At 42.5% G+C, this 72,089-nt stretch overlaps 1 protein-coding gene across 1 annotated transcript; it reads left to right on the top strand.

Moving 5' to 3' along the window:
- Window positions 1-2,632: 2,632 nt before the first annotated feature.
- Window positions 2,633-59,437, top strand: meis2b (Meis homeobox 2b). Its single transcript, XM_075458655.1, has 15 exons — window positions 2,633-2,695; window positions 2,952-3,047; window positions 3,090-3,184; window positions 3,432-3,573; window positions 3,835-3,885; window positions 4,045-4,095; window positions 4,221-4,367; window positions 7,039-7,153; window positions 7,274-7,276; window positions 19,109-19,245; window positions 24,883-24,959; window positions 26,640-26,704; window positions 26,924-27,013; window positions 36,010-36,106; window positions 59,042-59,437. The coding sequence occupies exons 1-14, from the start codon at window positions 2,684-2,686 to the stop codon at window positions 36,066-36,068; spliced, it is 1,140 nt and encodes a 379-aa protein (XP_075314770.1). The 5' UTR covers window positions 2,633-2,683; the 3' UTR covers window positions 36,069-36,106; window positions 59,042-59,437.
- Window positions 59,438-72,089: the final 12,652 nt, after the last annotated feature.

Consider the following 72,089-nt stretch of genomic DNA (forward strand, 5'->3'; position numbering starts at 1 on the left):
GTTGAGGCCACTGTGCTTACCAACACACAACCATGTAGTCTCACTAAAAGGGCTTCTGTTTACTTTCAATGAGTTTACCTGTATGGGAGTGCACTCTGATGGTTGTTTCAGGGCTTGGGCACTGGCCTGACAGGATGAGCAATCAGAGACCTGGAAAGTTATTTAAAGACAAAATCAAAAAGAATTTAACACATGTAAAGTACATATTATCGGACAACTATATTTTAATATTGGTAAGAAAATTGTTTATTTTGTTCATGGTGCTTATCTAAGATACCCATTTCTTGATGTCAACAGACATTCCAGGGCAATAAAACCTCGTTGAGATGGCATCTATTGTTTTGGGAATGCTTTTTTTTAGGAATTACAGGCAAAAATTGCTCGCCTGTTAAGGGGTTAAGGAGCGTGTCATATTCAATACTCTCCATATTTTTGACAGGTGTCGACTTGATTAAAGATTATACATGGGACATAGCAGCAAGTTATGACCAATACTTAGCGGCCTTACATATTTTTTACAATTGATTGAGGGAATAACACCACAGGATTTTTTGACTTTCCAGAAAGCAGCATATTCAATTCAATTCATTTTTATTTATATAGCGCCAAATACAACAAATGTCATCTCAAGGCACTTAGATAGTAAGTCCAATTCAAGCCAATTGGAATTCAATTAATTAATAATAATCATCATAATAATAATAATAATAATCATATATGTTGCTATATTAAGGTACTCTGTGACATTTTCAATTTCTGGGAAAATACTTGTAAATTAACATGTCAACATTTAAACAGGAGATTTATTTTATAAAAATCAACAAATGCTAATTTTAATTTTTTTTAATTTTAATATATTAATATATATTATCAATAATAATAATAATAGTTATATATTGATATAATACTATGTCAATATTAACTGAACTTTTTCTACAATGTAACTTTGGCAAATAAAGTGTAAATATTTTCAAATTCACAGGATTTGTTGTACATGATGAGAGGAACAAACACATTTAAGGACTTCCTGGTAAATGAATTATTTAAAATTTTATGGAGGGGGAACAGATTATTTCAGACAGCTGAAATATTTGCTTCCCCCCTGATAACTTAAAGAGCAAATAAAGAGCAAAAGTTTTCAAATTCTCAAGGATATTTGTGTGTGATGGTGTAACTGAACGACCTAAATCTCCAGATGATTAGTTACTCCCGGCCCATGAGGTAACAAAACATTACAAGGTATGAGCTACAGGCTGAAACATTGTGTGCCCATTTGATGTTTCTAAAAACATTTTTTTTTGTCCTTTGAAAATAGAAGAGGTATGTGTTCATACATCACAGAATAATAGCGAAATATTTTAACATATTTAATATAAATGCTAGAGCTTATTATCTCATTTTTCGTGTCCTGCTATCAGCTAGCTTCCATCCTTTTGTATCATCAATAAAAATGATAAATACACACAATGTGTGGAAAAACAGTGTTTGCTGGCTGACTGTCAGGCTAAAGTGAACATGACAAAAGATGGAAAAAGACTGATTCTCTTTGCGATTCAAAAAAACAACAAAACCGTGTCAGAAGAACCCACACATGAGTAAGTTTATTTGTAGTTTATTTTACAGTTTTTTTAGTTTTTTTACAGGAACTGTCGATTAAACTGAAAGTTACCACCCTGACATGATCGATGAAATCGATGAGAAGCGCCGCGACAATGGTCGGATCCGCCTCTGGCTGCAGAGCGCGCTCCCGACACAGGGGGAACACATTTTCACGAGGGAACAGAATTTCGCACAAGACCCCCACTGGAGCACCTGGAAGAGTGATGAAGGCTGGGTGACCGGAGCCTGGAGGCCAACGTCAGTCCTACTGCATTGTGTCAGACCGGGTGGGAGAGATGTTGGCCGCTCATGTCAAAGTTTCATCTTATTGTTTTAGTTGACTTGTTTAACATCCATGAGCTCCATATGTACCGAATCACAAATAAAGACTAAAAGGAACTTTGTGCTTTTGGTGGTATATAGCTTGGTATTCCCTGCGAGTGTTTGGGGTAATAGCAACAACCATTTCGGCAACAGGACATTTCTGTTTTTAATTTATTATTGAGATGAAGTGAGTGGGCCAAACTGGTTCACTTATCACACAAGTCCACTTTCATATGTTCTGTTTTTAGTCAGTGATTACAGTTAAACTACGAACATTTTCCTAATCTGTAATGAGCTTGACAAAAACGAACAGCTCAGTTGGAGTGATCCAACTGAGAGTATAGGTGTCCCCAACGCGTAACCCCCCACCCCCACCCATTCCAGCGCGCCCTGCAGATTACACATAAGTGTCTCCACAGCCAGCTTCGGGCAGTGAGCTGTCGGTGAAGGGAGAGCTGGACATGAGACACTACTAAGAGCAGAGGACTGTCAGTGACTTCATGATGTTGATGGGAATTACATCAAACTAACACATTTGACAAATGATCAAACGCTCTAGTTGAGGAATCACAGAACGCCTGTTTGCCAGCTGTAAGCGCGTGTTTTGGAACGTTCTTCTTTCTTTTTTTTTTATATTTTGTTCACTCATTTAAGTGGCTTCATGATACAGTATCATAATTCTCACTTGGATTTTAAACGATTCTGTTGAGATAGTCGCCAACGTCTAACTTGTCTATTGACGTTTAGAAACTGCACGGAGATGGCGCAAAGGGTAAGTCTGATGGAGCAAGCTGTTTTTCACTGGTCATTAACTGCTGCACACAGCATTCACCCTGTTCATTACAGATACTCCATTCTGAAAAGTTTTTTATATACATGTGTGTCAATGATAATTACTTCTGCCACAGAAACAAAAAGCACAGCTTTAACTTTGCCAGGCATTAGACCCGACTTCTTAACCAAGACCATTTTCTCCCTCAATTTTTCCTTTCATCACAACTTTTCGGATTTTTCCATCTTCAACCCAGTACGATGAGCTGGCTCATTACGGAGGCACAATGGACGGAATAGGAGTCCCCAGCTCCATGTATGGAGAGCCGCACGCCACCCGGCCGCTACCTCAGGTCCATCACGTGAACCACGGGCCTCCCACTCACCCATCGCAGCACTATGGAGCCCATGCAACGCACACGATCGTGCCCGGCAGCATGGGCAGCGCCAGTAACGACGCACTGAAGAGAGACAAGGATCAAATCTACGGGTGCGGACACCACCAATAATTACAGCAATAATTACAGCAATAATAACAGCAATAATTACAGCAATAATAACAGGGCTAGTTTGAACTCACTGCAGATTTGATCATGATTGAAACAGTTATCAATAATGTTCTGCACAAAGTAAGAATGACTTGTCACAGGGGCCTAAATGTGATATTTAGTATGAAAAAAGTCAGATTATTTGCTCTTTACAACAAACGAAAAGGCCTGTTTTTGCCCGTGTTGCAGCCATCCTTTATTCCCTCTGCTGGCACTAGTGTTTGAGAAATGCGAGCTCGCGACCTGCACGCCCAGAGAGCCCGGGCTGGCAGGGGGGGACGTCTGCTCCTCCGACTCTTTCAATGAAGACATAGCCGTATTTGCAAAACAGGTACGGACACAATTGTAGTTTAGGCTTCATACTGGAATGAGAAAATGGAGCAACAGTAATGGTCATCACCCCCACAGTCAGAATTATTTCCCACAAAAACTTCTACATCATCTGACGCGGGATGAGTTATCAAAACTCCAGTTTATCCCCTACAGCCACTTACTCTTTGTATAGCTCAAACATGAAAAATAAATAAATAAATTAGAGGAATAATGGCTATTTTTTTAAAAACTTGGTTTTTCATTTTCTGCCTTTCCTCAGATCCGCATTGAGAAACCTTTATTTTCCTCCAACCAGGAGCTGGATAACCTGGTGAGTGTTCGCTGCCCGCTAAAGAGGGCCAATATCAAACATTTCTTAATATTTATTTTATTATTATTATTATTATTATTATTATTATTATAACCGTGAACAACTCTGACACCTTTTCCCGCTAAATAATAAAGAACCATCATGTAACTTTTTTTTTAGATGGTTCAAGCGATTCAAGTCCTCAGATTTCATCTTCTGGAATTACAGAAGGTAAATATTCCGACTTTTTTTCCGTGTCTTCGACAGCTCAACATTCTGTGTTTGACAGTAACTCTTTGCTATTGTGGCGTTCATTTTAAACCTGGAAAATCTAAATGAAAGACTGTGTTCCGCAGGTTCATGAGCTCTGTGATAATTTCTGCCATCGTTACATCAGCTGCCTGAAAGGCAAAATGCCCATCGACCTGGTCATAGAGGAGCGAGACATCTGCAAATCGGACTTCGACGACCTCTCAGGATCGTCCACCAACCTTGCAGACATCGTGAGTCACTCTGTCAGTGCAGATTTTATAGAAATCCATCAGAACGCGTTTTCTCCTCTCTTTTTGTCTCAGTGCATGCCCACTTGGTTTGAAATCATTGTTATATTTAGGCTGTAAATGGTACTTTGTAATTAGAGTTCTTTATCATTTAAAGTGGAAATGAGTTAGACGTGATGAGCGTACTGGGCTCAGGACCCTTTCAGTCCGGGCTCAGGACCCTTTCAGTCCGGGCTCAGGACCCTTTCAGTCCGGGCTCAGGACCCTTTCAGTTTGGGCTCAGGACCCTTTCGGTCCGGGCTCAGGACCCTTTCAGTCCGGGCTCAGGACCCTTTCAGTTTGGGCTCAGGACCCTTTCAGTCCGGGCTCAGGACCCTTTCAGTTTGGGCTCAGGACCCTTTCAGTCTGGGCTCAGGACCCTTTCAGTCTGGGCTCAGGACCCTTTCAGTCTGGGCTCAGGACCCTTTCAGTCCGGGCTCAGGACCCTTTCAGTTTGGGCTCAGGACCCTTTCAGTCCGGGCTCAGGACCCTTTCAGTCCGGGCTCAGGACCCTTTCAGTCAGGGCTCAGGACCCTTTCAGTCCGGGCTCCCTCAGACAGTATTACTACAGCGGAGGTGATTTTAGGAGTTGGCTCCTCTGCTGTGTCCCTTCCTCTTCATATTTCAGGTACCAGTTAGGATGTAGCAGCAGTTCTGTCAGAATAACGGGAAATATTAACAGAGATTAATTTGGACTGTATACAGAAAAAAGTTTGATTACTATCAACAGAATTATCCCTTTAGATATGATGAGAGTTACAGTTACTTTTGTGTTTCAGTAGTGTCCAATGGAGGAACCATGTTTGCTGAAGGTGACATTATAGGGAAAAAAAAAAAAGATATAAATAGACATACATAAATATGAAGTACATACAGGTTGAAAATGATTAAATGAATGACCTTTTCTGTTAATATAGTACATTTTTTAAAGACCTAATGATGAATTCTGGACCAGAAAATGTAACTTTCAAAGAGAATATTCTATTTACAGTTTGTGTACTTTTCCAAACATCTGTTCTTGCTGTCAGGTTATAACCAGCATAGCTGACTTGCTTATTTTTCATAAATGTGTGTGAATTTACAGGTGTGTTTACGTGTAAAAAAAAACTAATTTCAGTGGGGGTTATGGGAGTGCCAGTCTCATTTGAGGCCCATCTCATTTGTCTAATCTGTGCGTCCTCCTCTCCTCCATCAGTGTATCCTTTGGCTTTGTAGCATCTGTGACATCTGAAAAGGGAGTAGCACATTAATTCCATATTGTAGTAAATATATACTTTGTCATAAACAGGTTTATTGCTTATCTGATAGAAAAACTCCAGCAGTAGGCTGTAACAAATCAATGATTCGATAATAAAGTTATGTAATTTAAGTCATGTCAGTTTAAAAAGCTGGCTTTAAAGCAAGAATGTCTCAGTGTGATAAATACCTGTCACCTCGTCTCCTTTCTCCTCCTGTCTGCCCCCACTTGTCCATCATAACTCTAATCTTATATACAAGTTGAGGACTATATGTGTGTAAATTGGGATGTAGAATAAGATAAGCTCTGTGCTTCTATTGCACATTATATTTAGGAAAAACCCGTTAGTACACTTTATTCATGTTAGGTTCTATTTTTCTCCATTCTTTTCACAGGTTTGAATCTGTTTTAGTATCTTTAAACCTGCACAATAATCTGCATGAGATGTCAGCAACACACCCCAAACAAGTAGACCTGCTTATCCACTTCCACATTAAAAAGTGTATGTTGTGTGTATGATAAGTTGAACTGAAACATTGTAGTGGGTCTGAAATCAGTTGTGGACAAACAGTAGGTGAGTAATGGTGGAACCATATCCTGTTTGGCTTGATTATGTTGCACACTCATCCCTTGTGTACCTTTACATTTAAACTGTCTTCACCTGATGTCTGCTGCTTATACTCAACTATTGTGGGAATTTAATGGAATGGATAACAGCATGAGGCACAGAGGAACAAACACAAGCATCAGTTTTTGGCTCAGTTCTCTTTGTCTACATATGAATCTAAAACACAAGTTGGTCTTGTTTGAAAAAAAGTCTTTTATTAGATTGATAAACATGAAAACATATGGCATCTCTTTGAGTAGCTGGGTGTACAATTATCATGTGGCAGGATAGATAAAGAGGGTCCATCATTGAGAGGCCTCTTTCACACTGTACCATTGTTTCTTGTGTCATCTGCTGAGCTCTTCATCTGATCACCATCCGGCAAACAGCTGACACAGAGTACCTGAAGAGAGATCTGCTGTTTGGATCGGGCCAATGTCTGTCTGAGTGGCTCAACTAGTCAGCCCATTAAATACAGGCTTTCTCCACAACACTGCTCCCAGAAACAGTTAGGACATAGGAGGGTCTGCATGCAGGGTTACTGAACCTTTTTTAAAACTCTTCATTCTCCTTTCCCTGGACAGAATGGTAATGTTCTCGTCTAACACTTTTGACAACTTGGTTGTAGCTTCTGCTTATCGTGCCACAAAGCTGTCTGCGTCTTTGCAAAACTGTGTAGTAGAAACTCAACCTTGACAATCCTCATATGTTTCTTTCCTTCTTTTCTTTTCTACTGCTTTATTTCCTTATCTAATATTGTTTGCTGTGTGGACCACTCTTTGACCTCTCAGAACCCAGCATCGTGGAGAGACCTGGATGATGCTCATTCCACACCCTCTGTGGGCACCCCTGGACCATCCAGTGGAGGACACATCTCCCAGAGTGGTGACAACACCAGTGAACTCGGTAAGAGTGCCCACAGGCCTCCTGTGTCCTCCTGTAAAGCTCTGACTTTGTTGTGACTTCTTTCTGAGACATGGCCCTGAAGCCCGGTGACTCAGGATCCAAGAAAGTTCAGACAGTTAGGTGGTCCGATCATTATGTTTTTTCTTGAATTGATTAAAACTCCCATTGTTGACATTTTCCCTGACTGTAAACGTCCAGTTTGACTTATATTAGCTGGAGGAGAAACTTCAGATTTTGATACAGACTATCGATATATGCAATAACACATTGACAATATAATTGTGGCCTCCTCACCTTTTGAGCGAGTGTGGACTCTTGATTATAGATCAGTTATTCTAGATATGCTGAATTTACCCAGGCTATCTGCTGTTCATCTCTGCTGCTTTCTCTTGTCCAGTCTTCATCCTTCTTGTGTCACCAAGTGTTCCTTCCTTTAATGTCACTTCTGATGAAGGCTGTAAAGGTTTTTATGGCTTGTTTTTGTTTTTCTCTTCGTTGGCAGCAGTAAAAATAGAATGGACTTTAAAGCAACTTTCCACTGCTCCCCATCAAGTTGTAACGATTACAGCGCTGAAGAGAACAATAGAAGGATGCTTAGCAAGACAAAAGAAACTCAGAGGGTTAAGAGAAAAGACAGAAAAACTCGCATTTTGATTGTACAATCCTTTGCACATTTGTACAAATCATAGCTTCTTTACTCCACCTTATATGTATTTAAGACTGGGAGAGCATTGTTTTGGTCAATCTTTACAATCCTCAAATATAAGAGGTGACCTATGACAGGCCACAGTCTGACTTGTTTGTCAGTTGCTTCTTTTCCTTTAGGCTTATTTTAAAACAACAATGGGGGGAAACCCAGGGTCTATGCCCTATTGAACTTGGAAAAGATGCATAGAGGATAGGGGTGCAGAATGCCCCCCATGGGGCTGTATGGAGAGGGCCCCTAATGTATGAGGGACAGAAAAGAAGAGGAAAGAATGATCTTAGACATGGATGCAGTTGTATGCTACCTGCTGCTTCTCCCAGGCTTTTTAGTCTGTTATGTCAGGGAGTCAAACACACAACCTGAAAGGTTAGAATGGACAATTACATCCTTTTGTTCCTAAGAATCATTTTACAAAAGAATTGTTGAAAAATGTGGATCTTGGTAGATGCACTAAAAAGGTCTAGTGAGTCCTTTTAAGTATAAAGATTCAAGATTTAATTTAATTATCATTGTGGCATTACAGATGTAGTCCATTTATGTTACTTACAAAAAGAAGAAAATTACATGAATGAAGAAATCAAATTTTAATTGAACTAAATTATACTTCATAAGTAACCAAGAGCAAGTTGCTTTGTTGCAGTAGTTGAGAAATTTTCATTTAAAAAAATAATTTATTCACAGAAACAGAAAAAATATAAGAAAATATACATTATCTTGTGATGGTCTCAAGTAAAGTAAATTGGTAAAGTTTTTTTGTCCCTTGTACACAGCATCAGATGCACAATGTGTAGTGGTTAGCTTTGTCCTCTCACAGCAGCCAAAGTCAAATTTATTTATAGCACATTTCATGTACAAACAATTCAAAGTGCTTTACATAAAATAAAACCATTGTAGCAGGAACTGTAAGAAACATTAAAAATACATAAAATAATATTAAGAGAAACAAATAAAACTAGAAATGCACTCAGAGAGTGCAGACCTCCGCCAAGGAAGCTTTGTTTTATAAGCGCATTTTTTTTTATCCACCCATATATTGTAGTGAATGGTCTGAAACAATTAACATCGTAATCCACCACGTCCGAGAGAAAGCGATGCGTCTGCTTAAAGTTGTGCATAGATTCAGCTGGCTCGTGTTCCGATTGAAAAGGTTTACAAAGTTAAGATGCTATCTTTCAGATGCGACTTCTCAGAAACGGCAAAGACGGCTTCCATTTGTGTTTACCTTCCCCCCTGCGCAGTTAGTGTAAGCTTTCCCCCTGCGCACCCCCTCCTACCCCTCCCTCAACGACAACGAAACAACCAAGCCCCGCCACCTTGTGGCAGGTCGCAAGATTGCAGCACGAACAGACGAACATCCAGACAAACCAACAGACTCGGGCGATCACATAACTTCCTTGGCAGAGGTAATAATTTAAATGAATTTAAAAACAAGCAACAGTCCAGATAAGTTCAAAGATATCGTGCAGATTTCATGTATAGACACATGAGAAAAGAAATGTTTTTAACCTGGATTTAAAAATGTCTCCATTTGGTGAAAGTTTAATCTCCACTGGCAGTTTGTTCCACTTGTTTGCAGCATAACAGCTAAATGCTGCTTCTCCATGTTTAGTCTGGACTCTGGACTGGACCAGCTGACCTGAGTCCTTGGATCTAAGAGCTCTGCTGGGTTTATATTCTCTGAACATATCACAGATGTATTTTGGGCCTAAACCATTCTGGGATTTGTAAACCATCAGCAGGCTTTTAAAATCTATTCTGTGACTGACTGGAAGCCAGAGTAAAGATTTTAAAGCTGCTGTGATGTGTTCAGATCTCTTAGTCCGGGTTAAAACTCCAGCAGCAGCGTTCTGGATGAGCTGCAGATGTTTAAAGGGGAACTCCGGGGCATTTGAAGCGCGTTTCCATTGCTAGAGGTTGTCAAATACTGACAGTAGGACACAGACAGGTGCAAATCTGCGCTCCCTGTGTGGAGATCGCGCTGTTCGTGCAGCCTGTCATGCGAGGCTAATACGTGGTGGCTAGGGGCAAGCGCTAACCCTTCCACGTAAAACAACAACTTGCACACTGCAGAAACGTCACACCACTTTATAAACCATCCGACAATAAAGTCACAAGCCTTACCATCAAAACCATATGCATGGTTCTCACATTACTGGCAAGGGGACGTTACAAAACAACTTTATAAACAGCATGTCACTTACCGGTTAGTTGTACGCTCGCGCATGTGAAAGCCCAAAAGAGTCAATGGACGATAATCCCATATACAAAACAATTATCTTCTCTAGAAAAACTGCGTTCAAGTATTTAAAACATTACAACAATATTACTGGGCATGTATTGTTGTAATGTTTTAAATACTTGAACGCAGTTTTTCTAGAGAAGATAATTGTTTTGTAAATGGGATTATCGTCCATTGACTCTTTTGGGCTTTCACATGCGCGAGCGTACAACTAACCGGTGAGTTACATGCTGTTTATAAAGTTGTTTTGTAACGTCCCCATGCCAGTAATGTGAGAACCATGCATATGGTTTTGATGGTAAGGCTTGTGACTTTATTGTCGGATGGTTTATAAAGTGGTGTGACGTTTCTGCAGTGTGCAAGTTGTTGTTTTACGTGGAAGGGTTAGCGCTTGCCCCTAGCCACCACGTATTAGCCTCGCATGACAGGCTGCGCGAACAGCGCGATCTCCACACAGGGAGCGCAGATTTGCACCTGTCTGTGTCCTACTATCAGTATTTGACAACCTCTAGCAATGGGATTGCGCTTCAAATGCCCCGGAGTTCCCCTTTAATGCTCTTTTTGGGAAGTCCAGTTAAAAGAGCGTTACAGTAATGGAGTCTACTGGAGATGAATGCATGGATGAGTTTCTCCTGGTCTTTTTGGGAGAGGAAACCTTTAATTCTGTTGATGTTTCTGAGATGGTAAAAAGCTGCCTTGGTGACAGCTGCTGAAAGTCAGATCTGAGTCTATCAACACTCCGAGGTTACCAACTTGGTCAGTGATTGTCAGGTCCCGAGTCTCAAGATAATTACCAACGCTGACCCTCTTCTCTTTGCTACCAAACAGAGTGATCTCAGTTTTGTCTTCATTTAATTGTAGAAAATTCTCTCTCATCCAGGTGTTTACTTTCTCCAGACACTGACACAGTACGTCTGCTGGGCTGCAGTCGTCCGGTGACAGAGACACATAAAGTTGTGTGTCGTCTGCATAACTGTGATAATTGATGTTAAAGTTCTGCAATATCTGACCCAAAGGAAGCATATATAAGTTAAACAGAAGAGGTCCAAGAATTGACCCCTGGGGGACTCCACAAGTCATGGCCACTCGCTCAGATTCATAGCTGCCAATTGTAAGAAAATAACTCCGGCTTTCTAAGTAGGACCTGAACCAGTTAAGGACCGCTCCAGAAAGTCCAACCCAGTTTTCCAGCCTTTGCAACAGGATTCTGTGATCTACAGTATCAAACGCAGCGCTGAGGTCCAACAGAACCAGGAGTGAAACATTACCAGAATCAGTATTCAACTTAATGTCGTTTAACACTTTGACCAGAGCTGTTTCAGTGCTGTGATGACGTCTGAAGCCTGATTGAAACTTATCAAGACTTCCACTTTCATTCAGAAAGTTGTTGAGCTGGTTAAATACAACTTTCTCAATAATCTTGGATATAAAAGAGAGGTTAGAGACAGGTCTGTAGTTGTTCATCATAGAGGCGTCTAGAGTTCTCTTCTTTAGGAGTGGCTTAATGGCAGCTGTCTTTAGTGACTTGGGAAAAATGCCTGATGCCAATGAGCTGTTAACTATTCGTAGGAGATCACTTTCTACTGAGGTAAAAACAGTTTTTAAAAAGTCAGATGGTATTATGTCCAGAGTGCAAGTTGTTGGTTTCAGCTGCCGAACTGTTTCCTCTAGGATTTTTAAATTAACAATATTAAATTATGACATAACGTCAGAGTTATTTCTAGGTTTTAGACACAGATTAGTTTTCTTGTTTGTCTGTGTTGCGTGAATGTTTTGTCTAATTGTTTTGATTTTTTGGCTAAAAAAGTTGGCAAATTCGTTGCATTTCTCTGTAGAGAGGAGGTCTGGGTTTGACTGTTTAGAATCAGAATCAGTTTTATTGCCATTGTTAGTGAACAGTGTTCACTGACTAGGAATTTGCTGCGGCATAAGGTGCAAACATGTAACATAGGATATAATGATAAAAATAAAGAATAAAAATATATGAATATGAATATGAAATGTACAAGGTGTGTACAACAATATACAGTATACAGAGCAACAACAGTGCAGCTTCATTAGTGCAATTTTAATGATGGTAAAGTGACTGGGGCAGGTTATGAGGTGATTTTGAAGTGTTCATAAGTCTAACTGCAAGGGGGAAAAAACTGTTTTTGTGACGGGAGGTTCTGGTCCAAATGGACCGAAGCTTCCTGCCCGAGGGGAGTGGTGCAAATAGTTTACGAGGATTTGTGAGTTTTTCAACCATAGCAAACAGAGTTCGAGAAATTTTGACATTCTTATTAATCATTTCAGATAAGCAGGAGGGGTTGCTGGTTCTTTCTGTGTGGAGTTTGTGTTTTTGCATGTGTGGGTTTTTCTGGGTTCTCCAACTTCCTCTCACAGTCCATAACATTTTAAATTGTCCCTAGGAGTGACTGTGCATCTTTTAGATCTCTGTGTTGGACCTGTGAGTATTTCTGAAGATTACAGAACTCTGAGTGGTACTGGAAGTCTGAGGCACACAGGGTGAAGAGAAACTGTAAGAGTACAGTCTACTGTGGTCCTCCTGTGCTGTCGACCACCTTCTCAGGCACACAACCCTTCAGTCTTACAAACTGTGGTCTGTTCGTTGGTATATTTGTGTGTGTGTGTGTGTGTGTGTGTGTGTGTGTGTGTGTGTGTGTGTGTGTGTGTGTGTGTGTGTGTGTGTGTGTAAAACCTTGGTTCTGTTGAGAAGCTCAGATATAGTTCGGATTACTGTTATTGCATCTCCCAAGGCTGGCTTTACATTTGGCCTTCCACCTGCTCATAGTTGGCTTTAGTGGCTGGTAGAGCCAGCTGAGCCTCAGTGGCATCTTTTACCAACCCTAACCCTTGACATTAGGTACTGCCTACAATGAAAAAACAATAAAAACATATATTAAGCCAGTCTCATTTTGATTAAATAAAGGTCACCCGTTCTGTTGTCATCACCCAACTAACATCAGTCAGACATTTCAAGAGGTACACTAATGTGGGCATGAATGTAAGAAATATCAGGTAAGGTGTTAGGGGCTGGAGAAGATTGGACCCAGAAGTGTACAGGAGACTGGAAAATAGATGTAATAAATGGGTTTATTTAGTGAGGGGGTAGTTGGGACACCAGGAAGCCTGGAATGGATTAAGGGTCAGAGTCGGCGGGGAAGGAGGTTCTACTGGCTGGTTTTGATGGAAAACTAAAGTCAGGCTGGACGCTAGAGCAGGCATAGATTACACACTCAAGAAATGGTAATCATCTGGTACTGGAGCACAGGAGGGAGCGGGCTTTAACTCGAGTTATGATGAGCCACAGGTGCGAAAAGTGTGACAGACCATAATCACCACATAAGGATTAGGGTAACCCTTACCCCTTTTAAGGAATATCATTGATATTTAAACATTTATTTGTTGAATCTTAAGTTTATAATGTTCATATGTTGCTTGTGGTTATGGATGTTTTGAAAGTTTCTGATATACACTTTTGGGCTCAATAACTTTGTGCCTTTGCCCCATATAATCTCAAATACAAAAAGCATTTCTCCCTCCAAACTCTTTACACTTTTAACTTGCCTTGCAAAAACATTTAGGTTTATCCTTGAATGATGGCTGCACGGTGTGTGGTAGTTAGCTCTGTCTCAGGGTTTGAGTCAGAGCTGAGACAGGATGAGGACCCAAATGCATGACCCATAGGCAGAATTCTGGTTAGTCTTTATTCACAAAAACTCAACCAAATGGGGAAACAGAAAAGCACAGACTGAGCTGGACAAAACTGAGATTGGCTCCAGCCCCCTCTGCAACCCAAAATTGGTTTAAGTGGGTATAGAAAATAAAGGGATTGTACTCAAAAGCAAGGTTTTTAGTCGTAATTATGAACAGAAGTCATGGGTCCTCATAATATATTTGACACAGTCTGTTTATTGTAGTTCCCTCAAGTCAACAATAACTGTTCCCTCAAAAATTTTATTAATTTATTACTAAATCAAATTTACATCCAGAGTTCAGATTCAGTGCCAGTTTTGCAGAGGTGTGAGAAGAGGACAGTAAATGCAGTAGGTAGATCAGCATTTCGCTATTACTTAATCAGACCCAGTCTTTCCCTAAACCCAAGGGCTTGGAGCTGGCAAACTGTTACCATACTGTAGCCACTGTACTGGAAAAACTAAATGTCATCAGAAAATGTTAAGAGACCTTTCTTCCTATAACTTAGGTAATTGTTAATCCTAAATAATATTAAGTGAATATGATTTAAGTGAATATATTTATAACAAATTTGATTTTTGATTTTTTTTTAGCTTTGTCATCATGATGAACAATGAATATATATCTACCATGAATGGCTTATATTTTTGGGATTTTATTATGTAAATGAAAATGCCCCAAACACAATGCAACATTTTTATTTGAAAACTTCAGTGGATACAGTGGTTCAATTATAGAAGAACTTTTTATCAAATGTAGACTTAACAAAACTGTCATTATTTCAAAATCACAGCTGGAAGATGGTTGAGAGATTCTCCAATAACTGTCTGTTGCTAGAATTATTCAATGACAGTCCTAACAGAAAGTGACCATGTTCTCCTCTTTCAAGTGCAAAGTCATTAGTTATGCTTCCATGGTCTGGGGAAACCTTTTAAAATGTCATTTGGGAACACTATAGATGTGGACATGTGATTTGTGCCCTGCAAAACCACAGGAAGGTTATTATCCATCATGTGACTTGTAGTTTGTCTTATGGTTGCCTTCTTGTCTGCAAGTGCTCAGCTTTTAATTGTTGCCTTGACAGATGTGTGATGTGCAGAGGAAGGCTGTCTTTGAGAGCCCAAACCATAGAGGGACTGATGTCGACTACAACTAAATACGCTTCAGTGTGGACATTTTTTAAAGCGGAGGCTTTAAATATCCACCACAAAGACCCAAATATGACAAAAGACAGTGGGCATGGTTCAGAAGGATCCTGCACACTTCCACTGATAAATGGTATGTGTGGAACAGGACATGCTGCATCTTTTGGTCACATCCAGGCCCTGAAATTAGAATGAAGGAATATAGGACTGCGGAAGTGCTTTTTAATGTGATCAAAACTTGTGATCACTATAGATGGTGATCACATGCAGTATGGGTGACACAGTTTAGATATTATTATACCTCCATGGTTAATATTTGTTGCAGCAAATATATAAATTTGATGTAAAGGGGGGCACCGTGAAGCTCAGCTGGTTGGGCGTAAGACCTTCTCATCCTGTCTTCCACACATTCCAAGGTAGAAGTCCTCGTCACTGCTAGTGGACCTGTGCGGATCTTTGCTTCAAGTCATTCCCCCTTCTCACCCTACTTTGCTGTCTCTCTTCCCCACTGTTGAAAAACTTGTGCCCAAAAATCTTTAAAAAAAAATTAGATGCAAAGTATGCAGTTAAACTGTCTGCTACTGTAATATGTAGTTTTTACATAGTTACATCTCCACAGCAAAAGCTTCTTATGTTGTATCACATTAGAGGATTCTCCATGTCTCACCATATTAGAGATCTTCCTCAGTGTGTCCCAGTGAGAGCTGTGAATAATGTGCAATAAATCACAGGAGGAGTCTGGAGGTGTCACTAATGATGGATCAGGGCCCTGCTGAGCTCATTAGGCAGACTACACTAGCTTTGCATAAGTAATGTAGGCAGGGGGGCATGTGTGTGTCTCTTGGTGGGTGGAGTTCTTGAGGTCAGTTTTTCAATTTCACTCTTTTTTGCACATTACCCACTAGCCACTTTATCTAGTTTTAAAGCCCCAGAGTAGAAGAGAGCAGTGGAGTTAAAAGAGTAACTAAACCATATATAAATATTTACTGAGTGATGACACATAAGGGTTCCTGCACAGATTTAAATATGAGTATGTTGAAATGTTGGCATGCCTTTAGGTGCACCTAAGCCTTTTGGGCACAATAAGTTTGGAAAGCACTGAAGAAAGGCATGCCATTGACCTGAGAAAGTCTGCATGGTTGCCAATGTGTTGCCCAGCAAGAACATCCATCCATTCATCCGTCTATCCACCTATCCATTCACCCACCCATACTTCCTTCCATTTCCTGTGTCTGCTTAATCAAATTCAGGGTGGCAGGGGGGCTGGACCCTATCCCAGTTGGTATCAGGCTTAAGGCCTGGTACACCCAGTCCATTGCAGGGTCAACACAGAGACAAACAACCATTCACGCTCACTCCAGTTAACTTAACATGCATGCTTTTGGACGGAGGGAGGAAGCTACTGTTACTGGAGAGAATCCACAACTACACAGGAAGAACACATGAAACTCCACAAAAAGAACCCAGCTGAGATGAGAACCAGGAAGCTTCTTGCTGTGGGGAGAGAGTGATACAGCGCTAATAACTACAGCACAGTACAGCCCCCCAATAAGAACAATTATTAACAAACACAGGTAAATTGAATAAAGTTTGACCAAAATCTTTGAAGCATCAACAATGTTTCACAAGATAGAATATGTAGTGGTACAACTCCAAGCCCCTTTTAATTTAGAAACACAGTTAAACAGAACTGAGTGTATTATCAAGGAGGAGGAAGGCAGTGGCAGAGAGGTCAGAGGTAAAGACAAAGGAGGTTGCAAAGATGAAGAAGGGCATAGAGAACTTACATGTTTGTATGAGGTTGAGACTCCGCTGTCACACATTGATGAGATTGGCTGAGTTGCAAGGGAACAGTCAGAAGCAATTACTGTAGCAGAGGATCTGCCCTGCGGCTTTGCAAGGCAGATCTGGGATTTCTGCACTGGGGCAGAAGAAATGGGGGTGATGAGAGGAGAAGAGATGAGGTGACCACAGCGTGGTATTGAGGATGAGGGGCTGATGGGAGAACAATATAGTTCCAACTGAACAAGTTTTCTTTCTTTCTTACTTTCTTTCAATGCTACTGAGCACAAAAGTAACAGATGTCACGTCTTAAATAAGGTGTCACGTTGAATAAACTAAAAAGTTCACGTGGAGTTGGAGTGGATGTAGGATGGTGCTACACATCCAGCTGCCAAATGGAAGACTTGAGATCTCATCCTGCCATGATCACCAGTGAAGTTTTATTCAGTTGCTGTTGTTTTCAACTAGCTTCACTTTGAAATGTTAAATTGGCATTTTGTCGCCATTTCCTTGGACTTCCACTGGCTTTTTCATTTCACAGAACAAACAACTTGGTTATGGTTAGGTATTAAACTTGTCATGATTAAGGTGAGGAAGATCTTGTCTTGCATTGCAACATACCCTGTAATAAAGTATCACATCAAAATATACTCTTCCTGGATTTCTGGCTGCCGTGTCCCGCTCCCTCAGTTAAACACACAATACAGATGTTTTACTCCAACACATTACTTTGAAAGTGATCAATGGCATGAAAATTGTCAGTACAATTATGTGGTTTTATATTACGCGACAGTATCATGATTTTCAATGAGACTGGGCTTACTGGTAGTTTGGTAGTTTTTAAAAGTTATTTTCTTTTTACTTGGTTCAAATTGTAATAATTGAAAATCAGTCTACATCGTCTTTTAGCCACCTTAAGGTTTTAGCTCAACTTATGTTGTTGGTTAAATGTGGTTTGGTTGTTACTTTGGTAGTGGAGACGTGGTTGTAATTACTAATAAAAGTTTTCAACAATCTCTGTGATCATCTAAGCTAACTATAGAGATTACAAAGACATGAGATGGACTATGGAGTATTGTATTTCACTCAGTCATAAGCCTGCATTTTGGGGTCCAAACGGGGGCATGTCCCTTTCAATATTTAGAACATTGTTGACCTTATAGCTTGAGATGTTGTTGGATAAAATGATTTTAACTAAATCAAAATGCTGCTTCCTTTCTTCTAAAAACCCTTGGTCAAAAAGAAGTAAGTTCACTAAAAGTCTTTAGGAGAGATAGAAGTCAACAAAGAACAGTGATAGGCAGTGTGAATATACTAGTCTGTAACTCAAAGCTGGATACCATACATAAAAATCCTATAACCCCAGTGGTGCTGACCCTAGAATGGAGTCTAGGGTCGTTAACTGAAATGTTCATGCATAAATATGGTTTACATAGTTGTGTTTCATTGATGCATCTTTAGAAACAAAAAGGCATGCAAGTTTTAAGAAAAGTAGTATTCCTGTCCCGCTTCAGGGGAGGAGTCTCTCAGATACATTATTCACATGCCCTCTAGGCAGGCTTTCAAGACTTCTCTGCCCTGAGGGCGAGAAAAATAACCACCACTGCTAAAAGCAAATCATCTCAGCTGATACACAATTGATGGCAGCGAGGGAGTAAAAAGGAGTGCCCCTTGTGTTGCTAGATGAAGCAAGTTAGCTTGTAGGGGCGGAAATTTTTGTTTAAAAGAAGCCTCCTGCCTCAATCGATGTCTGCTTCCTGCTGAAATCAAACAGAGATACTTCTGATGGCAGGATCCTGGGTCGGCGTGAAACTATGCTCTGTGTACTCTACACAGTCCAACTCAGATACTGTTGATGAGGGAAAGGGTTGGATGAAGTGGGAGACAGTTAACACTTGTGAACGTATGGATGGTAGTTTCACACTCTAATGACCTATCCAAACCCCCACATTCTGCTACTGAAATCCAAACAAATGCCTCAGTTCTGAAATCATTCACAGCCAAACAGTTTGTTTTTTCCTGTTTTTACTTCAGGAAATCATTAGTCTTATTTCAAACAGAGCACTGAATCAGGCTGCTCTTTGAGCGATCATGATTTTTGTGTAAAGCACATAGTTCTAGCAGTCATTACCTCATGTCAAATGCATGGCTCAGATTGAATTAATAGCTCTTGGTTTTATTGAGCTTCCAGTTCCACAAACTCCCCTTCATTATCCAGTGGTCTGGGAGTCGAGCAGAGGTGCAAGGAAGAATCATGTGCTGCTGCACCGCAGAGAAATGCAGACATCTTCTGTTGCTCTTTAAAGGCATGTCAGCTGAGAATGAAGGCGACAGTATAATATTAAGTATTGGCATAACAGGACTCCTCTTGTGTCTGATTACAGATGGCCTCGACAACAGTCTGGCTTCACCAGGCACAGGAGATGAGGATGATCAGGACAAGAAGAGGCAGAAGAAGCGAGGCATCTTTCCCAAAGTGGCTACAAACATAATGAGAGCATGGTTGTTCCAGCACCTTACGGTAAGGGAATACAGTCAGATTCAGTCGGGACAGTGCACATATAGCTATAGCTTTTTATAAATTTGAAACTTTTTTTTCATCTGCTCAACAACAGTCTACATATATTATGCAACATTCTTCTCAAATGTTGCCTCAGGATTGAGACCAGGCTAAAATTTCTGAACACATCTTGAAAATAAGTCTTTATTTGTTTCCTTGTAAGACAATTGAAAGGCGAGCTCAAAGAGTAAACTGAGGTTTAAACAGAAGTCAGCATCAGACGCCTCTTATCACAGGCAGCACTACCGTTTCTTGGCCCTACAGAAGGGATAAGCAGGAGCTCTTTGGTACAATAGCTTAGGATTCACAAAATATTATCTCCGTTTCTTCAATTCTAATTCCAATTATCCTTAGACACAGTATAATCTCTCAGTTGTTTAATTTGCATACAGTACACAAAATATGTGTCCTGTCAATAAATGTTTCCAAAAGCTAAAATAAAGCATCTTTCTCAAAATTCTGTGTCAAAATGGTATCAGATTCAATTCAATTAAATTTTGTTTTATTTTTTATTGCGCCAAATTACAACTAATGTCATCTCAAGGCACTTAAATAATATAGTCCAATTGGAGAATTCATTGTAATCATTATCCAATCAAATCCAGTGAATTAAATTTAAAATTATTCCTGTTCATTCATACAGAGCCAATTCAAAAACAAATCCCAGCTGTCTGCAGAGGGTGTCTGCTTCCTGAAGCCAAACTGGCAGCTGGTTCCACAGAGAGCGGCCTGATAACTGAAGGCTCTGCCTCCCAAACTGGCAGCTGGTTCCACAGAGAGGGGCCTGATAACTGAAGGCTCTGCCTCCCAAACTGGCAGCTGGTTCCACAGAGAGGGGCCTGATAACTGAAGGCTCTGCCTCCCAAACTGGCAGCTGGTTCCACAGAGAGGGCCCTGATAACTGAAGGCTTTGCCTCCCAAACTGGCAGCTGGTTCCACATAGAGGGGCCTGAAAACTGAAGGCTCTGTCTCCCAAATTGGCAGCTGGTTCCACAGAGAGGGGCCTGATAACTGAAGGCTCTGCCTCCCAAACTGGCAGCTGGTTCCACAGAGAGGGGCCTGATAACTGAAGGCTCTGCCTCCCAAACTGACAGCTGGTTCCACAGAGAGGGGCCTGATAACTGAAGGCTCTGCCTCCCAAACTGGCAGCTGGTTCCACAGAGAGGGGCCTGATAACTGAAGGCTCTGCCTCCCAAACTGACAGCTGGTTCCACAGAGAGGGGCCTGATAACTGAAGGCTCTGCCTCCCAAACTGGCAGCTGGTTCCACAGAGAGGGCCCTGATAACTGAAGGCTCTGCCTCACAAACTGGCAGCTGGTTCCACATAGAGGGGCCTGATAACTGAAGGCTCTGCCTCACAAACTGGCAGCTGGTTCCACATAGAGGGGCCTGATAACTGAAGGCTCTGTCTCCCAAATTGGCAGCTGGTTCCACAGAGAGGGGCCTGATAACTGAAGGCTCTGCCTCCCAAACTGGCAGCTGGTTCCACAGAGAGGGGCCTGATAACTGAAGGCTCTGCCTCCCAAACTGGCAGCTGGTTCCACAGAGAGGGGCCTGATAACTGAAGGCTCTGCCTCCCAAACTGGCAGCTGGTTCCACAGAGAGGGGCCTGATAACTGAAGGCTCTGTCTCCCAAACTGGCAGCTGGTTCCACAGAGAGGGCCCTGATAACTGAAGGCTCTGCCTCCCAAACTGACAGCTGGTTCCACAGAGAGGGGCCTGATAACTGAAGGCTCTGTCTCCCAAACTGACAGCTGGTTCCACAGAGAGGGCCCTGATAACTGAAGGCTCTGCCTCCCAAACTGACAGCTGGTTCCACAGAGAGGGGCCTGATAACTGAAGGCTCTGTCTCCCAAACTGACAGCTGGTTCCACAGAGAGGGGCCTGATAACTGAAGGCTCTGCCTCCCAAACTGGCAGCTGGTTCCACAGAGAGGGGCCTGATAACTGAAGGCTCTGCCTCCCAAACTGACAGCTGGTTCCACAGAGAGGGGCCTGATAACTGAAGGCTCTGCCTCCCAAACTGGCAGCTGGTTCCACAGAGAGGGGCCTGATAACTGAAGGCTCTGCCTCCCAAACTGGCAGCTGGTTCCACAGAGAGGGGCCTGATAACTGAAGGCTCTGCCTCCCAAACTGGCAGCTGGTTCCACAGAGAGGGGCCTGATAACTGAAGGCTCTGCCTCCCAAACTGACAGCTGGTTCCACAGAGAGGGGCCTGATAACTGAAGGCTCTGCCTCCCAAACTGGCAGCTGGTTCCACAGAGAGGGGCCTGATAACTGAAGGCTCTGCCTCCCAAACTGACAGCTGGTTCCACAGAGAGGGGCCTGATAACTGAAGGCTCTGCCTCCCAAACTGGCAGCTGGTTCCACAGAGAGGGCCCTGATAACTGAAGGCTCTGCCTCACAAACTGGCAGCTGGTTCCACATAGAGGGGCCTGATAACTGAAGGCTCTGCCTCACAAACTGGCAGCTGGTTCCACATAGAGGGGCCTGATAACTGAAGGCTCTGTCTCCCAAATTGGCAGCTGGTTCCACAGAGAGGGGCCTGATAACTGAAGGCTCTGCCTCCCAAACTGGCAGCTGGTTCCACAGAGAGGGGCCTGATAACTGAAGGCTCTGCCTCCCAAACTGGCAGCTGGTTCCACAGAGAGGGGCCTGATAACTGAAGGCTCTGCCTCCCAAACTGGCAGCTGGTTCCACAGAGAGGGGCCTGATAACTGAAGGCTCTGTCTCCCAAACTGGCAGCTGGTTCCACAGAGAGGGCCCTGATAACTGAAGGCTCTGCCTCCCAAACTGACAGCTGGTTCCACAGAGAGGGGCCTGATAACTGAAGGCTCTGTCTCCCAAACTGACAGCTGGTTCCACAGAGAGGGCCCTGATAACTGAAGGCTCTGCCTCCCAAACTGACAGCTGGTTCCACAGAGAGGGGCCTGATAACTGAAGGCTCTGTCTCCCAAACTGACAGCTGGTTCCACAGAGAGGGGCCTGATAACTGAAGGCTCTGCCTCCCAAACTGGCAGCTGGTTCCACAGAGAGGGGCCTGATAACTGAAGGCTCTGCCTCCCAAACTGACAGCTGGTTCCACAGAGAGGGGCCTGATAACTGAAGGCTCTGCCTCCCAAACTGGCAGCTGGTTCCACAGAGAGGGCCCTGATAACTGAAGGCTCTGCCTCACAAACTGGCAGCTGGTTCCACATAGAGGGGCCTGATAACTGAAGGCTCTGTCTCCCAAATTGGCAGCTGGTTCCACAGAGAGGGGCCTGATAACTGAAGGCTCTGCCTCCCAAACTGGCAGCTGGTTCCACAGAGAGGGGCCTGATAACTGAAGGCTCTGCCTCCCAAACTGGCAGCTGGTTCCACAGAGAGGGGCCTGATAACTGAAGGCTCTGCCTCCCAAACTGACAGCTGGTTCCACAGAGAGGGGCCTGATAACTGAAGGCTCTGCCTCCCAAACTGGCAGCTGGTTCCACAGAGAGGGGCCTGATAACTGAAGGCTCTGCCTCCCAAACTGGCAGCTGGTTCCACAGAGAGGGGCCTGATAACTGAAGGCTCTGTCTCCCAAACTGGCAGCTGGTTCCACAGAGAGGGGCCTGATAACTGAAGGCTCTGCCTCCCAAACTGGCAGCTGGTTCCACAGAGAGGGGCCTGATAACTGAAGGCTCTGTCTCCCAAACTGGCAGCTGGTTCCACAGAGAGGGCCCTGATAACTGAAGGCTCTGCCTCCCAAACTGACAGCTGGTTCCACAGAGAGGGGCCTGATAACTGAAGGCTCTGTCTCCCAAACTGACAGCTGGTTCCACAGAGAGGGGCCTGATAACTGAAGGCTCTGCCTCCCAAACTGGCAGCTGGTTCCACAGAGAGGGGCCTGATAACTGAAGGCTCTGCCTCCCAAACTGACAGCTGGTTCCACAGAGAGGGGCCTGATAACTGAAGGCCCTGCCTCCCAAACTGGCAGCTGGTTCCACAGAGAGGGGCCTGATAACTGAAGGCTCTGCCTCCCAAACTGGCAGCTGGTTCCACAGAGAGGGCCCTGATAACTGAAGGCTCTGCCTCCCAAACTGGCAGCTGGTTCCACAGAGAGGGGCCTGATAACTGAAGGCTCTGCCTCCCAAACTGACAGCTGGTTCCACAGAGAGGGGCCTGATAACTGAAGGCTCTGCCTCCCAAACTGGCAGCTGGTTCCACAGAGAGGGGCCTGATAACTGAAGGCTCTGCCTCCCAAACTGGCAGCTGGTTCCACAGAGAGGGGCCTGATAACTGAAGGCTCTGTCTCCCAAACTGGCAGCTGGTTCCACAGAGAGGGCCCTGATAACTGAAGGCTCTGCCTCCCAAACTGGCAGCTGGTTCCACAGAGAGGGCCCTGATAACTGAAGGCTCTGTCTCCCAAACTGGCAGCTGGTTCCACAGAGAGGGGCCTGATAACTGAAGGCTCTGCCTCCCAAACTGGCAGCTGGTTCCACAGAGAGGGGCCTGATAACTGAAGGCTCTGCCTCCCAAACTGGCAGCTGGTTCCACAATAGAGGGGCCTGATAACTGAAGGCTCTGCCTCCCATTCTACTTTTAGAAACTCTGGGAACCTCAAGTAAACCTGCAGTTTGGGAACGAAGTGCTCTGTTAGGAAAATATCTTACAATGAGATCTTTAAGATATGATGGAGCTCGGTCATTAAGAGCTTTATATGTGAGGAGAAGAATCTTAAATTCTATTTTGGAGATCACAGTGGGAGAACACAAGCAACACGTCAACAAGCAACAGCATTCTCAACCTCTACATCTCATACACAGGTAGAGACCGGCTCGGCTCGGCTCGGCGTGCTATTTGCGTGTTTCCACTAGCACGCAGTACCTGCAACCGGGTAGACTTTTGGTATCACCTCAGCCCTGGTTCCAAGCGGGCCGAAGCGTTACTAAAACGTGACGTCAGCCGACTCCCTTCCACTGATTGGCCGATGAGTGTCGTCACTGGAAGTGTCATAACCGCGCGACGACCGACTAGAATGTAAATAAATACAAGACTCAAGACAAGACTCCACATTTTACTGCTTCAGTTTGTACTGCTACGAGGAAATCCACTCCTTGGTCGGTCGAGGAGGTCTAGACGTTCCTGACTCTGGTTGCCGAAGATAGGATCGGCTCGGCGCCATGTAAATGACGTCAGGGAGGTTTTCGCGCAGCCGTGTTATGACGACTCCGCCCACGTCGAGGAGGCACGAAGTGATACTCGGTTGTAATGGAAACACAACCAAACCGAGCCGTGCCGAGCCGTGCCGAGCTAGTGGAAATGCGCCTTAACTGGCTAACCCTTAATGAAGAATATAAAGAATAGAAAAGGGATCTTAAAAGCATTAAATACTTACACACCCTCACAAGCCCCTCCACACAGAAACATATAAACAGCACTTTTGGAGGGGCGTAGACCAGAATGACTGGATATGGGAGACACTGAACAGAATGGGATTAAACTCCCTGAGCAGAAGTTTTGGCCCTCAGGACAGGGTAGCTCCAAAGCAATGGAAGCTGTTTCAGACTAAATCCTTGACAGTTATTTTTTTGTCTTTAATAATTGTTATCATTCAATTTAGCATTTTTGTTGCTTACAGCACCCATACCCTTCAGAGGAACAGAAAAAGCAGCTAGCACAAGACACAGGACTCACCATCCTTCAGGTGAACAACTGGTAAGTCATTTATCTCACACCTGACTGCTGTCATATGTTTTATGGTTCACGAATATCTGATATATATTTGACTCAAAGCATATATTCTTTAATTATTTGATTCTTGATTAAGAATCATATAGTCATAATTAACTTAGATCAGAACTCACCAATGCCTTTCATACATGGCTGGATAAAGTGAAAGGGGTGGCTTATGTGGCCCTCACACCTCTGCCTGCAGCATCAGAGTAATCTTGCTGATCAGGATCAGCACAGCCATGTTTGCAGCTGACTTTATTTTTGGCAGTACTTGTGGGTGTATCGAGAGATTTTATTTAACATAGATTTTCCCTTTTCTTTGAACCAAATTACATAATGTGTCATATAGTATGATATTTACGACATTTCTATATAATCCTGAACATATGTGACCCTTGTTAGATGTCTTCTGTCTAAAATAACTTTTCGGGAGCTGGTCAGGTTCGTGGTAACAGCAGGTTTATTCCTCATCTGCATTCATAACAAAGGACAATAGAGTAGAGTAGCATTGTCATCTCATGTGGGCAACAGCACATTCTCTGTCTCATCATAAATCCTCTGTTGCTTTTTAGGATTACCCATCCATGCATCTCATACACTCAGTACAATACAATAAAAATGGTGATCGTATAGTGGATTAACTCAGGCAAGTCAATAAAATAAATTAAAGAAAACAGAAACTGTCCCCCACTTAATTATGTGAGGATAAGATACAAGAAAAATATTACAACAATGCAAATTCGAACTAGACTGTTACCTTTTTTTTTTTTTAGCATTTCACATATTTAGAAATAACAAATACGGTATGACACACTGTTGGCAAATAACCGGCAAATGTAACTCATATGCATATTTCAAAAATCATATTATAGAGCGACATACTGTAACATACCTGCATTCATAACAAAGGACAATAGAGCAGAGTAGCATTGTCATGCAGGTACACCTTTATGACAGCAGGTGGCGGGGTTATCCCATTTAGCTGGATTTAACCTGAACCTTTTTAACTATGTTACACATACAGGGCTTAGAAAAAAAGAGGAGAAGAGGATAAGATGAGATATGGCCACTTTTTCTCACTGCACCATTATTTGACATGGTAAATTAAAGTATGTTCAGGCCTGCTGCCTTTGAAGACATCTGTGCTCAAGACAGGGAGGAACAAAGAATTCCAGCTCAGGCATATTCGGATCAATTTGTTCCATGGGCTCTATTAGTATAAGGGAAACTGAGGAGCTCCTTGACGGAAAACATGGGCTATCTTTGTAGTTACATTATCGCCACAGATTGAAGTTCTGAATCAAAAGAAGGGTCAGCTGAAAGTTGGAAGATGAGTCAAGATCGTATCATAACTGCTCTCTTGCAAAAGGCTCAATTAACCACAGGTTTCATGAAGAGTCCTCTCCTTTGTTTGTTCAAGTTTATAAGCAGGTAAAATTAAGAACTGCTATTCATAGGGGTACCATTTTACTGATGGTTAAATTTGTATTTATTTTGTTAATTAAATGTGGGTTATAATGCTGCATTCCTGTGTTCACCATCTTGTTGTCTTTGTAGTCTTAAAAAAATTCTTTATTCATGTTTCATCTTCAATTAAAAGCAAGTCACATTTTATGTATATTTTTAGTAAAGAGTTCACATGATATAATTCATCTCTTCCAGGTTCATCAATGCAAGAAGACGAATAGTACAGCCTATGATTGACCAGTCCAACAGAGCAGGTAATGGTAATTCAGAGTTCAGTTTTCTGAATACTTCTCTCCCTCCTGAACATGTCAGTCCTTGATAAATCCACAACCACTACATAGTGAGGCGGACGTGCACATTAAGTCTTTGATACATAATGTACATGTGCAGTCTGAGTGCAGTATGTTTAGACTTGAACCAACATTATTGCAGAATGTGGGTTTTTCACTGACAGTTCTGTTTTTTGTCTCCTTCCACAGTGCATCAGGGTACAGCTTACAGTCCAGATGGCCAGCCAATGGGAGGCTTTGTTCTTGATGGCCAGCAGCACATGGGTCTCCGTCCTGGAGGTGATCAAACTCTCATACACTTACCAAAACTCCAAGAACAAAGTCTTATATTGTTGTTTGCTTGGAGTCAGCTGATTTCTAAAAGCTTTAAGACAGCACTTCTCCATGTCAGGGGTGCAAACGGCGCGCTTTTCGGCGGATGCCGCTTTTTTCCAGTATTTTGGGCGACTTGTGTGATTCGTGCAGATCCGAAGAGTTTGTTTTTTTTTTGGGGGGGGGGCAATCCTAATCCACTCTAGTAATAATCAGAGCCGTACTTCCCCCTGGTGGATATATGGCACGGCACCATTGACCGCAGAAATTGTAGCATTCTATTCTTTCTGTAGAATTCTATTCAGACTGTGGCTCTAACTACGATCTCTACGCGCTAGCTGCTAGTGCTACAGCAAACATTTTCTTAGTTCTAATTCTAACATAAAAGACTGTCTCTGGCTAACAGTAGACCTACTCGCGCTGCTAGCAGTGTTGCCAGATTGGGCGGTTGCCCGCCCAATTGGGCTACTTGGGATAGCCGTCGGCGGGTAAAAACGGTAAAAATAGGCCATTTGGCGTTTTTTTCTGCTGTTTTATGCCCATAGAAATCAATACAATTTGTTGAAATTGGGCGGAATTTAGCGCCTCTTGGCGGTTTTTGAGCACCGTTTGGGCGGTATTTAGTCAGACACATCTGGCAACACTGGCTGCTAGTTGCCAAGGAACGTTACGTGACTCCAGTCCAAGCACTCAAGCCATTAACTCAGAAGTGTTCGTTTATCTTGCTGAATTTCATCAAACGAAAAAGATGTACCAGTACATTTCTTTGGAGCCTCTGTGACTGGGAGTAGCCTACAGAATACAATCAGCGGTGTGAAGTCTACAGTCAAAGCGTAAGTATTAATTGTATTTATTTATTTATTTCACTTTGTCTCTCATAACCTAGCCTCGTTAATCTAACCATCAGACAACTTTGAAACCATATTAGTAATGCCCTCTCCCTCGGGTTAAAACATCTGAATAACGTTATGTCATGATTTAAGAGTTGTAAGTTGAGTTAACTGTATGTTCTCAGCGCAGTAACTACATGGGTTTCATGACTGTTTTTTTGTTCCTAGATAACATAGTGTTGTACCCTACGTGCATGAAGTGGTCTCATAAGCTTGTGGCTGTGTGGTTTAGAACTAGTGAAAATGCTAACTGTTAGCTTACCTGCAAAAACATTGGCGAATTCTGAGCGCGAAGCAACATTTGTTTGACTTTGTGTCTGAGTGGATGAAGTAGTGTCTGAGTAATGAAATCGTTATTTAAAATGACGCTCCGTGATGAGTCATTCCGTTTCTTGTGCGGCCTAATCTGTTAAACGATATTGACCGTGTCTTGGGTATATTAGTTCTAGTGTCAGTGTTGGGTAATTGGCTTCAGTTTACAATCCTGCACCCATTGTCTCCGTGTTGACAACTAGGACCTAGCTTCTAAAAGCTTGACATGATTCACCATTTCACTAAATTGTTAAAAGAGGGTCATTCAAAACGAGACATTTAAGGAGGTATAACGGATTTAATAGGTGGGAGTCGGTCAAACCGTGCAATAGAAGCTAGCGAGACAGATATGAGATGCTGTTTTTAAAACTCGTATGGGTAAAATCACAGGAGGACAACTTCTCTCCTTTCTTGGGTTTATTCCGGGACACACACAACACTACACGACTGGTCGTAACTGTAACATTTTTCCAACTGTCATATCCTATATCACACGCGTGTTTGATTCATAGTAACAACATTGGGCGCATGCGCACATCACATGAGTATATCATGACAATGTTGACAGCTGTATAACACAAGCATTACAGTGCTCTAAATTGCTCAACGCTTCATTGTTAAAATAAATGATACCGGAATTCAAAACGAGGCTTTTTGAAAAGTCGTAGTAGTAATAATAATAGTAATAATTTTATTAAAAAATTAGATCCGTGGACTACCAGGGCAAATTCATCCAAGCCATTTTTTCCTGTGAGCTCAGCTGTTACTTCCAGGACTGTCCACCAGGTTGTGTTCTCAAAGCTGAGCTCATGTAAATAATGTGGTGAATATAATGTCTGCATTTTATGGAGGAGATTACTAATGATGTAATACCTGTGAATAAAAATTTTTTTTCATGAATAATAGGCTTTGACTGGTGCAGTGAATGGCGAGCACAAGCAGTATTGTAACTTCTGGAGATGGATTACCCAACACTGTATATTTATTATATATTTATAAGTATCAAACATAGCTAAAACCTTCAACTTTGCATTTTTATTTTCAGGATGAGGGAATTTCAGGAAAAGGATGCACTTCTTGTGCAGCAGTTGGATGAGGGTTGCAAGACTAGCTGGAATTGGGCGTGGTTAAAATTAGATGCCACAATTGAGCTTAAGACAGGGAAACAGACATTCCCTCTGTCTCATTTTTTAAAAAAAATAGAAAAAAAGGGTGCAGTCTTTGTGCAAAAGAGATCAACTATGCCAACAAAGGAGTGCATGCCCTGTATTCCCACTGCCAGACTGCCATTCACATACAAAGAGTGGCTTCGTCTTTGTCAAGCCAAAGTGTGGCACAGCTCCTCAAGGTGAACACTCCTCAGCCGGCAAGTCAGTCAGGTCTCAGCAGCAGACAAAATCAGGGACAGTGTTAAGCTTCCAGTACCCATGTGTGATCAAATTTCTCATGCAGAGGTAAGATGTGGGTGACGTAAAGGATCTTAAAAGTTTGGGGGACAGTTGCATTTTGATTATATGACTAGGAAAGTGCATCTTAAAAATATGGCGAAAAAACAGTTTATTACCGAGGCACTGACATTTGATGTATTTGTTCACTTTCTATCAGGCAACTGTCCTTGCTGTCATGGCAGAGCATTCCATTCCCTTTGCTAAGGCTACTGTGCTTCTGGAATTGTCTCAGATGCTCGCCCAAGATCCGGCAGCTCTGCGGAGTATGAAGTTGTCGCGCACTGCTGCAACCTACAAGATGGTGTATGGTCTGGGGCATACATTTGCAGAGAAAACAATCCTGAATTTGAGGCAGTGTCCCTTCTCTCTGAACATGGATGAGGCCACGTGTACCAGCAATAAGAAAGTGCTTGCAATGCTGGTTAGCTACTTCAATGAAGAGCATAATGATGTTGTCGTTGAACATTTGGGTTCGATTGAGGTTCTGAAAGTTGATGCAGCCAGTTTAGAGAAGTCCATGGTCAACTTCTTCATGGAGAAAGGCATTCCTTGGTCAAACCTTGTCAGCATAATGTTAGACTCCTGCAATGTAATGCGTGGGAGCAAGTCAGGCCTCGAGACTCGCATCAGACAGAAGCACTGCCCTACGTTGCTCGACATTGACGGAGATTCTTGCCACCACATACATAATGCAGCAAGAAATTTTGCAGGACCCTTTGAGAGCTACTTGGAGGGGCTTTTCACGGATATCCACACAGACCATCAGTGGGCAACAGATCAGGTACATGAAAGCACCCTTAATATATCAATACATGATGCCATACATGATTTATTTGTTCAGTTGGAAAACAACAACAAGCTATTTGGATACATTACTTTTTTGAAGATCTAACCTCATTTTGATTTTATGAATTTGACACAAATACTTATAATATTATGGTCACTATGTCTGAGATGTAAGCATAAAACATAAATCAAAATATTTCAGCATATCTACAAGACGCGAAATTGCCAATAAAACATACCAACTAGTTTGTCACTGGCCCTCTAATGTGTGTTTCTGGTTTGAATGTTGATAACAGCCATTAAGCTGTTGAGCTTACCATGCATGTATTTTCAGGCCGTGTTTCTGAAAGAAGCACATGGGAGCACATGGGCATACCAGCCACCAGCCCCCAACGGTTTGTGCCCCATCGTTGGCTGTCTGCTTATGATGTAGGGATGCAGGCCAAGATGATGCTCCCCCTGTACAGGGTTTTGTATTATGGATTTATGGCACAACACGACCAAGCCTTGTACGTTCTTGAGAAGCTGTACAGAGATCATGGCGTTAGTGAGAAATCGCAAAAGAGGATCAAAGAGATCCACCTGGATCTCTGCAAGAAAGGTATGTACTGCATATTTTGCTGCTGCTGGAACCCTAACCAAAACAAAGAAAATAGATTGCATCACTCTAGTACTTTGTACTTTGGTTTAGAATTAATTATTTTAAAACTCTTATGATTGTCTATAAGTCACTCCTAAATTGGTCCTCCTAAATATATTGAATGACAGTTATGTATAATAATGTATGATAGTGTATAATTATGTGCCATAAAAAAATGCTATTGCTATATCGATATGTCTGCTACAGCTGTGCTTCTTTACAAATGGAAAAGCATCTTGACTTCTCTATTCCTTCTATGCTAAAGGAATGACTGATTTGGGGAAGAAACGCAAGGCCCGCATCGTCCAAAAGATTTGGATAGAGATCCAGAAGGTGGACCTACACCTGAGTGTGTACTTGGCGGTTCTGCCCATACTCAAAGAGTATGTCATGGTTTTCCAAGTAAGTATTGCCACATAAAGTGTATTGACAACTTAGTAGTGTGTGGCTTCTGAGAGCCTGATACCAGCATACTAAATCTTATTTGTTCTGTACATTGCAGGGAAGTCAGACAATGGTGCACAAGCTCCATGACAAGCAACTGGAGGTCTTCATGAACTTCCTAGCTTGTTTTGTTCAACCGGAGCACATTGGCATGTCTCCTAAAAAACTCTCGGAATTGGATCTTGCCAGCAAAACCATACACTCCCAGGCTTATGTCGGGAGAGTGGCGGAAGAGCTCATTCTAGCCCATCCAAAACACCCGGTATGTTTTTAAATCATAGTAATTAAGAATACATTACATTTAGTTAACATTCAAGTGTTTGCCAAATGTTGTAATGCTTACTATTGTGTACATCATTTTCAATCAGCAATTACCCCATGTCTTTTGTAAAACTGCTACCTAGAAATAAGTGGCCAGTATACACTTGGTAAACTTAGTTTATGTAGGCTATTAACATTGCATTCGTACAAGTTCTGTCAAGAATTTTTGAATAAGTTAAATTGAAGTAGTGATGGCCGTATTGTGTGGCCTTTTTATATGTTGCAGGTCACTGTGGACTTCCTGGAGAAAGTGAAGGTGGTCTATGTTACTTGTGGAAGCTACATGCAGACCAAACTTCTACTGAAAAGTTCCACCTTACAGGCCCTGTCCTCAGTTGACCCAGTGGTGAGGGGTCATTCCCAGGCGGTGCAGGAGTTGCAGAAGCTGGGTGGTATGTTGAGGCACCTGCTGCCAAAGGATGCTGATGTTACCAGAGAAATAATCAGGTATAACGTGGACCCAACGTTGGCAAGGTATGATGGGGATAACATTGTTCAGTGGTGGGCACAGGTAATCAAAACAGAAAAATACCCCAATCTCACCAAAGTCATCAGAGGAGCTCTATCCGTTTTTCATGGCCCGATGGTGGAGTCCTCCTTCAGCCTCATGGGAGATGTTATCGATGAGAAACGCTGTAGCATGAACATCTCGACGTTTGACTCCATTCAGACCGTGAAGTATTACTTAAAAGCGAGAGGAACAGTTGCTACCAAGCTCTTCAAAAGGGACGACGTGAAGATGGGGCCAGTCGACAAGAGAATGTGCAAGAATATCAGGGATGCAGGAAGGAAGGACAAGGAAGAGAGAGAGGGGAAGAAGGTGGCAAGACAGAACAGGCTGAAGGATTTTGACTGTAGCACATCTTGCGGAGGGGCCCAAGCGTCTAAAACAACAGCTATGGCTTTAGAAACACAAGCACAACTGAGACATGCAGCCAAGCAAAAGAATGCTGCCAGACACAAGGCCCTGCACAAATTACAGGAAATGGCAAAGAAAAGAAAGAAAAAGGAGTAAAGATGAACTGCCTCTTTGTTGGGGAATTGAGATGGATTGGGAACTTTAATGATAAATAGTTATAATTAATAAATGTTCTGTTTTGCTGCTAAGAAAAAGAATGCTGCCAGAAAGAAAAAGAAGCAAAGATGAACTACCTTTAGGGAAGGCAATTAATGATAAATAAATGTTCTGTTTTGTTTAAACTGTGGTCTGACTGATATTTTGTTGTATGTGTGTGTGGGGCGGGGTTGTCGCCTGTTGCCGCGCTGCGTCGCCCCGGCGCCGCGCTACCTCACTCCTTTTTGACCATGGTTGTGTTTGCACCCCTGCCATGTACATACGTCACCATGCCATGTAGGTTTCATATACACAACTCAACTGTCACTTTTCTATATTCATGGTTTCTAGTTTTTGTGAGTTGGGCAGCAGGCAAAGACGGACACCTCTTGTTTGTGTTTATGCACCAAACAGCAGCTCAGATTACCTGACCTCCTTGGAGTCTCTGGGTGGTGTCATAGAGGGGTTGCCACCTGGGGATTCCATCGTTTTACTGGAGAACTTACAAGCCCATTTGAGCAATGATGGAGTGACCCGGAGAGGCTGCTAGACAGACGTGGTAAGCCCAAATGGGAAGTTGAGGCCCCTGTCTGGGAGATCTTCAACTTGCCCCTATGGGAGAATTTTTCTCATCTACAAGGTTAGGGACATGGAATTTGAATGGACCATGTTCAGGACCTCCATTCCGGATGCGGCTTCCAAGAGCTGTGGCCTGAGGGTTGTCGGTTCTTGTCATGGCGGTAACAGGACAACCTGCTGGTGGACACCAGAACTGCAGACCCAAACTAAGGATATCATGATGGTGAAAGCAGCACTTTGAGGGTTATCTCCTCAATCCTACTAGCATTTCCTCCATTGAGGAGGTAGAGTCTGAGTATTTGGGGGAAGACTTACTCATCACCTTAGCAAAGGTGGCAAAGGCAATTAAAAAGCTCCCTATCTGTAAAGTGCCAGGGGTGGATGAGATTCGGAGTAGAGCAGCTGCTCCTTCACATTGAAAAGAGTCAACTTAGTACGTTCAGGCATCTGGTTAGGATGCCTCCTGGTCTCCTCCCTTTGAAGGCTTTTAGTACAACTGGGAGGACGTACCCTAAATATCTCATCTAGCCTGGAAAAACCTCAGGATCCCTCTCCCCATCAATCGGGAAAGGGATATCTAGCTTGGCTGTAGCATGGCTACTAGCTTAGCTGTACACTCTGACAAGACTTCAGCAATCTAAAAATAATGCATCTGAAACAGTAGTGACCACAACTGACTGTGTCTCACCAAGTCAATAATTTTCAAAATTTGTTGACAGCCGAACATTTCATTGCTCTGCTCTTGCACACACACTTATATTACTATCTACTGTTTTCCCACACCACAGCCAACCAACAGCTGTGGAACTCTACTTTTCATAATGATTGACATGTAAGAATGGAGGATGTTAAATTGTTATGCTTATTCTTATGCTGATTTCACTGCTAATAGTATATTATAATTCTTCTCACAGAAAAAGTAAAAGACATTCCAACTCTAAGTGATACAAAATATCTCCACACACAGAAAACTTGAAGAAATATTGCAAGTGCAGAGGGTTCCACAGGTATAATAATTCACATACGAAGCATTTTAAATTCTAAACTTTATCTGAAAGAACTTACCAGACATTAAGTGCTTAAGAGAAACCGCAGGTTTTTTCAGATAATCATTTTTGTACCAATGCTTTAAGCTATAGGCACTCACAACTTACAAATACTTACAGCATGACTGGCTTCTCCTATCCTTTGTTCCCCTGTACCTACATTTAAATGCTGATAAGAACTAGGAAGTATTTTATAGTTAGAGGAATTACGTGGTACATGTCAGAACATTATGTTGTAAGTTGCAGTCTGTATAATGTAGTGTTGCCAAATGCTATTACAGAACCTTGCAGATGTGTGTCCGGTTTTCTGTTAGCACTGTTTATGCAGTGACCAGCGCTCCTAAGATATCTTTTTTTTAAAAGCTGACTACCTCTGCAGCTCAGTGAGAATTATTATAATTGTGCAAATGAAGAAAGTGATGATTCATCCATCCATCCATAGTATTCCACTTATCCATGGTCAGGTCACAGAGGCAACAGGTTCAGGACAGAAACCCAGACATCCCGCTCTTCATAGACACTCTTCAGCTCCTCTTGGGGGATCCCAAGGCATTTCGAGACCCGAAGGGATTTGTATAATCTCTACAAAGTGTTCTGGGTCTGCCCCGTCCCCTCCTCCTAGTTTGACGTCCCTGGAAAACCTCCAAAAGGAGACGACCAGGAGGCACCCTAACCAGAGGCTCGAGCCATCTCAACTGACTCCTTTTGTTGTAGAGGAGCAGTGGCTTTACAGTAATAGTTTTCCAGAACATCCTTGACGCCAACTGAAAGTCCTTCCCCCTGGCCTCACCGAATCCTCCCACACCCAAGTTTGGCTTCACAACCACCAACGCCACTTGGCCCCTTTTAGCTCCTTCAGGTGACCCTCTGGACAACCAAAGCCAAAAGACCTCCTGCATCCGCAATGGAGGTCCTGAACATAGTCCTTTCAGATTCCACGTGCCCAACCTCCCCAGGTATGTAAAAAAAAATTCTCCAGGAGAACAATGGAATCCCCAGGTGGCAACCTCCAGGACATCCCCCAGAGACTCCAATAATTCCAGGTAATCTGAACTGCTGTTTGGTGCATAAACACAAACAACAGTTAGAACCTTCCCTCCTGCAACTTGCAGCCGCATTAAAGCAATCCTATCGCTCACTGAGAAGAACTCCAACACCGAGGCGCTCAGCTGGGGGCTTGTGAGCATCCCCATACCCTTCTGACTAGCCCAACTATATCTAGTTTAGCACTTTGAGATTTTATTGTAAATGTAAAGTGCGTTATAAATAAAATTTATTATTATTATTATTAGTTGGTATTACACCACCTCACACACCAGCTCAGGCTCTGTTCTCATCAGCAAAGTGACGGCCTCTGCTTTTGCCTGTACAGTGATGTGCTGCCATTCTGTGCATGCTCTATCATAATGCTGGTCTTAAACGGTGTTTTACTTCTCATTTCAGGACCATTGGGTGGTATGGGTATGAACATGGGCATGGATGGGCAGTGGCACTACATGTAAATCCACCCCACTGAGGCCGGCTTAAACAACTGGGTTTTGTAAGAAACACTCACTCTTTATTCATTCTGTAAATTCTGTCTAATTAGTCCCTCACTGCTTCCTCTCCACTGTTTTCACTCTTACTCTGTTTCCACTCAGATCTTTTCTCTGTCACCTATGTACCCCAGGCTTTGTGATGAAGATTTTAGCAAATTTATGTTGATGCAGCACTTTAAATGAAGTTTCTCAGTGATCCAGGTCATGGTAATCATAACAGCTTGAATAAGGGCAACTGGATTTTTTTTTTAGATCTTGCAGAACGTTTTACCTCTTACATGAAAGGCTTCTTCAATTCAATTCAGTTTATTTATATAGCGCCAAATTACAACAAATGTCACCTCAAGCCGAAGCACACTCCCCGCTACGTCATTGGGAATCCTCCCCCCCCCCCCCCCCCGACTTCCTCAAACAAACCAGCGTGAAGCAGCCAGGGGGTGGGGATTCCCAATGACGTAGCGGGGAGTGTGCTTCGGCTGTGTTTTCCGCACCGGAAACTAGTTCCCAAACCGACATGAGCAAACCAAGCCTTCCGTGTAGATTTACACAGTCATTTGCACTCGATGTGAAAGTACACCACTCACACAGTAATTAGAAGGTAAATCAAGTAAATTAATTCACGTTGGGCGAAATATTTCGATTGGCGACGCTGGCGACGCTAGCATGTATGTATTACGCGCAACCAAGCAGTGGTCAGTGCTGTGAGATTCGGACAATGCCTGGGTCGCCAGGAAAACGCTCCCACACACTTATTTATGTCTCGGGAATGCGGGGATACACTTAATTTGGCCTGGGGGTGGCTGATCCCTTTAAGTTAAACAAAGTATTTATTGGAGGTCACAAGTCAAGTATCAGCGCTGGACTTGGAGAGACAGAGTTCTCGCATGAAATCCGTCCGACCAAGTCCCGAGATCTGGAAACATTTCATATTTATGTTCACCTTTATCTCAGAGGTTGTACCTACACTTGACAACGCATCATTGAATATTTACTCATGATGTGAGCAGGCCATCCACCGTTTTCGTCATGTTCTTTGGATGTGATAAGCAATGTGTGTGTGTGTGTGTGTGTGTGTGTGTGTGTTGTTTCAGGCGTGCATCTACTGCACCAGACCTATCTGTCCTAAGAGACGTTTTATCTGACCCAGTTATTTTATCCCGCTACGTCATCTTAAAGTGTTGGACATACATTGTGTTTGTATGAGCAGAGTGTAAACGTACAAACTAGGAACATAGATTATCTAGTGAACTACAGAATATGAATACATAAAGTCTAACGGTAGCCGTCCACTATTCCGGCACGTCAAGCCTTATCCAACGCATTCAATTAATTTTCAATGAAATCTGGCCGATCGTTGTCGCCGTGCTCGCAAAGCATGCTGGGATTCCGGCACGGCGAGCGGCGGACCTGCGGCACGTCAAAAAGTTGGGCTCGGCCGAACTTTATGCAAATTTGCCACGGCAGACGGAGTGCGTTATCCAATGAAAGTAGATCATGTGATCTCCTGTGTCGCAGCAGCAGCACAGCAGCTCTCCTCGCTCGCAGATCCACAGCCATGGTGAAATACAAGTTATTTACTTTCCCCCGGAGCCCATATGTTCTATCTACAACTTCGTATACAAGCCCCTCTGTACACGCCCACTGCAGTAGCAACACGGCGAGACTAGGCATCCAATCCGGCGAGTTAAGTTGACGTGCCGGAATAGTGGACGGCTACCGTAAGAATTAAGCCAATTTATAACAGTCCCCCTCTTGGCATGATTTCATCATGTCAACCTTAAAATGAGGTCAGAGTGTCATATTCTGTATTGTGTCACCCCTGTTAGCGGCAGCCAACCTAGCAGGGCCCCAAACTGCAAGTCCGCGGCCACTTTAAGGTGCAGCACAACCAGAGAGGAGATTTTTTTTTTTTTCATCATTATGTACGCGTCTATGTGTAAGCTGTTCTTCTTTGCGTTTATCAGCAGCAAGCAAGTCTTCATTGCACAGGCATGTGGAAATAATAAATATAATAAACAATTCTAATGCGTTAGCTAAAAACTTTTCTATCAGGAGTATTTCATCACGATGCTCGGAACAGAACCTCTTTCCGAGAGAGTTAGACCTTCATAACTCACTGATTATAACTCTGCAAATGAGCACATTTCTTAAAAACTATAAGTGTCACACCTCTACGTGTGTGCAAGGACTACATGTATACATATTTCTTGATATTATTCTGTGTGTATGTGGCCCCGAACCCATCTTCTGTGTGGAAAACTATATTGGTTTGAGCAGTGTCAAGGCCCTGCTCACCCATAAGTACCATCACAACACACAACAATAATTACCGAAGCTACAAAAAATTTCTAACATCTTGAAACTCAAACAATGCATAAGGCAATTAACATTACCAGCAGGCTCGTCCACTGTTAGCAGCGAATAGGATCGAAAACCCGATGGCTGAACCGGGAAAAATTCTCCTATGGCCCCATTTCCACTTGGCGACCGACCACCTCATTACCTTTCAAAGTCTAAGGTCCCGCTCCAAACAGCCGAGTCACCCCACTGGGAATGGTTATACTAATGATTGGTTGATTTATAACCACAAAATGATTAATCAGCTTGATGATTACATGAAATACAACAGATGAACAAATAAATTTTTTTTTTATGATGTCCACGTGACGAGTCGTGTAGTCTCTTCTGGTCCAATCCTGTCATTGCTTGGTGCTCGGTTCTCCTCATGGCTGAACATCAGTTCAGCATTCTGATCCGGACCTAATCTTGGAAGGAGAGGTCACCAGTACTTCACTTCCCTGAGGGATCTTTACCATCCCTCTTCCCTAACTAATCTTGTTTTTAGGACAATTTCAAGAGAGAATTTCCACTGTGTTATGTTGACAGTGCTTGAAGATTGTGTGCTTGTTCAACCATCATCTTGGCATGATGGGCACAGCATTCCAGAATTTCAGATGGACTCCTTGTCCGTTGCTTGGCTGTGAGTCCTGTAGTGGTTCTGAATCTGTGGATTAATAATTAGTCGGAAAACAAATCATGCAGCACACCAGAGCAATTTTTCATTTGCACTGTATCTTATGGCAAGGCAAGGCAAGGCAAGGCAAGGCAAGGCATCTTTATTTATATAGCGCATTTCATACCACAGGCAACTCAATGTGCTTTACATAAAGACAAGGCATTTAAAAGAACAGCATAAAGCAGCAATTTAAAGAGAAAAAAAATAGAATAAAAATTTAAAACACAGTTAAAAGCAATCAAAGAAGAGGGGAAAAAGAAAGATATAAACTCAACCATACGCACACCGAAAGAGAAATGTTTTTAACCTGGATTTAAAAGTGCTTACAGTTGTGGCTGATTTCAGTTCTGCTGGTAGTTTGTTCCAGTTGTGTGCAGCATAACAGCTAAAAGCTGCTTCACCGTGTCTAGTCTGAACTCTGGGCTCGACTATCTGACCTGAGTCAGCAGATCTCAGAGCTCTGCTGGGTTTATACTCTACCAGCACGTCATTCATGTATTCTGGACCTAAACCATTCTGTGATTTGTAGACGAGTAGCAGAACTTTAAAATCTATTCTGTATCTGACCGGGAGCCAATGTAAAGACCTGAGAACTGGGGTGATGTGATCTCTTTGTTCTGGTTAAATCTCGGGCTGCAGCGTTCTGAATGAGCTGCAGCTGTTTGAGACTCTTTTGGGGGAGTCCAGTCAGAAGACCGTTACAGTAATCAAGTCTGCTGGAGATGAAAGCATGAATCAGCTTCTCCTGATCTGTTTGGGACATGAAAGCCTTAATTCTGGATATGTTCTTAAGTTGATAAAAGGCTGATTTGGTGACTGATTTGATATGATAGTTGAAGGTCAGGTCTGAGTCTATCAGCAAGCCGAGGTTCCGGACTTGGTCTTTAGTTTCTAGAGACAGTGACTCAAGATGTTTACTGACAGCAAACCTCTTCTCTTTGTTGCCAAACACAATGACCTCAGTTTTTTCTTGATTTAACTGAAGGAAATTTTGGTTCATCCACTTTTTGACTTGCTCTAAGCAGTCGCACAATGACTCTATAGGACTGCAGTCACCTGGAGACAGTGCGAGATTTATCTGTGTGTCATCTGCATAGCTGTGGTAGTTGACTTTAGAGTTCTTCAGAATTTGACCCAGAGGCAGCATGTATAGAGTGAACAGAAGGGGTCCAAGAACTGACCCCTTATACTCAGGACATGTCTTTCTTGTCCTCACTAGTGGGCACAGGTTTAATCCTAGTGCCCAATTCATAATTTTTTATTATGTCCCCCAAACCAAAACATAAACAACCAAATAAAATCATAAAATAAAATATCCATCCATCCATCCATTTTCTATACCGCTGAATCCGTCGGTCGGGGCGCGGGGGGGCTGGAGCCTATCCCAGCGGTCAATGGGCGAGAGGCAGGGTACACCCTCGACAGGCCGCCAGTCCATCACAGGGCCACACAGAGACAAACGAGACAAACAACCATACACGCTCACACTATAAAATAAAATAAAATAAAATATCCATCCATCCATCCATTATCTTCCGCTGCTTCGGGGGTCGGGTCGTGGGGACAGCAGCTTGAGCAAAGAGACCCAGACGTCCCTGTCCCCGGCCACTTCCTCCAGCTCTTCTGGGGGGACCCCGAGGCGTTCCCAGGCCAGCCGAGAGACATAGTCTCTCTAACGTGTCCTGGGTCTTCCCCGGGGTCTCCTCCCAGTGGGACGGGCCCGGAACACCTCACCAGGGAGGCGTCCAGGAGGCATCCTAACCAGATGCCCGAGCCACCTCATCTGACTCCTCCCGATGCGGAGGAGCAGCGGTTCTAATCCGAGCCCCTCCAGGATGACCGAACTTCTCACCCTATCTCTAAGGGAGAGCCCAGACACCCTGCGGAGGAAACTCATTTCGGCCGCTTGTATTCGCGATCTCGTTCTTTCGGTCAATACCCACAGCTCGTGACCATAGGTGAGGGTAGGAACATAGATTGACCGGTAAATCGAGAGCTTCGCCTTCTGGCTCAGCTCCTTCACCACGACAGGCCGGTGCAGAGTTACGGACGCCGCACCAATCCGCCTGTCAATCTCCTGCTCCATTCGTCCCCCACTCAAGAACAAGACCCCGAGATACTTAAACTCCTCCACTTGGGGAAGGATCTCATTCCCGACCCGGAGAGGGCATTCCACCCTTTTCCGACCGAAGACCATGGTCTCAGATTTGGAGGTGCTGATTCTCATCCCAGCCGCTTCACACTCGGCTGCGAACCGCTCCAGTGAGAGCTGAAGGTCACGGCCCGACGACGCTAACAGAACCACATCATCCGCAAAGAGCAGAGACCCGATTCTGAGGTCGCCAAAACGGACCCCCTCGACACCCTGGCTGCGCCTAGAAATTCTGTCCATAAAAATTATGAACAGAATCAGTGACAAAGGGCAGCCCTGACGGAGTCCAACCCTCACAGGAAACATGTCCGACTTACTGCCGGCAATGCGGACCAAACTCTGACACCGGTCATACAGAGACCGAACAGCCCATATCAAGGAGTCCGACACTCCATACTCCCGGAGCACCCCCCACAAGAGTCCCCGAGGGACACGGTCGAACGCCTTCTCCAAGTCCACAAAACACATGCAGACCGGTTGGGCGAACTCCCATGCACCCTCCAGGATCCTGCGGAGGGTATAGAGCTGGTCCACTGTTCCACGGCCAGGACGAAAACCTCCTGAATCCGAGATTCGACTATCCGGCGGATCCTCCTCTCCAGTACCCCCGAATAGACCCCTATAGTTGGAACACACCCTCCGGTCCCCCTTTTTAAAGAGGGGGACCACCACCCCGATCTGCCAGTCCAGAGGCACTGCCCCTGATGTCCACGCGATGCTGCAGAGGCGTGTCAACCAAGACAGCCCTACAACATCCAGAGCCTTGAGGAACTCAGGACGGACCTCATCCACCCCCGGGGCCTTGCCACCGAGGAGCTTTTTAACCACCTTGGCAACCTCAGCCCCAGAAATGGTTGGCCCCACGTCCGAGCTCCCCAACTCTGCTTCCTCATCGGAAGACATGTTGGTAGGATTGAGGAGGCCCTCGAAGTATTCCCCCCACCGACTCACGACGTCCCTAGTTGAAGTCAGCAGAGCCCCGCCCTCACCATACACGGTGTTGACGCTTCCCCCCCTGAGCCGCCGGATGGTGGACCAGAAACTCCTCGAGGCCGTCCGGAAATCATTCTCCATGGCCTCCCCGAACTCCTCCCAAGCCCGAGTTTTTGCCTCAGCAACCGCCGAGGCCACGTTCCGCTTGGCCTGTCGGTACCCATCAGCTGCTTCCAGAGTCCCACTAGCCAAAAAGGCCCAATAGGACTCCTTCTTCAGCTTGACGGCTTCCTTCACCACTGGTGTCCACCAGCGGGTTCGGGGGTTGCCGCCACGACAGGCAACGACCACCTTACGGCCACAGCTCCGGTTGGCCGCCTCAACAATGGAGGCACGGAACATGGCCCATTCGGGCTCAATGTCCCCCACCTCCCCGGGACATGGTTGAAGCTCTGCCGGAGGTGGGAGTTGAAACTCCTCCTTACAGGGGATTCCGCCAGCTGTTCCCAACAGACCCTCACAATACGTTTGGGCCTGCCAGGTCTGACCGGCTTCCTCCCCCACCAGCGGAGCCAACTCACCACCAGGTGGTGATCAGTTGACAGCTCCGCCCCTCTCTTCACCCGAGTGTCCAGGACATACGGCCGCAAGTCCGACGATACAACCACAAGGTCGATCATCGAGCTGCGGCCTAGGGTGTCCTGGTGCCAAGTGCACATATGGACACCCTTATGCCTGAACATGGTGTTCGTTATGGACAGTCCATGATGAGCACAGAAGTCCAACAACAAAACACCACTGATTCAGATTGAGGGGGCCGTTCCTCCCAATCACGCCCCTCCAGGTCTCACTGTCATCGCCCACATGAGCATTGAAGTCCCCCAGCAGGACGAGGGAGTCTCCCGGAGGAGCACTCTCCAGTGCCTCCTCCAGGGACTCCAAAAAGGGTGGGTACTCTGAACTGCCGTTCGGTGCATAAGCACAAACAACAGTCAGGACCTGTCCCCCCACCCTAAGGTGGAGGGAGACTACCCTCTCGTCCACCGGGGTAAACCCCAATGTACAGGCGCACAGCCGGGGGGCAATAAGTATGCCCACACCTGCTCTACGCCTCTCACCGCGGGCAACTCCAGAGAGGAAGAGAGTCCAACCCCTCTCGAGGAGGCTGGTTCCGGAGCCCAAGCCATGCGTCGAGGTGAGTCCGACTATATTCAATTCAATTCAATTCAATTCATTTTTATTTATATAGCGCCAAATACAACAAATGTCATCTCAAGGCACTTAGATAATAAAGTCCAATTCAAGCCAATTGGAATTCAATTAATTGTAATCATAATTATTCATAAAATAATTTCAAAAAACAATTTCCTAGATAAGGAAACCAACAGATTGCACTGAAAACTTTTTCTTTTTCGGTCCAATCTCCCGGCCTAAGCGTGCCTGAGGCGACTGTGGAGAGAAACGACTCCCTTTGAACAGGAAGAAACCTCTGGCAGAACCAGAACCAGGAAGGGTGGCCATCTGCCTCGACCAGCTGGGGTTTGAGAAGACAGAAAGGGGGGGAGGGGGCCGCGGCGGCACTGTAACACCATTCAAAGGATATCTGTTGGAACAAGGAAACACGAGTTAATGACCACAATAATGTCACATATACATAAAGAGAGTAAAGTGAGGAAAGGTGTGACAGATGAGGCCCCCCAGCAGTCTAGGCCTATAGCAGCTTAACTATGGGATGTTTCAGGATCACCTGAGCCATCCCTAACTATAAGCTTTATAAAAAAGGAAAGTTTTAAGCCTGGTCTTAAAAGTGGAAAGGGTGTCTGCTTCCCGGACATTTACTGGCAGCTTATTCCACAAGAGAGGGGCCTGATAACTGAAGGGTCTGCCTCCAAAACTGGCAGCTGGTTCCACAGAGCGGGGCCTGATAACTGAAGGCTCTGCCTCCCAAACTGGCAGCTGGTTCCACAGAGAGGGGCCTGATAACTGAAGGCTCTGCCTCCCAAACTGTCAGCTGGTTCCAGAGAGAGGGGCCTGATAACTGAAGGCTCTGCCTCCCATTCTACTTTTAGAAACTCTGGGAACCTCAAGTAAACCTGCAGTTTGGGAACGAAGTGCTCTGTTAGGAAAATATCTTACAATGAGATCTTTAAGATATGATGGAGCTCGGTCATTAAGAGCTTTATATGTAAGGAGAAGAATCTTAAATTCTATTCTGAATTTAACAGGGAGCCAATGAAGAGAAGCTAAAACTGGAGAAATATGATCTCTCCTGTTAGTTCTCATCAGAACTCTGGCTGCAGCATTTTGGATCAGCTGGAGGCTTTTCAGAGAATATGTGGGACAGCCCAATAATAAAGAATTACAGCAGTCCAATCCTGAAGTAACAAATGCATGGAGCAGTTTTTCTGCATCACTCTGAGACAAGATGTTCCTGATTTTAACAATATTACGAAGATGAAAGAAGGCAGTCCTAGAAACCTGTTTTATATGCGAGTCAAATGATAAATTCTGGTCAAAAATAACTCCAAGGTTCCTATATCTAGCCGGAACCGCTCAGCCTCGCGCACCAGCTCAGGCTCCTTCTCCAGCAGAGAGGTGACGTTCCACATCCCAAGAGCCAGCTTCAGTAGCCGAGGATCAGACCGCCAAGGTCTCCACCCAGCTCACAATGCACCTGACCCCCTTGGCCCCTCCCACGGGTGGTGAGCCTGTCGGAAGGGTAAAGTAAAATTTAAAAAAAACAAAAGAAAACAACTGGCCAGTTGACATAACCCTTGTGTGCTCATATAACTCAATGCTGTGCAGCATTACTGCAGAATTCAGTACCATCAATTTCCTTATGCTGTGGAAAAAACTTCAAATCATTTAGAGAACACATCACCACAGAGACACAACATAAGACAACACATAACAAAGACAAAAGAAGACAAAAACACACACAGAATTTTGTTGGGAAAACTTGAGAAGCAATTAATTGCCAAACTCCTCCACTGCAGTTTCTGCTCCTGTGTTGCTCTCTGCTGCAGGACAGAAATGTTTGTGGTTAGATCTTATCTTGGGAGCAGCACAGCATCAAGAAAGCAGACATTTCTTCTCAATGACTAACTGATTGACCTGTTTAGGATAAATATTGTCTATAAGATAAAATTTCAGCATAATCAGCTTAATTCTCACTTGTTACTTGCTACTAAGTTTTCTTAAATTCTTACCAGTGGCTGTGGTACTACAGTCTAGTCTTCAACGCAGTGTTTTCTTACTGTTTTCATCGTCAGTGGTCTGTTCAGAGTTTTAGTCCCAGTGATGCAGTCTTTGTCAGTAGGTGAGGTTCCTCAGTCAGTGTTCTTTCGGTGGGATCTGGAGCATCAGTACAGCGAGTCTTGTGGCTCCAGTTACTCAGTCTGTCTCCTATCAACCATACCTTTACACAATCCGATGTAGCTGCAGCTACCTTGTTTGGTCCCGTCCACAGAGGAGAGGACCAGTCACGTTTGTTGACTTTCTTTAGGACCCAGTTTCCTACTTCAACAGGTGAAGTATGGCGGTCCTGTTCCTTAGTGAGCATTTCTGTAACCTGTTGAGATATACTCATCACCGTGTTATTCAGTTGTTTCACTTATTCACAGTTTTCATACTGTGGTAGAACAGGGGGTGAGCCTGTTGGTGCAGTAGCAAATGGACAGAGTATTTTCTCCCTGCCCAGGCCTCATGTGGGACAACCTGACAACATTCATGGTGGCATCTGGAGTAAATCTCAGGTTAATTAACATCATAGGGAGAGCTTCAGCCCAAGTTAACTTTGTGTCTGCACAGAGTTTGTTGGGCCTTTTTGATGGTTCCTATTTGCTCTTTTCACTCGTCCTTGTGAAGCTGGGTGATAGACTTCACCGAGCTTATGTCCAGTTCCAAACATCTGTTCCATTTCTCTTAGTTCTTCATAAGAGAAGTGAGCACCATTGTCTGATCTTATCACTTCTGGTACCCCAAATATTGGAATAATTTCTCTTGTAATCCATTTAATGACTTATTTCTCTTTTTCATTGTCTTGCCTTCCAGTTGGAGCAGCTGCTTGATGTTGATGTAGGTGTTTAACAGGGCGCCGGCTGAGCTCACAAAAACTTTTCTTATAAACGGATTAATCTTCCTTTTCCAATCAGAGCGGCTCAGACCTCTAATTATTTAAAATGTTCTAAAATTCTCAGTTTGTTACTATGGTTGAGTGGCATCTCTTTAACTGTAAACAGAATTTTATTTCTATTTCACCCATTCTATCCAATGCTATACTGTTTAATTCAGTTATCATTTATCTGCAGGGTTACAAACTGCTAATCGTGTTGATATATTGTTTCTCTTGTAAGGCTCTCTGGAAACTGTGGCTGTTTTTGAATGCGTACTGCAGCTGTAGTTTTCCTCTTTAAGAAAGCTATTGGTGATATCTGACTCCTGTAACGCCTTTTATTGTTGTGTTTTTGTTAATATTCTAATAATCTAACTTATTTTAAACCTCTCTATAAAGCACTTTGCTGCTTTGTTAAGAGAGCATTTTAATTGTTTCATCTATCTGCTGCAGTTAAATAGTTAAATGGTATATGGATATTGATAACTATTACCTCAGAATTGGTGAAAAGAGGCAAAGGAGAACTTTTTAGATCAGCTAAATTTTTGGAGTTATGTTAATATGATCTCTAAAATAATAATGGCTAACCTTTACTGCTTTAAGATGATAACCGGCTGTTTGACATCTGACTGTCTGGCCTTGCTGTTAAATCCTGATTGTTCAACCTATGTCACATGGTCTGACTGTCTGTTTGTATATTTATTTATTAGTCTGTTATTCTGTCTTGTCTGCATATGTACGTCTTGCGTGTTTTCTGTATGTGCTGTTTGTGCTATACTGTATGTTGCTTCCAAGTACAAGACAAATTCCCTTTGGGGCAATAAAGGTTTATCTTATCTGATCTCAGTCCTGCTTCAGGTGGAAGTCATAAAGTCTCACTTTGTAGAACATTTGTTTTTGTTCTAACAGCTTTTTCAATCAAAGGAGGAAATATTCTGAACGCTCTGCTTGTGTAAATCTTATTTCAGCAACAACTTGTATGAATGTCTTGTTTTCCTGGATTTATTTTGGACAGTTTATTGCTTCTTATCTCTTCACTATGATTCTTGCATTGAAAAGCTGTTTTCAGTTTATCTAAGTACTTTGGTATCTCTCCTAATCATATTCATGTTAAAATAAATAGATGAGGTAATAATAATTGCTCTAGTATAAAACTAAACATCCATTATCATCGTAAACTCTTCAACTAAATAACTATATGTAGTTCTTGTACTCTTAAAGTACCGGCCAATGATCACTCAGAGTCTGTAGATAAACGTATTGTTTGGAATGTCCTCGCTCTCAGGCTGAATCAGAGAAGAAGAAGCAGGGTTGACATGAGACACTCTTAGGGTGATGGTATTTTATGACAAAGACAACAACTAATAACATTATGGAGCAGCTTGGAGGTTATCAGTTATCTGAAAAAGTGTTTGGAGCTTTTAATCTGTGTGATTCATTATTTACTGTGATGCTGCTGCACAGCTAATCTTTAGTTAGAAACCTCAGGCCAAGCCTCCGACTCTGTTGATTTTTTCTTTTTCTCTCATGTAGGTCTCTTATTAGTGACGGCAAAGTTGATGCTGGAAAAAAAATTAATTTCTGTCAATGAACCTTTGGGAAAAAAATGTTACTTTGATCCTAGGTTAATTTGGCTTGTTGCTCTTAGTTGTGATTTTACCACTTGTGCTTGCAGGGAAATTAATTCCTCTTTTTTGCATCTCTCTCGTCCAATCTAAAAACCTATCAGTCCCCTTTTTTTCTTCTTCCTTTGGGACCTTTTTCTTCCATCTAGTCAAGGTGTCAAATAGTACTGACCCCAAAGAGCCGGGTTCACATGTTTTCCACTCATTGTTTGTGACATATTTAAATATTATTACACATGTTAGTCAGAATGGGTGAAGGGCTCAGTGCCCGAGTAGTAGGACCCGTATCAAGAAGCTTCTACACAGGGTCTAAAACTCCTGTGCGCTTGATTCGCTCGGGGTCATTTCCCAGTCCACACACTCGTTTTACTTCACCAATTTCTGAAACACCCTATCTTACTTCCCCCCTTTTTCTATTCCAACCCCAATATGCACAAACCACTTGAGATCTGTATTCTGTCACAGCAAAAATCTCTTCAAATGGCGAACCACCCCCACATTTTCATTAAAAATAACAAACTCTTGCCCTGTGTCCTTTATGATTTGTCAGTCTGACCACCGTCGTGGATTAGTTTACCGACCCTTCCCATGAGGATTAACACTTTATTTTTCTAGTCTAACCACTGAGCTGTGGATGTTTTTACGGACTCTTCCCATGAGGATAACAATTTCGAAGATAACCTCTCACACGGTTTCTTTTATTTGTTCGAATTGAACTTTTTGCAGGACACTCATGTTCTTTCCCTATGTGAGAATATGTGTTTTTATACTTTACGTGTGACCCCTCAATAAAACAAACAAACAGTAAATTTATGCTTTGATTTTTACTGATCAGGGGACATCTTAATTCAGACAACTTAATTTAGCTTGTCCAATGTGCAGAAATTTCACATATATTCATATATAAGAGGTTTTCTGCGCACCTTTTTTTCTCGGGCGCCTCGAATTGTCTGAACAAAGTGACCCCCTCAATCAGCTCCGGCAGTCCTCCCTCGGAGTCAGTCCAATTCACGTGGTCACAGCACCAGCTGTTAGCCCAATTCTTTTATTGAAAGCCCAAGAACCAGTTGGAGTAGTCTTAAGTTAAACAAAGTATTTATTGGAGGTCACAGGTCAAGTATCAGCGCTGGACTTGGAGAGACAGAGTTCTCGCATGAAATCCGTCCGACCAAGTCCCGAGATCTGGAAACATTTCATATTTATGTTCACCCTTATCTCAGAGGTTGTACCTACACTTGACAACGCATCATTGAATATTTACTCATGATGTGAGCAGGCCATCCACCGTCTTCGTCATGTTCTTTGGATGTGAGAAGCGATGTGTGTGTGAGTGTTGTTTCAGGCGTGCATCTACTGCACCAGACCTATCTGTCCTAAGAGACGTTTTATCTGACCCAGTTATTTTATCCCGCTACGTCATCTTAAAGTGTTGGACATACATTGTGTTTGTATGAGCAGAGTGTAAACGTACAAACTAGGAACATAGATTATCTAGTGAACTACAGAATATGAATACATAAAGTTTACGAATAAACCCAATTTATAACAATATCCAACATCTGAAACTGTCGCCAAGTGAAACTATTACGTCCTTTGATGTGACCTCACTTTTTACCTGCATACCGCATTATCAGCAGCAGTGGAGACTGTTGGGAAATGGCTGCAGCAAGATGACTCACTGAATGACAGAAACAACTTCACTCCTGATCAGATCTGTGTCCTGTTGAACCTCTGCCTCTCCACCACCTATTTTAAATACAATGAGTGTTTCTACAGACAGAAGAACAGCTGAGCCAGGGGATCTCCAGTGCCCCCAATTGTGGATAATCTTTATATGAAAGCAAAACACTGAGCTCATACAAAGGAACAGCATCAAGCCACTGGTTCAGATATGTGGACGACACCTGGGTCAAGATCAAATCTCAAGAAGTGGAGGCTTTCACAGAGCACATCAACTCGGTGGACTGCAACATCAAGTTCACGGGAGAGGATGCAAAAGACCACAAGCTGCCTTTTTTGGGCTGTGTCGTGCAGATTGAAGAGGACGGAAATCTTAACACAGAGGTTTACAGGAAACCAACACATACTGACCAGTACCTGCTTTTCAACTCACGTCACCCACTACAACACAAACTGGCTGTCATCAGAACACTACATCACTAGGCGGAGAGAGGACCTATCAAGGCTGAGGGAAAACAAAAGGAACATCAACTCCAAGAAAGCCATTCAAACCTGTGGATACCCAAACTGGGCCTTTGTCAAATCAGCAAAGACAAATGGACCAAACCAAACAGGTAGAGAAGCTAAGAAGAATAGGCACAAACATATTGCAATTCCATATGTGGCAGGAGTCTCAGAGAAAATTACAAGGATTTTCTCTAAACATGATATTCAAGTGCACCTTCAAACCCAAGAACACTCTCAGGCAGAGACTGGTTCAAACAAAGGACAAAACACCCAAACAAAACCTGGTGGTATCATGTATGCAGTGCAGTGTAGCAAGGAGTGTGCAGACCTCTATATAAGAGAGACCCAACAACGGCTCCACAAGCGCATGGCACAACATAGAAGAGCCATCTCTTCAGACCAAGACTCAGCAGTTCACCTACATCTCAAGGAAAAGGGACACTGTTTTGAGGACAGTAATGTCCACATTCTGGACAGAGAAGACAGATGGTTTGAGAGAGGAGTCAAGGTAGCCATCTATGTTAAACTGGAAAAACCATCTTTGAACAGAGGAGTTGGTCTCCGGTATCACCTTCCCAGCACCTACAGAGCAGCATTGTCTCTCCTCCCCAGGAAGTTTCATAACCATTCATACCTTGAATCCTGTGACCAAAAGTCACACTTTCAGGCAGGTAAAAAAATTCAGAGGTGATAATGACTCTAATGACATGCACATTGGTTGGTAATGTTCAGTTACAACTTGGCACTCATCTGGAGCTGAGACCTAAATAACTGTCAAACCTCATTTTAAAACAAATCAAATGAAGAAATTTTTGCATTGCATACATTATTACTGCAAAGACACAGAACGAGGCCATCAATGTGCTGTTCAAATGAGAGCAGGATGTGGTGCCTTTTTTTCCTTTAAAGAAACAAAAAGACAGAAAACTGCTCAGAACTTTCTCCTGGATATAGAAATCTGTAGCATGATCAAGTCACCACATACGTACACATGGGTATTTGTATATATGGATCCATGGAGGTAAGATCGCAGTTGTGTTGTAAAAATGATGTATTTCACTCCTTCCCACAATCATATTACACACACTAACAGAATAATGTTACCACCTAAACCCAGGAAAAGACAAAAATGCTTTTGTAAAGTGTTGTATTCTTAACTCTTAACTTAAGTGAAAAAGGTAATTTGCTGGTCTTAAACTCATGTTTTGAAGGTATGAATAGTTTGAAAGCACAGCGTGTTATATAATGAAGTTCTAAATGTGTTACCAGAACTTAAAATTCTCTTCATAGCAAGCTGTGCGCAATTTTGTCTTTTCATTAAGAAAATAATACTTGTGATGATGGAGAATAAAGTATTTTAAGGTGAGCTGCTTCGCTCTGGGATAAGTTCATTTTTTATTCTGTTCAACTGAATTTAATTTAAAAGACATTTTTCTGTTTTTCACAATAAAATGCTGTCATTTTTTTCATATCTATTCAGTGTGTGGGGAACACACTTTTTTGCCACACTTTTTTTTCTACCTCATCACTCTATTCCCTTCTTTGTCCAATTTTCTCTTATCTCCCTGGAATCGGATTTGGAATGGGGTAACACTCCCCCTCCTCCATCTCTTCCCCCTCCTGCCTGTCTCAACTCTCCACCACTGCTGACAGTTTTCAAATCAAGACGTATCGCCTGCCGGAGGCATCAGTGCACAGTGAATTTTATTTAACACCCCCTCTGCACTGCTCAATGAGCCACACTGTAATGACGCTTACATTGATTAATGGAGCTCTTTATATGTAAATAGGAACTGCATTTGCTTCCTTCTGTACACTAGGACCATATTTTAGCAGCACACACCTTCTTTCCTGTGTGATCATTCCCTCAGCTTTCTTAATGCAGTTCAAAGAGCAGATACTGATGCCTCAACTAAAAATACACAAGTTTCCTAACAGAAACTCTAAGTCTGAACAAACGCTGCCTTTATATTTTTGGATATTACTTCACCTGATTACTTGTCATTGAATAAATTGACTAGTTACAGTGATGAGTTTTTACTTCAACAATGTGAGTTGTTGTAAGCACTTATATGGAGTATCACACTAAATCTTGTCAACACTGCAGAGGGGAACAGGGCCATGTTAGTACCATGAAGGCTTTTCATGCACATTAAAATCCTAACCCGCCACACAGAGTTATTACAACATACATCAGTAAATCTGCACTGCCTTATTCTTCTCTCTGCTGTGCAATACAAGTGGCCCCAGCACATGTTTCTTATCAACACAATCCAGCTACAATCAGTCAGTCTATCACTTGTGTCTTGGAATGCAACCTTCCTCCTCATGTGCAAAAGTTGTGCATGGTCATGAAAACAACTGAAATGCAGTGACATAACAGAAGACAGAAGGGTGTGGTGGTGGCCTCTGAAACAACAGAGCAATGTGTTTTCATTCACTGCTTACTTTCACCTTCACTGGCTGTTTGGTGAGGTCACTATTCAATTCAATTCATTTTTATTTATATAGCGCCAAATACAACAAATGTCATCTAAAGGCACTTAGATAGTAAGTCCAATTCAAGCCAATTGGAATTCAATTAATTAATAATAATCATAATTCATAAAATAATCCAATTCGTTCATATAGAGCCAATTCAAAAACAATTTCCTAGCTAAGAAAACCAACAGATTGCACTGAAAACTTTTTGTTTTTCGGTCCAATCTCCCGGCCTGAGCGTGCCTGAGGCGACTGTGGAGAGAAACGACTCCCTTTGAACAGGAAGAAACCTCTGGCAGAACCAGACTCAGGAAGGGTGGCCATCCGCCTCGACCAGCTGGGGTTTGAGAAGACAGAAAGGGGGGGGGGGGGCGGCGGCACTGTAACACCATTCAAAGGATATCTGTTGGAGCAGGGAAACACGAGTTAATGACCACAATAATGTCACATATACATAAAGAGAGTAAAGTGAGGAAAGGTGTGACAGATGAGGCCCCCCAGCAGTCTAGGCCTATAGCAGCTTAACTATGGGATGTTTCAGGATTACCTGAGCCATCCCTATTCAAGGTAAACACAAGAAACTTGTGCTAACGAAAAATTAAATAATAAATAAAGGACCAGACTCAGTGAGTAATTCCCTATACTCCCTATATAGATCTGCTCCTCACACCACAACAACCATCTTTTTACAGCCACAAGCTACCTCAGCCTCTCACCAACTGCACACCAGTCACAGCGGGGTGGGGATGCAAACCCTGGTTCGGGTAGGGGGAGAAATAAAAGAGGTAAGATAAGCGGGAATGGGATTCAAACCCTGGTTCGGGTAGGGGGTAATGAAAGTATAGAGGGTGCCAGAGGTGGAGGCAGAACAAGAAACACTAGCAGATACACTATCAGATTCAACAGACCTAACTATAAGCTTTATGAAAAAGAAAAGTTTTAAGCCTGGTCTTAAAAGTGGAAAGTGTGTCTGCTTCCCGGACATTTACTGGCAGCTTATTCCACAATAGAGGGGCCTGATAACTGAAGGCTCTGCCTCCCATTCTACTTTTAGAAACTCTGGGAACCTCAAGTAAACCTGCAGTTTGGGAACGAAGTGCTCTGTTAGGAAAATATCTTACAATGAGATCTTTAAGATATGATGGAGCTCGGTCATTAAGAGCTTTATATGTAAGGAGAAGAATCTTAAATTCTATTCTGAATTTAACAGGGAGCCAATGAAGAGAAGCTAAAACTGGAGAAATATGATCTCTCCTGTTAGTTCCCATCAAAACTCTGGCTGCAGCATTTTGGATCAACTGGAGGCTTTTCAGAGAATATGTGGGACAGCCCAATAATAAAGAATTACAGTAGTCCAATCTTGAAGTAACAAATGCATGAATTAGTTTTTCTGCATCACTCTGAGACAAGATGTTCCTGATTTTAACAATATTACGAAGATGAAAGAAGGCAGTCCTAGAAACCTGTTTTATATGCGAGTCAAATGATAAGTTCTGGTCAAAAATAACTCCAAGGTTCCTCACTGTAGAACTAGAAGCCAAGGAAATACCATCTAGAGTAACTATATAGCTAGACAATTTCTCCCTGAAACGCTCAGGTCCAAAGATAACGACTTCAGTTTTGTCTGAATTTAGCAGCAGACAGTTCTGAGTCATCCAGGTCTTTATGTCTTTAAGACATGCTTGTAGTCTGACCAACCTATTGGGTTCATCTGGTTTTATAGATAAGTACAGCTGAGTATCATCAGCATAGCAATGGAAATTTATGCCATGCTGTCTAAAGGCTCTAGCATGGTTGCCGCGTCCGCTCGCGCGAGCGGTGTTGATGACGTCACAAATTCGTGCCCGCCATAGGACCCTATATAGTGGCGCAAGTCGTTGCGCGCCAGTAGTTTCAATTTTCTCCGTCACAGAGGTGGCGCTGCTACGTGAAGGTTACCTCTACTCTACAACCAGGAAAGTGGAGAAGAAAACAATGCCGCTGTCAAGAGCAGGAACACTGTCATTAATGATACTGCTGCAGTTTTCGGATCATTTTAATTTTTTAATTCAGTTAAAAGAGGTGAAGGTCTGAAGCCCCCGGCATCAACAGAGTCTCTGCCCTCTTCTTTGCCTTCACGTATCTGTCCCGTAGCTTCTTCCACACATTCTTACAGAACTCTCCCTCTTTCCCCAAAGTTCTGCCCATCTCTGTGAACCAGTTTTGGGAGTTTACGTGCTCCCTGTGCTGTTTCACTGCAGTTTCGTACAGCTGTCTGTACAAACGCACCTCCTCACTGAGCTTGGTCTCACAACAGTCCATCCGGTTCGTTGTGCTCGGCGCCGCCAAGTAACAAAAATCGACTGGTGCACGACAACGCGCTGCGCCGTCTTTTCAAGGGAAGCGCCATGCCTGAAACGTCATTTTGACGTCACGGTGCGACACCGCCGTGACAGACGCGGCAACCATGCTACCGCCTTAATAATGTTACCTAATGGAAGCATGTATAAAGTGAAAAGAATCGGTCCAAGCACAGAACCCTGGGGAACTCCATGACTTACTCTGGTGTGTGAGGAAGATTCTTCATTTACAAGAACAAACTGAAATCTATCAGATAAATATGACTTAAACCAGCCTAATGCAGTTCCTTTAATCTCAATAACATGTTCAAGTCTGTGTAATAAGATACTGTGATCGACCGTATCAAATGCAGCACTGAGATCCAACAGGACAAGCACAGACACAAGTCCGCTATCAGAGGCTAAGAGGAGATCATTGGTAACTTTCAGCAGTGCAGTTTCTGTGCTATGATGCACTCTGAATCCTGACTGAAACTCTTCAAACAGATTATTTCTGTGTAAGTGATCACAAAGCTGAGCTGCAACTATTTTTTCAAGAACTTTAGACATAAAAGGGAGATTGGATATAGGTCTATAATGAGCCAACACTTCTGAATCAAGAGTAGGTTTTTTAAGTAAAGGTTTAATTACAGCAACCTTAAAAGGCTGAGGTACATATCCTGTCAACAAAGACAGATTGATCAAATCCAATATGGAAGTGTCAATTAATGGGAAAACCTCCTTGAACAGTCTGGTTGGGATTGGGTCTAAAACACAAGTTGATGGTTTAGAAGAGACTATTGCTGTTGTTAGTTCAGAGAGATCAACTGGACAGAAGCCGTCTAAATACAAATCAGGTTCTAAAGATACTTCTAAAGCTGCTGTACTTGATGATACATCACTGATAATAGTGGGAAGGACTCCATCAATCTTCTCTCTGATAGAAACAATTTTATTAATAAAGAAGCTCATGAAATCATCACTGCTGAGAGTTAAAGGAATACCTGGCTCAACAGAGCTCGGACTCTTAGTCAGCCTGGCTACAGTGCTGAAGAGAAACCTGGGATTATTCTTATTCTCTTCTATCAATGATGAATAATAAGCAGTTCTAGCTTTAAGAAGGGCTTTCTTATACATTGTTAAACTATCTTTCCAGACTAACTGAGACTCTTCTAAATTAGAGGAACGCCACTGTCTCTCCAGCTTTCTTGCAGTCTGCTTTAAAGCACGCAGCTGTGAATTATACCAAGGAGCCAACCTCTTCTGACTGATTACCTTCCTTTTCAGAGGGGCAACATTGTCCAGTGCTGTATGCATTGAAACTATAGTGCTGTCAACAAGAGAGTCAAGTGTTGCTGGAGTAAAGTTTAGGTAGTCGTCCTCTGTCATATCTGCACATGGCAGTGAAGAAAAGGATGATGGAATTAATTCTTTAAATCTGGTTACAGCATCCTCTGATAGACACCTTCTATACGTAAATTTCTTCTCAGAAACTGTATAGTCAAGTAATGTAAACTCAAAGGTTATCAGAAAATGGTCAGATAAGACAGGGTTATGAGGGAACACTGTTAACTGTTCACTCTCAATGCCATAAGTCAGAACAAGATCAAGGGTGTGATTAAGGCAGTGAGTCGGTCTGTGAACACTCTGAGAAAATCCAATAGAGTCTAATATAGAATTAAAGTTCATATTCAGGCTGTCATTTTCAACATCTACATGAATATTAAAGTCACCCACTACAATGACTTTATCTGTACTCAGCACTAACTGGGATAAAAACTCTGAGAATTCAGACAGAAACTCAGAATAAGGGCCAGGTGGACGATACACAACAACAAACACAAGAGGTTTCTGGGATTTCCACTTTGCGTGGGAAAAACTGAGAATCAGAGATTCAAAAGAGCTCAAACTAATCTTGGGTCTGGGACTGATGAGTAACCCTGATCTGAAAATAGCTGCCACTCCTCCTCCTCTGCCTGTGGTTCCAGGAACGTGAACATTTAAACAGTCAGAGGGAGTTGATTCATTAATGCTAACATGATGCTAACATGATGCTAACATGATCCTCCTGCTGCAGCCAGGTTTCTGTAAGACAAAATATATCAATATGATGATCACAAATCAACTCATTCACTAACAGAGACTTGGAAAGGAGAGATCTGATATTCAGCAAACCACATTTAATAGTTTGATGTTTTTGTTCAGTTAAAGTTTTTGTTTTAATAATTTCTTTTTGCACAAGAGGATTTGCTCCTTTTGTGTTAATCGATTGGGGGGGTAGCAGCAGGTGGGAAGCTGCAGAGAAGTGTGTAAGACTACAACTCTGCATCCTGGTCTGAGCCCTGGGTTGTCATGTTTTAGGGTGGCAAATAAATTCATCCATATTTCTAGAAATGAGAGCAGCTCCTTCCAAAGTGGGATGGATGCCGTCTCTCCTCATCAGAACAGGTTTTCTCCAGAAAGATTGCCAATTATCTATGTAGCCCACGTTGTTTGCTGGACACCATCTAGACAACCAGCGATTGTAGGACGACATGCGGCTAAACATGTCATCACTGGTCAGATTTGGCAGGGGTCCAGAGAAAACTACGGAGTCCGACATTGTTTTGGCAAAATTACACACCGATGCAACATTAATTTTAGTGACCTCCGATTGGCGTAACCGGGTGTCATTAACGCCGACGTGAATAACTATTTTACCATATTTACGTTTATCCTTAGCCAGCAGTTTTAAATAGGATTCTATGTCGCCCGCTCTGGCCCCTGGAATGCATTTGACTATGGCCGCTGGTGTCTCTAATGCCACGTTTCTGACTATAGAGCTGCCAATTACCAGGGTTTTGTCCTCAGCGGGTGTGTCGCTGAGTGGGGAAAATCTGTTTAAAGCGTTTTGCCTGAGTTAGGGAACCAATCACAGAACGGGGGGCAGCAAGACGATGACGACGTATGCGCGACACCGAAGCTTGTAGAGTGTTAATCCAACATGGCAGCGGACACAACGTTACCGTTCGATGCAGCCTTAGAAAGTGTTTTAAGTAGCTTAGAAAACGCAAGTTTACTTTTAAAAAAGAGCAACGTTTGGCATTGAAAGATTTCATTGCCTTCTTCCTCGTCGAATTTCTGTCGCTCTACATACGTCATCTGGTATAAGTGATACAATTGGCTATGAATCGCGCGCAAAGCAGCATGGGAAGAACCAGACGCCATTTGATAGACATTCGTAGCGCCCAATAAACGGCTCTAGGCATTCGTAAACCACGCCTCAAATACAAGAAAATGCACACCTAGTTCCCAGACCACCATCTCATCGAGATGTGGACGCGTCAGCCAGGCTAGTAAATAGGATGAAGTCAGAGTTCAGGAACAGACTCAGAGTTTGTTGAACCTGCTTTGTGAAACGGACCCCTGATCTCTGATTTACATGATTACAGTAAAAATGCAAGAACAACCCCAAAATGAAGTCACCAATCATGATTTCAGCTCAGTCCACAGTTTGAACCAATTAAAGGCAGGATTGAAAAATACATCAATAAGCTAGTGCAAGAGCTCATTCTTGAATTTTTTTTGAAGCTACAGTTAATACATAAATTAAAAATAAACATAATTCAAGGTTCTACACTTTTCATCTGCATTTCATGCTTAAATTTGCATATGGAAGAAACGTTGATTAAATTGTTATAGTTACTTGTATCTGTACCATCGGTTATTCATTAGTTCATTTAATTATTTACAAACATTAAAAATAACTTTATAGAGATATTTTCTAATATTTCCTATCACTAAAATCCTGATCTGTTGAAATATTTATCACTGGCTATATCAATTTTTTTTTTTAACTGATGAGCTCATTCTAAATAAGACTAAACTATACATTTGGTGTTTACATGAGTTGCATATAGGATATTATATTCTTATTCCCATTGATTCTATGTCTGGTGGCTCAAATGTAACATCTCTCACAGAGCAGTAGTCACCTTCCTTCCTGTTCTCTGCTCAGTCTGTTGTGCAACAGCAGTGAGAGTTCTTCACTGAAGATGTACTTCCTGTTTAGTTTATAGTGGTGGGCAGTTCGTGCGTGATGATAACCTACTCTTCTCTTCTCTGTGTCCAGTGCGTCCATGGTTGGCTCAGGGATTTTCTTCCTTCGGGCTGTGCAGCTCAGAACTGCAGAGGTCAAGTCACACCATCTGTCCTTCTACACCACCTGTCCTTCTACACCCATCTGACCACTCCCACCTCACCTTGCCTCAGGAAGCACAAATCGCCATGGAAATGCTTAACCTCAGTCCAGAGGCCATGCTCCAACCTTAAAAAGTGATCCATTGTGAGCTGATATCTGCTCATGAAATAAATACGACCAAGGACTTCACAGCAGAGAGCAGCAGAATGACACGTCCTTAATCCCCTCTTAAATTGTCTTTTTGTTTCTTCTTTTCATGTCAAATTTTGGGCCTTTCCCTGAATTAGTTGTGCCCCTTCAGATGAACTTGTGCAAAAGATTTTATTAACACACGACTGTGCAATATGTGGTGACCATTACGAGGACTAGATAGTGTGCTGTGTAGCTTTGTTCTCTTTAGTTTTCTGTTTCTGTCAATCTACTGTGATCACTTGCCATTAGAAAGAGCTTCCACTTGTTTCTGTTTGTTTTCATCACGACTAAAAGAAAGATTTTCTTTCTTTTTTAAATTTTAATGTTTGAGTGTGCTCTGCATCCTCTTTTCTTACAGAAGGCTCATTAGAAGTTAGAGGACTATGAGGACTAATGATTATGCTGTTTTAAAGCACAGAGAAAACCTTTCAATTTAAAACAAAATAATGACTTCACTGAGAAAGGCAACACAGGAAAGGATAGTTTTAATGTGACCTCAGGGTTTCCGTCCTCTGACTTCAGCAAAACAACTTGGGTCTCATGCAGTCAGCTGCGGTTCAGTACCAGACGTGACTCCCGTTATTCCTGCAATGGCATCCAGAATAATTGAATCAAAGACAATCGAAGCCACCACTGAATGATCTTCTACTTTGTAAGATCTGCTTGGCCTGTAAAGTAATTCATATGTGGGGGGCTAAGCATAAATATAGGCCTCAGTGTGTGTGTATGAAAGAGAGAGAATTTCCTGAAAATGACACAAATTCCTTACACTTATGACTTTTGACTTTTCACTTCATGTTTCTGACGTTTTCCTGAGCTTAGTATCGACATCTGAATCAAAGGAGACAAGCGGTCGAGAAACGATCATCCAGAGCAGCGAGTGACTCGCCGTCAGCCCGCAACCATGGATGATAATAATAGTAATAATTATTATTATTACAGCTCTAATGATAATACGATGAAAAGCTGTTGCTGTCAGCGTCAAAACAAGCATTTTGTATTTTTATTTTTTTAAATAAACACATGAACTATAGTTTAGTGATTTTTCTGTTGAGGGGACCTACGGCCTCATATTTGTAGCAGACCTCAGTTTCAGTCAGTTTGAAATCTTTTTACTTTTAACAGCTTCTTCATAAAATAGTGTTAATAATGACAATTAAAACGGAAAACAAAGCTTCACTGATAACACCAGTGTAGGAAAAACAAGGCGTATGTGGCCCACCACCACAATGAAGCCGCAGCCTAATAAACACGAATATCTGTTTTAGTCTCACTCATTTGTATTTCACTTTTGCATAATGCTATTTTCTGCTCACTGACCACTGTTTCAAACTAAATAATGTTGACATTTTTTAATTATTGATTGTAAAAACAGCAGCAGTTTGCAGCTTTCTCTGAATTCCCTCCCTGCATCAGAGAGAGAAGAAGGTGTAGAATACAAATCAAACATGAGGAAAAAATGTAGGAGTAGCTTTTTGTAGCTTTTCTTGAAGTGATTCAGCCCTGCCAACTGTGATCAAGACAAATTCGTCTCGAAGGCTGCCCGATCTATGTGAAATATGGATCAGAGCTCCAGCAGGAACATGTATCACATGATGCTCAAATCATGCGCTTTACTCAGAAGTTCGTAGAACAATAGAGGGTCATGCAGGCTGCTGATGAGTATAAATCAGAAACACTATGCCATGGAACCAGAGAGGAATCAAGATTCAGCCTGGAGTTTGAACACCATTTAGTCTGCTTCCCTTGGCTGTGAAAGAAACTGAAAAAAAGAAAGACCGGGTCAACTGTAGCTGTTACAAGTAAATATATATATATAAATCATTTTTTTATTAGTTTTATTCAATAACAAATCTAGAACTTGATCCTCTGCTTGATATAAGGAAAAAAGGTTGCAAGACTGCAAAAATTAGTGACTTATTTTGATTTTGATTAAAATACTATTCAATTTGCTAGTTTTGTGGTATATTAACGATGGCTTTGGCATTTGAATTCTGATTGAAGGGTGTTCATTCAGCTAGTTAAAAAACCAATGTCCAATTTTCCCTTTAGGAATCTGAAATATGGACTGATCAGACCACAGAACCTTGTCCCCTGATTTACAAACAATCTCTCTCTGGTTCACAAGGAAGTTAGCTGCTGACAGAACTTGTTGTTCTTGTTGAACTAGTTGTTTTTCCACCAACAGTTTAGTATTAGATCAACTTACTTAGACTATTGACTATTGAAAGTGAAAAATAAAGAAATGTATTAGTTCATACAGTGCCTTACAAAGCATTTTTGAAGACAAGGTTCCAAGTTTACAATATAAATTTGATTACAACATACCAGTAAAAATTCCTGTAAAAACTCACTCACACAAAAAAAGACAACTACTAATAGCTGGGGCCTTTTAGATAAACGGAAGCTAGTGCAGGAGTGGGATCCCCCCAAAAAAGAAATGAACTTAAATCACCCAACGCACGTGTCAGACACACACTCTGTGAAATAACCCTACTTCCCAAGGACACAGCAAGAAAAGCCAGGACGCCTCCACCAGTCACCAGCACCGCCACATTAGCGACATATGTCATGCGGTTGCACGTTACCATGTACATACATGCCTTTTAGCAGTGGCAGGCACACACAGACTCACGAGGAGGGAGGAAGAATGGACCCGGGATCTACCTGTGACTACACTAGTATTAGTCACCTGTTAGCATTGACCCTACCACAGAGCCCGAGAGGACACTTACCACAGCCAAACAACCACAGCCCACAGACAGGGGGGGTTAGGAAATGGAGCCAGACACACAGTTGCCCTACACACAACACAACTGCTTTTAGTGTCCTGACAAACAAAACTACTGAGGGGATGCAGCATGCAGCCATACCTGTCAGGACAAACAACCACTGACCAGGAAGTGATGCAGGTAACGACGGGACACCAAGGAGGAGCCGGCAGAAGGATGGGCGCTTTTATACCCGTCCACCTCAATGATTAACCACTAGCAGTGTTCACTACAAGCAGCAGTAAGTTGCATAGATGGCTACACTGTCTAAAAATGTTACCTAATAGAAGCATGTATAAAGTGAAAAGATTCGGTCCAAGCACAGAACCCTGAGGAACTCCATGACTTACTCTGGTGTGTGAGGAAGATTCTTCATTTACAAGAACAAACTGAAATCTATCAGATAAATATGACTTAAACCAGCCTAATGCAGTTCCTTTAATCCCAATAACATGTTCAAGTCTGTGTAATAACATACTGTGATCGACCGTATCAAATGCAGCACTGAGATCCAACAGGACAAGCACAGACACAAGTCCGCTATCAGAGGCTAAGAGGAGATCATTGGTAACTTTCAGCAGTGCAGTTTCTGTGCTATGATGCACTCTGAATCCTGACTGAAACTCTTCAAAAAGATTATTTCTGTGGAAATGATCACAAAGCTGAGCTGCAACTATTTTTTCAAGAACTTTCGACTTAAAAGGGAGATTGGATATAGGTCTATAATGAGCCAACACTTCTGAATCAAGAGTAGGTTTTTTAAGTAAAGGTTTAATTACAGCAACCTTAAAAGCCTGAGGTACATATCCTGTCAACAAAGACAGATTGATCAAATCCAATATGGAAGTGTCAATTAATGGGAAAACCTCCTTGAACAGTCTGGTTGGGATTGGATCTAAAACACAAGTTGATGGTTTAGAAGAGATATTGCTGTTGTTAGTTCAGAGAGATCAACTTGACAGAAGCCGTCTGAATACAAATCAGGTTCTAAAGATATTTCTAAAGCTGCTGTACTTGATGATACATCACTGATAATAGTGGGAAGGACTCCATCAATCTTCTCTCTGATAGAAACAATTTTATTAATAAAGAAGCTCATGAAATCATCACTGCTGAGAGTTAAAGGAATAACTGGCTCAGCAGAGCTCGGACTCTTAGTCAGACTGGCTACAGTGCTGAAAAGAAACCTGGGATTATTCTTATTCTCTTCTATCAATGATGAATAATAAGCAGTTCTAGCTTTACGAAGGGCTTTCTTATACGTTATTAAACTATCTTTCCAGACTAATTGAGACTCTTCTAAATTAGAGGAATGCCACTGTCTCTCCAGCTTTCTTGCAGTCTGCTTTAAAGCACGCAGCTGTGAATTATACCAAGGAGCCAACCTCTTCTGACTGATTACCTTCCTTTTCAGAGGGGCAACATTGTCCAGTGCTGTACGCATTGAAACTATAGTGCTGTCAACAAGAGAGTCAAGTGCTCCTGGAGTAAAGTTTAGGTAGTCGTCCTCTGTCATATCTGCACATGGCAGTGAAGAAAAGGATGATGGAATTAACTCTTTAAATCTGGTTACAGCATCCTCTGATAGACACCTTCTATATGTAAATTTCTTCTCAGAAACTGTATAGTCAAGTAATGTAAACTCAAAGGTTATCAAAAAATGGTCAGATAAGACAGGGTTATGAGGGAACACTGTTAACTGTTCACTCTCAATGCCATAAGTCAGCACAAGATCAAGGGTGTGATTAAGGCAGTGAGTCGGTCTGTGAACACTCTGAGAAAATCCAATAGAGTCCAATATAGAATTAAAGTTCATATTCAGGCTGTCATTTTCAACATCTACATGAATATTAAAGTCACCCACTACAATGACTTTATCTGTACTCAGCACTAACTGGGATAAAAACTCTGAGAATTCAGACAGAAACTCAGAATAAGGGCCAGGTGGACGATACACAACAACAAACACAAGAGGTTTCTGTGATTTCCACTTTGGGAAAAACTGAGAATCAGAGATTCAAAAGAGCTCAAACTAATCTTGGGTCTGGGACTGATTAGTAACCCTGATCTGAAAATAGCTGCCACTCCTCCTCCTCTGCCTGTAGTTCCAGGAACGTGAACATTTAAACAGTCAGAGGGATTTGCTTCATTAATGCTAACATGAAGCTAACATGATGCTAACATGATGCTAACATGATCCTCCTGCTGCAGCCAGGTTTCTGTAAGACTAAATATATCAATATGATGATCACACATCAACTCATTCACTAACAGAGACTTGGAAAGGAGAGATCTGATATTCAGCAAACCACATTTAATAGTTTGATGTTTTTGTTCAGTTAAAGTTTTTGTTTCAATTTTTTTTTGCACAAGAGGATTTTCTCCTTTTGTGTTAATTGATTGGGTGGGTAGCAGCAGGTGGGAAGCTGCAGAGAAGTGTGTAAGACTACAACTCTGCATCCTGGTCTGAGCCCTGGGTTGTCATGTTTTAGGGTGGCAAATAAATTCGTCCATATTTCTAGAAATGAGAGCTGCTCCTTCCAAAGTGGGATGGATGCCGTCTCTCCTCATCAGACCAGGTTTTCTCCAGAAAGATTGCCAATTATCTATGTAGCCCACGTTGTTTGCTGGACACCATCTAGACACCCAGCGATTGTAGGACGACATGCGGCTAAACATGTCATCACTGGTCAGATTTGGCAGGGGTCCAGAGAAAACTACGGAGTCCCACATTGTTTTGGCAAAATTACACACCGAGCTTCCAATTCAGATAACCTCGCCTCCAAAACTACAAAAAGACTACATTTGTTACATGTACCATTATCGCTAAAGGAGGCAGAGGAGTAACTAAACATCTGACACACGGAGCAGGTGAAAGCAGGAGATGGAGGGAGAGAACTGGTAGCCATCCTAAGCTAGAGAGCCAGATACACCGTTAAAAATATACCCAAACCCAACCCCCCCCAGTATAGTGTACCATTACAAATACCTTATTTGTCAAGAAATGGATTAAAGCCAATATCTGGCCTTCATTCCTCACCAACACCTGATTAAAAAAGGTTTTGTGATAGGAGCCAATATTTGATCAATTTGCATCTTGTGTACCTGGGGTTAATGTGAGCTCGGTCATGTTTTCAGTCTGCTGTGCAGGAGGAAACCACACATAGAGACAAAGACAGGGTGACCCTCATCATTAATCTTAGTCAGCAGCTAAGGCTGGCCCGATCTGCATGACCACGGCAGTGACAAATGCCACTATTGGACTGGGGCACTCCATCTCCCTGGCTTCATTTCCTGTTAATGTCACATCCATCATGGCAGGTCCTGTCCCGCCATGTCACATGAGATCTGACTGGTCATGGTTAAGAATTAATTGGAAGGACAAACGTGAGTTGACAGAGTGGGGAGGATGTCGGTGCACAGCAAGATTCCCAGACTTAAAAAGAAGACTTTTTGGGTGTGCACAATGAAGCAAATCATTGAGAGCTCCAGCAGAAAGCTCACCAAAAATACATTTAAATAGTAAATTTACAGTGAATGTCCAAATATTAGCCTTTCTTGGATATTCACTATTGGAGATCTATCTATATATTTTTTTGTTCTTTTCATAGTACAGTAAATTGTCCAAAGCTGGCTGTGGGTCATACTAAGAGGCATTAATTCAAATATAGAATACTGCTCTTACTTGCCACCCCTAAATCACACCATCTTTGATTTATTCTAGATAGATATAGAAGTATTCAATGGTAAAACGCTCCCCTCTAGTGATAACACAGTGACTTTGCACTGAGGCTGCAAAAAGCATTTTAGGGAATTAATGGCAGTTTAAGTGGAATTACGACGTAATATTATTTATTTCCTTTATACTGTAACAGGCATATGTCATTTAGAATGATTATATGGTGCGTTGCTGATCTATAACTAAATATAAAAAAACTTCATAATATCACCAGATAAAAAATATACCAAGAAACATCTGATCATCAAAATCCAATCCAATGCAATACCTAAAAATATTTTACGTGCTTAACTGTAAGAAAAAAAAGTCAGCACAACAAGAAATGTGCCTGGAAAAAAACTACGAAGCTTCACACACTCTATACTTGGATACACCATTTTTAAATTAATTTACAATGAGTTATTTTATCTTTATTTTTCCTGTTTTTAATCATCCGTTTTATTATCCATCTGTTGCAAAATAAGAATTTCCAAGTTTGAAAAAATGCCCTTAAAGCTGATCTGTCTAACAAAGCTATGATGATTTGTAAAGGTTTACCTTGAAATACTTGTTCCTTTAAATGATAGAAGAATAGAATAGAAAAATACTTTATTTATCCCCCAATGGGGGAAATTCAAATTCGTCAAGTAGCTCAACATTTTTTTTTAAATATTTACAATGATTGAATTAACAACAATAATAATACTACTACTAACTAAATAATAATAACTGACTAAATGGCAAAATAAACAAATAAATAAAAATCAATCAATCAATTTGAGAAGAACTCATCAGTCACTGTTATAAAGCCTTATGGCTGTGGGAACAAAGGACCTCCTGAACCTCTCAGTCCTGCAGCCTCTCACTGCAGCTGCTCCTCTGTCCTGCAGGATGCTGTGGAGGGGATGTTTATTATTCTCCATCACAGAATCTAACTTCCTCCTCATCCGTTTCTCCACCACAGCACCGAGAGGGTCCAGCCTTCTGCCTACAACAGAACCAGCCTTTTTCACCAGTTTGTCCAGGCACCTACAGTTTGTGTCTGTAAGGCAAGGCAAGGCAAGGCAAGGCAAGGCAAGGCAAGGCAAGGCAAGGCAAGGCAAGGCAAGGCAAGGCATCTTTATTTATATAGCGCATTTCATACCACAGGCAACTCAATGTGCTTTACATAAAGACAAGGCATTTAAAAGAACAGCATAAAGCAGCAATTTAAAGAGAAAAAAAATAGAATAAAAATTTAAAACACAGTTAAAAGCAATCAAAGAAGAGGGGAAAAAGAAAGATATAAACTCAACCATACGCACACCGAAAGAGAAATGTTTTTAACCTGGATTTAAAAGTGCTTACAGTTGTGGCTGATTTCAGTTCTGCTGGTAGTTTGTTCCAGTTGTGTGCAGCATAACAGCTAAAAGCTGCTTCACCGTGTCTAGTTTGAACTCTGGGCTCGACTATCTGACCTGAGTCAGCAGATCTCAGAGCTCTGCTGGGTTTATACTCAGCTAGCATGTCATTTATGTATTCTGGACCTAAACCATTCTGTGATTTGTAGACGAGTAGCAGAACTTTAAAATCTATTCTGTATCTGACCGGGAGCCAATGTAAAGACTTGAGAACTGGGGTGATGTGATCTGATCTCTTTGTTCTGGTTAAAACTCGGGCTGCAGCGTTCTGAATGAGCTGCAGCTGTTTGAGACTCTTTTGGGGGAGTCCAGTCAGAAGACCATTACAGTAGTCAAGTCTGTTGGAGATGAAAGCATGAATCAGCTTCTCCTGATCTGTTTGGGACATGAAACCCTTAATTCTGGATATGTCCTTAAGTTGATAAAAGGCTGATTTGGTGACTGATTTGATATGATAGTTGAAGGTCAGGTCTGAGTCTATCAGCACGCCGAAGTTCCGGACTTGGTGTTTAGTTTCTAGAGACAGTGACTCAAGGTGTTTACTGACAGCAAACCTCTTCTCTTTGTTGCCAAACACAATGACCTCAGTTTTTTCTTGATTTAACTGAAGGAAATTTAGGTTCATCCACTTTTTGACTTGCTCTAAGCAGTCGCACAATGACTCTATAGGACTGCAGTCATCCGGAGACAGTGCGAGATATATCTGTGTGTCATCTGCATAGCTGTGGTAGTTGACTTTAGAGTTCTTCAGAATTTGACCCAGAGGCAGCATGTATAGATTGAACAGAAGGGGTCCAAGAACTAACCCCTGAGGAACTCCACATGTCATAGCCACTCGATCAGATTGATTACTTCCAATGGTCACAAAATAACTCCGCTCCGCCAAGTAGGACCTGAACCATTCTAGGACAGTCCCGCTGAGTCCTGCCCAGGTTTCCAACCTGTTCAGCAGTACACTGTGATCCACAGTGTCAAATGCAGCACTGAGATCCAACAATACCAGAACTGACACCTTGCCTGAGTCAGTGTTCAACCTTATGTCATTTAACACTTTAATAAGAGCCGATTCTGTTCTGTGGTGAGGTCGGAAGCCTGACTGAAATTTGTCAAGGAGTCCACTGGAGTTCAAGAAGTTACTGAGTTGATTAAAAACCACTTTCTCAACAATCTTGGCTATAAAAGGAAGATTTGAGATGGGTCTGTAGTTGGTTAAAATGGAAGCATCCAATGTTCTCTTTTTTAGGAGTGGCTTGATGGCAGCTACTTTTAAGGGTTTAGGAAACGTGCCTGATTGAAGTGAGCAGTTTAGCTTACAATAGTTTTAAAGAAGTCAGATGGCATTGTCATCGGAGGTCACTAAAATTAATGTTGCATCGGTGTGTAATTTTGCCAAAACAATGTCGGACTCCGTAGTTTTCTCTGGACCCCTGCCAAATCTGACCAGTGATGACATGTTTAGCCGCATGTCGTCCTACAATCGCTGGCTGTCTAGATGGTGTCCAGCAAACAATGTGGGCTACAGAGATAACTGGCAATCTTTCTGGAGAAAACCTGGTCTGATGAGGAGAGACGGCATCCATCCCACTTTGGAAGGAGCAGCTCTCATTTCTAGAAATATGGATGAATTTATTTGCCACCCTAAAACATGACAACCCAGGGTTCAGACCAGGATGCAGAGTTGTAGTCTTACACACTTCTCTGCAGCTTCCCACCTGCTGCTACCCCCCCCAATCGATTAACACAAAAGGAGCAAATCCTCTTGTGCAAAAAGAAATTATTAAAACAAAAATTTTAACTGAACAAAAACATCAAACTATTAAATGTGATTTGCTGAATATCAGATCTCTCCTTTCCAAGTCTCTGTTAGTGAATGAGTAATTTGTGATCATCATATTGATATATTTAGTCTTACAGAAACCTGGCTGCAGCAGGAGGATCATGTTAGCATCATGTTAGCATCATGTTAGCATTAATGAATCAACTCCCTCTGACTGTTTAAATGTTCACGTTCCTCAAACCACAGGCAGAGGAGGAGGAGTGGCAGCTATTTTCAGATCAGGGTTACTCATCAGTCCCAGACCCAAGATTAGTTTGAGCTCTTTTGAATATCTGATTCTCAGTTTTTCCCACGCAAAGTGGAAATCCCAGAAACCTCTTGTGTTTGTTGTTGTGTATCGTCCACCTGGCCCTTATTCTGAGTTTCTGTCTGAATTCTCAGAGTTTTTATCCCAGTTAGTGCTGAGTACAGATAAAATCATTGTAGTGGGTGACTTTAATATTCATGTAGATGTTGAAAATGACAGCCTGAATATGAACTTTAATTCTATATTGGACTCTATTGGATTTTCTCAGAGTGTTCACAGACCGACTCACTGCCTTAATCACACCCTTGATCTTGTTCTGACTTATGGCATTGAGAGTGAACAGTTAACAGTGTTCCCTCATAACTCTGTCTTATCTGACCATTTTCTGATAACCTTTGAGTTTACATTACTTGACTATACAGTTTCTGAGAAGAAATGTACATATAGAAGGTGTCTATCAGAGGATGCTGTAACCAGATTTAAAGAATTAATTCCATCATCCTTTTCTTCACTGCCATGTGCAGATATGACAGAGGACGACTACCTAAACTTTACTCCGGCAACACTTGACTCTCTTGTTGACAGCACTATAGTTTCAATGCGTACAGCACTGGACAATGTTGCCCCTCTGAAAAGGAAGGTAATCATTCAGAAGAGGTTGGCTCCTTGGTATAATTCACAGCTGCGTGCTTTAAAGCAGACTGCAAGAAAGCTGGAGAGACAGTGGCGTTCCTCTAATTTAGAAGAGTCTCAGTTAGTCTGGAAAGATAGTTTAACAATGTATAAGAAAGCCCTTCGTAAAGCTAGAACTGCTTATTATTCATCATTGATAGAAGAGAATAAGAATAATCCCAGGTTTCTCTTCAGCGCTGTAGCCAGGCTGACTAAGAGTCCGAGCTCTGCTGAGCCAGTTATTCCTTTAACTCTCAGCAGTGATGATTTCATGAGCTTCTTCATTAATAAAATTGTTTCTATCAGAGAGAAGATTGATGGAGTCCTTCCCACTATTATCAGTGATGTATCATCAAGTACAGCAGCTTTAGAAGTATCTTTAGAACCTGATTTGTTTTCAGACGGCTTCTGCTCAGTTGATCTCTCTGAACTAACGACAGCAATAGTCTCTTCTAAACCATCAACTTGTGTTTTAGACCCAATCCCAACCAGACTGTTCAAGGAGGTTTTCCCATTAATCAATACTTCCATGTTGGATTTGATCAATCTGTCTTTGTTGACAGGATATGTACCTTTTAAGGTTGCTGTAATTAAACCTTTACTCAAAAAACCTACTCTTGATTCAGAGGTGTTGGCTCATTATAGACCTATATCCAATCTCCCTTTTATGTCGAAAGTTCTTGAAAAAATAGTTGCAGCTCAGCTTTGTGATCATTTCCACAGAAATAATCTGTTTGAAGAGTTTCAGTCAGGATTCAGAGTGCATCATAGCACAGAAACTGCACTGCTGAAAGTTACCAATGATCTCCTCTTAGCCTCTGATAGCGGACTTGTGTCTGTGCTTGTCCTGTTGGATCTCAGTGCTGCATTTGATACGGTCGATCACAGTATCTTATTACACAGACTTGAACATGTTATTGGGATTAAAGGAACTGCATTAGGCTGGTTTAAGTCATATTTATCTGATAGATTTCAGTTTGTTCTTGTAAATGAAGAATCTTCCTCACACACCAGAGTAAGTCATGGAGTTCCTCAGGGTTCTGTGCTTGGACCGATTCTTTTTACTTTATACATGCTTCTATTAGGTAACATTATTAGACAGCATGGCATACATTTCCATTGCTATGCTGATGATACTCAGTTGTACGATCTCCCGACTGATATACGATCTCCCGACTGATATGAGGACAGCTGAGTCGCTGCCCATCTTTCGCCGCAGGCTGAAAACCCACCTCTTCAGGAAAAACTACCCTGCTCCGTCCTAGTTCCTTACGCACTTATTGTTTCCTCCACCACTGGCACCCTCTATATTTTCATTACCCCCTACCCGAACCAGGGTTTGCATCCCATTCCTGCTTTTCTTACCTCTTTTATTTCTTCCCCTACCCGAACCAGGGTTTGCATCCCATTCCTGCTTTTCTTACCTCTTTTATTTCTTCCCCTACCCGAACCAAGGTTTGCATCCCCACCCCGCTGTGACTGTTGTGCAGTTGGTGAGAGGCTGAGGTATCTGACTTATCGCACTTACTCTAGCACTAGTTTTGCTCTTAGCTTTTTGGTTTTGGAAGGAAATGCACTTATGATTTCTTGTGACCTGAAGTTCTTTTGCCTACCGATGTTGAACGCACTTATTGTAAGTCGCTTTGGTTAAAAGCGTCTGCAGAATGACCGTAATGTAATGTAATGTAATGTTGTACTTATCTATAAACCAGATGAACCCAATAGGTTGGTCAGGCTACAAGCATGTCTTAACCCATTGAGGCCGGGAAAGCATTGCCGCATTTCTACCTTTAAAGCCGGGGGCGCTGTTGCGTTATTCTACCTTTAAGGCCGGGAAAGCGTACACGTCTTTTTTCATGTATAAGGTTGTTTTGCACCAATTATTGACCTCTGCGCCAATTAAATGCATTATAATAGACACGTGAGAATGTCGTCATGTTCCTCGTGTCATTGTTTTGAAGTTAAGTTACATCGAACAAGCATGGAGGACTTTCAGTGGGAAGACATTTCAGACGGGAGCGATTGTGAGGAGTTTCTTGGCTTTGATGATGCTGATGAACGTGCTGACCCAATTGATCGAGATTTATGGCTAGCACATATGTTTGAGGATGACGATAACGACGAGGATGATTTTGAAGGGTT

The sequence above is a fragment of the Odontesthes bonariensis genome, chromosome 24 (genome assembly GCF_027942865.1).
Source record: "Odontesthes bonariensis isolate fOdoBon6 chromosome 24, fOdoBon6.hap1, whole genome shotgun sequence".
NCBI lineage: Eukaryota > Metazoa > Chordata > Actinopteri > Atheriniformes > Atherinopsidae > Odontesthes > Odontesthes bonariensis.

Excerpts from the sequence above, each read along its gene's own strand:
- meis2b (XM_075458655.1), top strand. Across the intron at positions 3,185-3,431 it reads GACAAGGATCAAATCTACGG|CCATCCTTTATTCCCTCTGC; the intron begins GTGCGGACACCA and ends CCCGTGTTGCAG. Across the intron at positions 27,014-36,009 it reads CATGGGTCTCCGTCCTGGAG|GACCATTGGGTGGTATGGGT; the intron begins GTGATCAAACTC and ends TTCTCATTTCAG.